This window comes from Bidens hawaiensis, unplaced genomic scaffold (genome assembly GCF_021521415.1).
Source record: "Bidens hawaiensis isolate Kalapana, Puna unplaced genomic scaffold, B.hawaiensis_p1.1 tig00013078_1, whole genome shotgun sequence".
NCBI lineage: Eukaryota > Viridiplantae > Streptophyta > Magnoliopsida > Asterales > Asteraceae > Bidens > Bidens hawaiensis.
The window spans coordinates 568175-640263 of NW_027492103.1; the positions used below are offsets into that span (position 1 = coordinate 568175).

The 72089-nt window shown below is 36.2% G+C and overlaps 4 protein-coding genes and 1 pseudogene across 4 annotated transcripts; 2 read left to right on the plus strand and 3 right to left on the minus strand.

Moving 5' to 3' along the window:
* Positions 1-15465: 15465 nt before the first annotated feature.
* Positions 15466-20593, minus strand: LOC143543204 (GDT1-like protein 1, chloroplastic). Its single transcript, XM_077035573.1, has 12 exons — positions 20386-20593; positions 19324-19390; positions 18940-19206; positions 18752-18805; positions 18602-18663; positions 17918-17986; positions 17322-17373; positions 17170-17244; positions 16943-17072; positions 16733-16803; positions 15965-16012; positions 15466-15655 (listed from the first exon to the last, which is right to left on the minus strand). Exons 1-12 carry the CDS (start codon positions 20529-20531, stop codon positions 15584-15586), a joined length of 1113 nt encoding a protein of 370 aa, XP_076891688.1. The 5' UTR covers positions 20532-20593; the 3' UTR covers positions 15466-15583.
* A 2113-nt stretch (positions 20594-22706) lies between these two features.
* On the minus strand, positions 22707-23297 carry LOC143543205 (dirigent protein pseudogene; annotated as a pseudogene).
* Positions 23298-39411: 16114 nt separating this feature from the next.
* On the minus strand, positions 39412-40643 carry LOC143543189 (dirigent protein-like). The gene is made up of 2 exons (XM_077035559.1): positions 40623-40643; positions 39412-40160 (listed from the first exon to the last, which is right to left on the minus strand). The coding sequence occupies exons 1-2, from the start codon at positions 40641-40643 to the stop codon at positions 39603-39605; spliced, it is 579 nt and encodes a 192-aa protein (XP_076891674.1). The 3' UTR covers positions 39412-39602.
* An 11265-nt stretch (positions 40644-51908) lies between these two features.
* On the plus strand, positions 51909-52736 carry LOC143543190 (uncharacterized). The gene has a single exon (XM_077035560.1). The coding sequence runs from the start codon at positions 51909-51911 to the stop codon at positions 52734-52736; it is 828 nt and encodes a 275-aa protein (XP_076891675.1).
* A 3627-nt stretch (positions 52737-56363) lies between these two features.
* On the plus strand, positions 56364-57636 carry LOC143543222 (uncharacterized). The gene has a single exon (XM_077035594.1). The coding sequence runs from the start codon at positions 56436-56438 to the stop codon at positions 57465-57467; it is 1032 nt and encodes a 343-aa protein (XP_076891709.1). The 5' UTR covers positions 56364-56435; the 3' UTR covers positions 57468-57636.
* Positions 57637-72089: the final 14453 nt, after the last annotated feature.

Sequence of the window (72089 nt, forward strand, 5' to 3'; positions counted from 1 at the left end):
CCTAGCACCCGCAGGGAATTGACGCCAGGGGTACCTTGGAAGTAAAGTAACCGTAAGACGAGCGCGGGTACAGTGTTAAGGCAAAATCCTTCACATACCTAGCGCTCCGCAGGGAATTGAAACCAAGAAGGATCTTCTGGGCAATGCTTGCGGAAACGGAAATAACATCCCCGCATAGCGGGAACGTCGAGAACTACATTGTTTGAGGCTCCAGGATGGAATTGGTGGTTTTAACATAATTGATCACTATGTTCAAAACTACCAAAACCTCAGGGAGAATCCACACAAGTGGGACTCAACGCTCCTGACTCGCGAGGAGGTTACAGCCTACCCGCATCATACCCAAAGATCAAGCAGGAAACTCGGGAATTTCTGCAAGTGACAAGGACTTCCGCGGGAGGAATCCCCATGGAAAACCTTAAAAAAACCATTTTCAAAACCCTTTGCTTAAGTCCAAAAGTTCACCTCACTTTATTAAACACTCATGAGAAGAACATTGGACTGGGGGGACTTGAAGAGGTAGGTCCCAGCAGAGCCCAGTTGGACCCGCAAGACTCACCTTGAAGAGGGACGTCTGCGCAGAAACCAACTGGATCCGCAGGACCAACCATGCTCAGAGACGTGACGTCCTTACGCGCAGTACGCAAGCTGTTCCCGCAGGAAATGCCTCCCGATGGTGAAGGACTCCGCCTGTTCCCGCAGCTTCGGATACAAGCCATCAGGGAAGGCCACCCGCGCAGCAAGGCTACACGCACAAGGCACTTAGCTCTCAATCACTCAGTGTCACCTGAAGGAATGAGCAAAGCCGGGAACAATCCCGCACAAGGGCGGGAGGGGGAATACTCCCGCCCAAATAAGCCAGTCCGTACGATACGGGAAGATCTTCTGTACTGTACCTGACGAGGTATGGGAAAAAGATCTGACTAAAGATACGACAACTTATTGACAACAGTATGGCGAGCAGCATGCTCCTGTACTGTATGTCACTATTAGCCGCTGCCTACTCACCAACTACTGCCATACCACGTGCATAGCCGGCAGTTGGTGGAAAAGGAATAGTACACAGCAGGCCTGGTCACTATCAGTCGCTGCCTACCCACCAACTACCAGCAGGGCACGTGCGTAGGCCACTGTTGGTGGAACAGGAACACTGTTGCAGCCGGCCACACCTCCTTGGAAACCTACCTTCGGCTATAAATACCACAAATGGTATGACCATCTCATCTTATCATATCTTATCATATCTTATCATATTATCATCATATTATACCTGATATCTGCTCTAGCAATCTCTTAATATACATTTATATTTAAAGAGCAATCTAGTCTGATTCTCAAGCCGGAGGGTGGTCACAAGGAGGAACCCCCCCCCCCTTCTCAGTGACGAGCTCACGGTGTCTGTTTTGCAGGTTATCAGAAGAACCATCTTCCCTGGGTCTAACCCCTCGTGGGAAACATCTATCTAACCCCCAGGTTACCCGTAATCTGCCCGGGGTCCGGTTAGTGTTTCTTCAGCCACTAATATTTCCATCAAGGCATCTTGGTTGCTCTCCAATGATATTATTCGAACACGTGAACATAAGAGTACTTAACCAATATTATTTGTCTATTTACGTTGTGTATTTTCTCTAACAACTTGCTTGGCTCGTTTACAACATAACCGAATCGAACGGTTGAAATTCGAACCGAGCAAAAACATAAACGAGCGAAAATCGAATCGAGCATTCTTCGATCGAACATCGAGCAATTTCGAGCATTATTTATTTCTTTTTCACTTTAAAGCTCTCAATAAGAAACAAGTTTGAAGGTTGTAAAATATATATTTTATAAATAAATTAGTAGTTTTTAGACAAATATGTAATAGATTGTAAATTTTTTATTAAAAATAAGTTTGAATTGAGATATAATGATAATGTAAATAAACTTATAGTATTCTAAAAACTTGAAGCGAACAAATAAAACTATAAAATTGACGGAATAGGAAAAAATTAAAGTGGTTAAAATAATTGTAAGCTTATATTTATGTGTTTTGTCTATATATTTATATATTTGTTCATATATAAAATAAATTAAAAATATTCGAGCCGAACCGAACCGAGCAGACCTTTGCTCGTTGCTTGGCTCGTTTACAAACCGAGCCGAGCCGAGCAGAGCGGCTCGTTTACAATCGAGCGAAACAACAAGCGAGCATTCAAGAGATGCCATGGTTACTCTGTGTTCCAAATTACACATGGCAAAACACGTTTTATCAGATGTTATTGATTGTGTCAATGTTCTTCGTATTTTGTCGGTCGAATTATGTCGAATATATAGTGATGTTTTATGCTATGATATAAGACTCTTGATTAGCTATGGGTGATAGTATTACAACTACGTCAAAGCATTTATGTATGCTTTTTTATGACTTTGCCTATTTAAGTTTAATTCAGTTTAGATCCTTCTAAAGATAATATTAGATTGTCTGCTGTGGTTTAACTAAAAGGAATATTAGATTGTCTGCTGTGGTTTAACTAAAAAGTACATAACGCTCGAGTCACATCATTGTCATGTAAACAATGGGCTTTAAGTCAATTAACTAACCTACTCTTTAATTATCACGTTATGGTTTAATTAATATGCAAAAAAATAAAACATTTAAATAAATAAAAAAAATCAATGTTTGTGTGTTTGCATGTGATTGGTGGAGAGAAGTGGATCCCACCCACCCAAAGTGGTATTAAGGTAGTTCATTGTGGAGCAGCTTTAAAGTCCCTCCACGTCATCGTCATGTAGGAAACGGGGCTTTGAAGCCCTTCTCCATAACGCCTGCTCTGGTTTAAAGCCCCTTTGCTGCCACTATATATATATATATATATATATATATATATATATATATATAGAGAGAGAGAGAGAGAGAGAGAGTCAGGTTAACATACCCTAACGTAGGGATGAGCAAAATCGGTACCGAATCGGTACCAAAGTTTTAAGTTTCGGGATCGGGACGGTACCGGTACCGGTATGGTACGGTACGGTACCGGTATTTCCCGATTTTTTACCCTCGGTACCGGTACTTTCCCGGTACCGTCCCGGTACCGGACCGAATATTTCGGTACCGGTACCGGTACCAAGAATTTCCGATTTTCGGGATCGGGAAAATCGGGATCGGTACTGGTCGGTACCGGTACCATCCCATGCTCATCCCTACCCTAACGTACGCTAATCACACTCAAGGCAAAAGCAAAACGCTCAAAGGCAAAAACAAGGTAAAAACAAAACGCTCAAAGGAAAAATGCAAAAACGATCAAGCCAAAATACAAATCAAGAAATTCGTAATACGCTCAAAACAGTTTCGTGAAGAAAAGTAAATGATTGATCGATTAACGATCAAAATATGTCTTTTTCGATGAATCGATGATTAATTGAGTATGTATTTATGATTCCGAGATGTTGGGATGTGATTTCATGGATTAATTTCGTGAATATATGTATTTTTGTACGTTAAGAATTATTGTATTATATATATGTGTGTGTGTGTGTGAGAGAGAGAGAGTGAGAGAGAGAGAGTAACAAGCATGAGGGCCTACACCAAACATTCCAATACCACAGGTCGTCATGAACCCCCCCATACCGCCCTTGCGGTGTTCACCTCCATTAATGCCGCCCTAAAAAAGCCTCCAATACCGCCCATAGCTAGTAGTAGAGGTGGCAAATGGGTTGGGTTGGGTCGAACGAGTCATGAGTTGAAATGAGTCATGGGTCAAAACGAGTATGAGTCAAAATGAGTTTGGGTCAAACGAGTCAATTAAAAAAATGGTTGTTTTGGTTTGGGTCAAAATAGGTTAGGGTCAAACCGAGTTTTGAGTTTTTTTTTTTTTTTTTTTTTGTGAACGGGAATAACGGCCTAAACAATTTAGTTTTTTTAGATTTTTCGTTTTTTACTTATATTTTAAGTTATGATTTTTTTTTTGAATTCTTTTTGAGGGGTTTTCTATTAAGATAAAAAATCCTTAAAAAAATATTCAAAAATAATAATAAAAAAATTATAACTCAAAATATAAATCATAAACAAAAAAAGTAAAAACACAAAAATGTTTCATACGTTGTCCTCGTTCCATAAAAAAACCCATCTAGAATCGAACCGAAAACGAAAGAATTGACGAAAATGAAACAAATAAACAAAAAGCCAAAACCGGACCACATCAATCAAAATCGAAAAAATCAATCAAAACGAAACTAAAAGAATTCAAACCGAACAAAAACAAAACTGAAAAAACAAACAAAAACGAGTCCGGAATCGACCAGAAAGAAACAAAAGAAACCAAAACCCAACACGTCACGGGTAAAAACTCGTGTTGACTTGAAACCTGAACCGAACCCGTTCCGATCTGAAACTCGTTTCGTGCCAAAACCTGTCTTGTACGAAAACCCGTTTCGATCCGAAACATGTCACATTTCCTTATGGCACTAACCCACATCGACCCATTTCTTTGAACTTGTCGACCCATTTTGACCCGGAACTAAAAGGATGGAATTTTAAATGACTCATTTTGACCCATTTATTTAAAACCTTTTACCCAAACCAACTCATTTAACTTTTAAAACAACTCAAATTGACTCATTTAAAAGGGTTTGGGTCAAGATTGCCACCCCTAGCCTAGTAGTCTAAGGGGGCAGGACTAATGTCCTTTGGTGATAGTGATATTATGGCTTGGCGGATGCATTTTCATTAAAATAATTGTGAGGTGACACGAACGCCACCTCGCAATGGTCAATGGGTAATGTTTGAGCCGAAACCGCATAATATTACAGGGAAAGTTATTAAAAGATGTATATGAAATTCAACCAAAATCATATTCAAACAAGTGTTCGTAACAACCAAAATCTAAAATTCAACTCACATAAAAGTGAAATTCCAAAATGCATATATCATACGTTCTCAATTTTGTTTCTTGCATTTAGAGCATTGCTAGTGCAAGACACCCGCTCTTGTTCCAAATTACACATGGCAAAACATGTTTTATCAGATGTTATTGATTGTGTCAATGTTCTCCGTATTTTGTTGGTCGAAGTATGTCGAATATATAGTGATGCTTTATGCTATGATATAAGACTCTTGATTAGCCATGGGTGATAGTATTACAACTACGTCAGAGCATTTATATATGCTCTTGTATGATCTTGCCTATTTAAGTTTAATTCAGATCCTTCTAAAGATACTATTAGACTATCTGTTGTGATTTAACTAAAAAGTACATAACGCTCGAGTCACGTCGTTGTCATATAAACAATGGGCTTCAAGCCATTAACTAACATACTATTTAATTATCACGTTGTGGTTCAGTTAATATGGAAATAAAATAAAACATCTAAAATAAATAAATAAAATCAATGTTTCTGTGTTTGCATGTGATTGGTGGAGAGAAATGGATCCCACCCATCCAAAGTGGTATTAAGGTTGTTCACTATGGAGTCTCCCCACGTAGGTAACATGGCTTCAAAGAAAGTTAATAATATACTTAAGATTTAATGATTAAAGAGTTTCACAAATAAATGAAATTTTATAATAGGTTTAAAAGCTATTTGGGTTTAGTGAGACTCATGACCCGCTTATTTTTTTACTATAATTTTTTTTTCTTTATTATTAATAATTGTTTTTTTTAAATGGATACTAACTTTTAGTGTATCCTTATTTTATAGGATTTTCATATCAAATATTCAGTGATATTAATTTTTTATTTAATGAGATGTTATAACCCTTTTAAGGGCTATCTGGGTTTGGTGAGACTCATACCCGTGAATTTGGGTCAAATGCATGAGAAATCTTCATTTACAAATAAAACAATCTAGTAGCTTGAGAGAATGTAGGGATGTTTCATATATATATATATATATATATATATATATATATTTAAGATTAAGATACATGTATGTGTGTATGTGTGTGTGTGAAAAGCATGAGGGCCCGCACCAAACCTTTCATCATCACTGGTCGTCATAAGGGTGCCCCCTGCGGTGTTCATTTCCAATGTCGCCTCAAAAAAGCCCCCGATACCATTCATAAGGAGGAGCATGGGCGATCTTGGTTTAGAATTAAGGGTAATCTCCGCTATCTCTCAACTTTTTGCCATTAGTGCATATTTTTATTTATTTTGGTTGGTTTTCGTATTTCGCTATCGCTACCCCCTGAAAAAAAAAATATAACGTTACCCTTGTTTGTTTAAAGTCCAACCAAATTAAAAGCCAAAACCAGTTAAAGCCCAACCAAATATAAGCTCAAACAAAGTAAAACCATTGTTTGTAGTCCCATGATTCTTGAACGTAACAATAATAATAATAGTTTCATTCGGCTGCTGCTTCCACCCCACATTACCCCCAAACCCCTGCTGCCCTCCTTCGGTCACCAAACCTCCATGCTACAGCAGAGTAGCCAACAGTCAGTGCTCCTTCAGTGTCACACCCCCTTCCAGGGCCTAGGAGTGTGACCCACAACTTGGTATCGTGTTTGTAAATAAATCAGAGTTGCGTTAGTTTGCGGAAGTCTCATACAACTTTAAGGATCGAAAATGTAACGTTTATATATATATATTCAAAAGACGGGATTATAAACACCCGTTTAACTTAACAAAAGGTTATTTGTTTATATTTACAAAACCACCACATTAAAACATTAAGTTCACAAAAAGAATCCGAGCCATCGGATATCATAGTACTTCGTCATGCCAAGCTCTAACTTTGTTCACCTGCAAAATGTAAGAAAATACGTCAGCAACGAATGCTGGTGAACACGTTGACGCAAAAATAACTCTTTTACTTTATTACCCCTCGAGACTACGCCTGCCTCGGCCCAACGTGGCTTAGGAATAACAAAGTCAAATAACACATTATAAATATGAGCCTCTACGCTAGGTCACCTCAGCAAACACCGCAACGTTTGACTTAGTTAAGTACCCGTAAATATACACATAAGGTCGTACTCCCTGCAGGAGAGCATCCTATGACCAAGGGTGGTGCGATCATGCCCATACATCGCATAGTACCACCTATGTAAGGATCCAGACATACGTATACCACAGCCTGAGGGCTAGGTTCCTACCCTTTATTTATAACAGTTTTAGGAACACATAGTTCCTTGTAAACAATTTCAAATAACATGTTTGACTCATTTTTAAATAAGTAAAAGTTTGGGGGCGTATTCACCTTGTCTCTTTAGGATCGGCTTCACTCACCGTCCAAGGGTCTTTCCCTTTCTTTATCTCGCATCTATAGTATGAGTATAAATATTTGTTAGTCGGATACACGATCCGGCTTAAGACCTTTAGTCTTATATCTCAATACTCGATTGAACCTTTAGTTCAATTCTTATTTACTTGAAAACCTTTAGTTTAAAAGTAAATTATAAACCTTTAGTTTATATTAAAAACCCGACGTTTCTTCTTCTCCAAGAAATGTAATTTTTTTCTTTTATTATTTAAGAATACTCTTTATTCATTAAATAATATTTCATAACAAAGAATATTTACATATATACTTACACACATATGTATGTTATCACAATATTCAACATCTATTCTTTCATTCGTTTCTTTGTTATGTTTTCTTTTCTTTTCTTTTATCGAGGTATCGAGTATAACCTCGACTTAAGGCTTAAGCCTTTAATATAATATTGAATTATATTGAATTCATTATTACGCCTAACCTTAAGTGGCGTATAGAAACTTCTAGGGACTCGGGCAGCACTCCAACGCCGCTTTACTTTGCTCGACACGCAAATCGAGGAACGCCAAATCTTTAATACTCGTTGACACGCTTTACGAGATTCATCGCCATTATAGCAAACACCTTTGCTTGAATGTGGGTGGCGGGTGGCACAAACTTTCAGGAAACGGTGTACACAAACAAAGGATCGGGCACGCTTATCGAGGCAAATCGTTTATATGATTGTCGGGTTTTTAGAGAGAGACTAGAGAGAAGTGAAAACTGAGTTTGGGATGATGAAAATGAGCAGCCCTTAGCCGCTATTTATAGGCAAAATATTGGCTCCCATCGCGCTACGCGATAGGTCCTTGAGCAGGCCTATCGCGTATCGCGATATAGGCTTGATGACACAGAGGGTAGGTCTGCCACGTGTCGACACGTGGCAGTCACCGCTCCACGTGGTAACACGTGGCGGCAGTGTTGCCACGTGGTGACACGTGGCAGCACATAGTGCCACCGTGTGCCACGTGGCACACGTGTCACACTGTGTCAGACTCCCCATCGCGATACGCGACGGGTGTCTCCTCTGACTCATTGCGTAGCGCGATGGGTCAGGAAAACAGAATTTTCAAATTAAACCCTCAACTCTGGAATTTGACAATTTTAGTCCTTATACTTTGAAAAACTGATACTTTGAACTCGAAATTTTCACGTTGTTACATTCAGTCTCTCCTCCACGGTTTAAATTCTACTTGTTCAATATATGTATTCTTCTAATTCTATTTATAATTGTAATTGTTTATATAAATTGTTAATTTGGAATTGTTTAGGGGCAATTAAATGATTTTTTTCGAACAATAAACTTTTAGTTTTTGTTGTTTATGGGGGCTTGAACAAAAGACGCCTCCCAAACCCAGGTGTTTTAAAAGCTTTGCTTTTGCCGATGGCTCACCACCCCATTGGTAGATTATGGTTTGTTAAATATTTAGATAATGCAAATTTGAAATTGTAATTGATTAAAGATTCAGTGTCTATGTGTAAATCGAAATTGATTATGGTTTTATGGTTTAAAGTGCTCCTTCAGTCTCTCCTCCACGGTTTAAATTCTACTTGTTCAATATATGTATTCTTCTAATTCTATTTATAATTGTAATTGTTTATATAAATTGTTAATTTGGAATTGTTTAGGGGCAATTAAATGATTTTTTTTCGAACAATGAACTTATAGTTTTTGTTTTCTATGGGGGCGTGAACAAAAGACGCCTCCCAAACCCAGGTGTTTTAAAATCTTTGCTTTTGCCGATGGCTCACCACCCCATTGGTAGATTATGGTTTGTTAAATATTTAGATGATGCAAATTTAAAATTGTAATTGATTAAAGATTCAGTGTTTATGTGTAAATCGAAATTGATTATGGTTTTATGGTTTAAATTTTGTCCCTTATATAATAAGGGAACTTGGAAGATGACACGTTATTAGCAATATTTTTAAATGAAAATTCCTAGAATGATGATATCGGTCCAACACCAAATTCAAAAAAAAAAAACTAATGTATGAAATACGGTATTCATGATTTCGGCTACCGTATGAAAAATGGTAAAAAAAAATTTGTTTACACTGTATGAAATATGACATTTTTTTTAAAGTTACCCACAAAATTTTGTTATAGATCCACTATTGGTGAGGAGTAAGGGGGCAGGACCAATGCCCTTTGGTGACGGTGATGTGATGGCTTGACGGATGCATTTTCATCAAAATAATTGTGAGGTAACATGAACGTCACCCCACAACAGCTAATGTTAGAGCCAAAAGCCACATTGGGAAAGTTATCAAAAGAATCGTATTCAAAGAAGTGTTCGTAACAACTAAAGTCTGAAATTCAACCCACATAAAAGTGAAACCCCAAAATGCATATATCAAGTAAACTAATAACTAAAAATATATACGTTCTCTATTTATTTTTTGGCATGCATTATCATAGTTAAAATTTAAAAGATAATGTTATTTTAAAATTAAAGTCAATAATTCTCAATTTTGTTTCTTGCATTTAGAGTATCACTAGTGCAACACACCCGCAGTTGTTTTAAATCGTCAATTCAGCTTGTCACATCAAATTTTAAACTAAGCAATAAAAACATTTAATTTTCCGTCAGTGGTTATTACCCGTGCTTGTTTCGAACTGTCACCTCATCACCTACTTTTCCCTTTATTTAATCTATATCAATGTGAGCGGGAAGCTACTCTCCACTGTTTGCCGTTGTTCTTAGCAGTAAACTAATGGTGCCAAGATGGTACCACTCCAATAAAAAAAGTGGGTTGTAACTTCTTTTTTTAAATCCAAATGATGTCATGTGAGCGACATTGAAAAGGCTCTTACATGCATATCATGTATTAAACTTGACAAGTATTTAATCGTGTGTTCTAAACTAAAAATTTGTATCCCGTAACTCGTAAGTGTACGAAACCTAGAAATTTATTTTGTCATCTTTAGTAACCGATTACCTATAACATGAGGACAGGTCCGGCCTTTAGGGAGGGCGGGGTGGTCGACGGCCCCCGCCTGACACCCCGTTAGGCCCGAGATTAATTTTTTTTAAAAAAAAATTATGATGTATATTTAATGTTTAAACCCAGTTACATAACAATTAGTATGGCTTAGTGGTAAAGATGTATTACTCTCAACCAAGAAGTTGTGGATTCTAGTCTCATTTGGAACATGCTTAAGCTTATTTTTATATAAAACATTTTTACACAAATCATAACCAAATATGGCCATTTAAAAATTTAATTGTTTAAAGCTAACAAAATATTCATTTTACTTTAGCCCAAAAAAAAATTCACCTTCGACCCAAAAATATTTTTGGCTTCTCGAAGACGGGCCTGCATGGGGATGTATGTGTGGAACCCCAAAATGAAAATATGAATAAAGAGAAGGTTTCAACAACTTGACAACACTCCAAAATATTGATAGACACATGTGTGTCCAATATTGAATTTTAGTTAGTTCTCACGATTTCTTTTCTATATCTAAACGCTTTCATACACAAGTAAGTTGATTTTTAGGTCCCGTATATATAGGTGTGAACTCCACGTTCTTCAACAAATTCTCTCACTAACACGTGACAACATATGACCAAATCTCCTAGAAAAACATCACGTGTCAACGTGTCGTTAACTTCCTTACAAGTTGCCGCTCAACATATAACATGACATGAAGATAGTCGGTATGCAAGTCGGCACATTCACCGGTTAATACTTAATACTAGGGGTTGACCCAAACCATTCCAAATGGGTCAATTTGGGTTGTTTTAAAATTAAAATTGGTTGAATCGGGTCATAGGTTTTAATTAAATGGGTCAAAATGAGTCACTTGAAATTTCACATTCTTATTTTTGGGTCAAAATAGGTTGACAAATTTAACTACATGGGTCGATGTGAGTTAGTGTATTAAGGAAAAGTGACATGTTTGGGTTGAAATGGGTTTTAGATTGGAACGATATCGGTTTAGGTTTCGGCTCGGATACACGAGTTTTAGCACTGGACGGGTTGGGTTTCGGTTTCTTTCGAGTTTTCGCACTAGACGGGTCGATTAAGGTTTTTGATTCGTTTTCGTCGACATTTCGGTTTCGGTTAATTTGTCGGGTTTTTTTTTTTTTTGTTGAACGAGGTTAACGGTGAAAATATTTTGGTTTTTTTATTTTTTTCGTTATTTTTTTATATTTTGAGTTATATTTTTTTATTTGTTTTTTTTTTGAATTTTTTTTGAGGGATTTTGATCTTAATAGAAATCATCAAAAAATATTCAAAAAAATTAATAAAAAAATCATAACTCAAAAAATAAAACAAAAACAAAAAATGTAAAAAAACTAAAACGTTTCGTTCGTTGTCCTCGTTCAAAAAAAAATCGACAAATTAACCGAAACTGAAATGTCGAGAACAACGAAACAAAAACATGCTGAAACAAGCTGTTAAGTGATGAAAGGAACTGAAAAATCGCTAAAGCAAGCTGTTAAGTGCTGAAACGAGCTGAAAAATCGCTTAAACGATCTATTTGATGCAAAAACGAAATGAAAAATCGCTTAAACGAGATGTTACGTGCTGAAAAGAACTGAAAAATCGCTTAAACAAGCTGTTCCGTGCTAAAACGAACTGAAAAATTGCTTAAACGAGCTGTTACGTGCTGAAAGGAACTGAAAAATCGCTTAAACGAGCTGTTACGTGCTGAAACGAACTGAAAAATCGCTTAAACGAGCTGTTACGTGCTGAAACGAACTGAAAAATCGCTTAAACGAGCTGTTACGTGCTGAAACGAACTGAAAAATCGCATAAACGAGCTGTTATGCGATGAAACGAACTTTAAAATCGCTTAAACTAGCTGTTACGCGCTGAAACGAACTGGAAAATCGCTTAAACGAGCTGTTACGCGCTGAAACGAACTGAAAAATCGCATAAACGAGCTGTTACGCGATGAAACGAACTTTAAAATCGCTTAAACGAGCTGTTACGCGCTGAAACGAACTGGAAAATCGCTTAAACGAGCTGTTACGCGCTGAAACGAACTGAACAATTTCTTAAACGAGCTGTTACGCGATGAAACGAACTGAAAAATCGCTTAAACGAGCTGTTACGCGATGAAACAAACTGAAAAATCGCTTAAACGAGCTGTTACGCGATAAAACGAACTGAAAAATCGCTTAAACGAGCTGTTAAGCGCTGAAACAAACTAAAAAATCGCTTAAAAGAGCTGTTACGCGCTGAAACAAACTGAAAAATCGCTTAAACGAGCTGTTACGCGCTGAAACGAACTGAAAAATCACTTAAACGAGCTATTACGCGCTGAAACGAACTGAAAAATCGCTTAAACGAGCTGTTACGCGCTGAAACGAACTGAAAAATCGCTTAAGCGAGCTGTTATGTGCTGAAACGAACTGAAAAATCGCTTAAACGAGCTGTTACGCGCTGAAACGAACTAAAAAATTGCTTAAAAGAGTTTTGACCCAAACCCGTTTTGACCCGTTCCAACCTTGACCCGTTATAACCCGAACCTGTTGACCCTAACACGTTCCGACCCGAACCAAAACAACCCTTTTTTTAAGTGACCCGTTTCGACCGTAACCCGTTTCGACCTAACCCGTTTCAACCCTAACCCGTTCCGACCCATGACCCGTTTTGACCCAACCCAACCCATTTGCTACCTCTACTTAATACACTCTAGGAACGCGGGGCGGACCCACATAGTTCCCATCGGGGTCCCGGGACACCAATGTTTTTTAAAAATTACTTAGATACGATATATTAAATTTTGTAAGGACCCCATAAAAATTAATACTTGGAACCCATACTATTAAGGCTGAACTAGTCTAGTGGAAAATCCTTTGTTTTTTCTTTGAGAGGTTGCAGGTTCAAGCCTCACCATACCCAGTTTTTGTTGTTTTTTTAATATTCTAGTCAATATTAGTTATTTAGTTAGGGTATTTGTGTTTTTTCTTTAGTTTATCCCATAGAACCATTATCACTTTAGTTTATCCCATATAACCATTATCACCATGCAACATATATAATATGACAACATGAGTTTTACATATACTTAAATTATTTATCTTGTGTATGTATATTATAATTAATCATTTATTTGTGTAAGAGTTAGTTTTTCATGTCTTGGTTATTCATGTAAGACCATATATATATAGCTTACGCTTATGTTTTTCGGGGTATGAATAAAAATGAATTAAAAGTGTATGTTCTATCTAGTTTCTAATCTATATTCTTTCTACTTACTCGTTTTCAATGACACCATATTTTCGTGTTTTATTTTCGTGTTTTATTATGTTCCTCGTATTGACCCGACCCGAATAACGACCGACCCAAAAATTTTGTAAACCGGAAAAATTGGGACCCTATTGGCAAAAAATCCTGGGTCCGCCACTGCCCGTAAGTAACGTAAAACTAGCTTGTATCAACACTGAATACAACATAAGATATCAATCATCATCATCATCGTACTCAGTATATCCCACCAATAGCAAAGCTATGGTAGGGTCTGAGGAGGGTAAGATGTAGGCAGTCTTACCTCTAACCCATAGGGATAGAGAGGCTGCTTCCGGTGAGACCCCCGGCTCGATAACATAAGATATCAATGACGAGTACAAAGATAAAAATGTTATGTTGTATTCAGTATTCACCTAGTACAACGTGTATTTATCTTATTTACAAAAATGTCACAACGGACCCGTCAAGCCGACCTAATGTGATAAATTAGTTTCATTTTTTCGGGTGGTTCTCAAAGTTCTAGTAATTTTTGTTTGAGTCCCCCCCCATAGTGATGCATTTAAATGAAAAAAACACAAAAAGTAAATTTTTAATTGATCGGTAAGTATATACATTCACTAATGAATACACACGAGAGGTCAAATAATAGTGAGTTTATCCGTGATTACATCTATATACTAGTGAATACAACATTCATTTTTTTCGAACTATAGTGATTACAACATAGTTGACGATAAATTCATAAATAATGTTTTATTTTTCTAAAACAGCTAACTCACACACTTTTTATTTTGTGTCCAAATGCACACGCCGGTCAATCACCAAACTTAACCCTCACCACATAACCAAACGCTAACCGCGTTTGTTTCATCAGAAGAAAAAAGAAAAAGAAAAATATTATTAAAAATTCTAGGGGACAAGAATATAGAATATGCGATGAATAATTCGGTTTATTCTGTTGTCTCTCTCTTAGCACTTGTGCAAGGGTAAAGCCACCCGTTTATTTGTGGAAAGATTTAAGCAGAAAATAATACTATCAAATGTTATCTAAGATTTATTTTAATTTCAAAGCCATGTGTCTATGGCATATTATTTATGCCTATAACAATTATTAAGAAAAAGGTATAACTTATACATAGTTTAATACATCTTTGGGTACATAGATTTTGCTAAATACTATGGTATTCAAAGCTATAACAATTATTAAAAGAAAAGTAAAACTTATACATAGTTTATATTATGTGTGTATTCAAAAAAGGTCATTAACTTGGTAAAGAATTGCAAAACCATGCGGTGCATTGCAAAGAATTGTCTGGCTTTAAATACAGATATGATTTAGTTAGGGATGTTCTATGTGATGTTCTTAAACGGGCAGAGATTTCTGCTAAAAAGAAGGCCCCTGTTAACTTTTTCACGGATCCTCTTGAAGGGAGGTCTACTTTATGACCAGCTGATATTCTTGTGTTCGGGTGGGCAGGGGGGAAACACACATGTGTGGATCTTACAGGAGTGTCTCCTCTTGTTGGGCTCATGGACCATGGGTTTGTTGTGGGTCAGGCTGCGTTGAAGGCTGAATCGGGCAAAGTTGTTAAACACGAGAAAACTTGTTTAGATAATCAACATGTCTTTCTACCATTTGCCTTTGATACTTTTGGTTATCTGGCCCCAGAGGCTGTGAAATTTTTAAGTAGGGTTCAGCGTGTCGTACTTGGAACCTCTTAAGCTTTTAGGTCCCAAAGCTTCGTTTTTAGCAGGATTGGTTTTGCTATTCAAAAGGGGGTTGTAGCGCAACTTGTTGCCCGTTTGCCTGTCACTTTAATGTAATCGTTTTATAGTAAATTATATAAATGTTGTTGTCCAAAAAAAAAAACTTGGTAAAAAATATGTTAGATAATTTGACTTAACTTGGTCAATGGTCATGGCTTATAGAGAAGTTGAATGGACATGGGAAATAGACATAATTGATTTATTAATAATTGTTTAATACTATACTATGTTAATTAAGTTGAAAAGACCTTAAAGAATCAAATCAACTAATCATTTTTTAATTATGATTTATATATTACTTAAATTTCATGAATGAAAATATAATAATATTTAATAAATGAAAGAAAAAAGAAAGAACTTGCTCTAATTATTTCTAACTCACAATCTCAACAACAGTCACTGCTGCAAACACCAGGAAAAGAACACCACCAACATATGCAATCACCTGTACATTTATTAATTAATATTATTAATAATGTAATGTAAATAAAATAAATTGTTGTCTTTCTGTCAGGAATATATATGTTTGTGTTGTATTAAAATTTTAATAGCCTCCAGGCCATTCTGGTTTTAGTTTTGGCAGCATTAGCATGACTAATGTTAGTTTTAGTTTGTGATTAGTTTAACTAATCATTCGTCATTTAGTTGCGTTTATGCGGATTCTGTTCCATCTTTGGATGATTATTATTCTGTATGATGAAAAGTTATGCTAATGTACAAGAAATGGTATATTAATGATGTTGAGATTACTAACCTTTTCTGATAAGAAAGTTCCAAGTAATGAGCCTCCAAGAACAGCCAGCTGCAACGAGTCGTTAGAACTTAGAAACAAACATCGGTTTCATATCTGTTATAAATTTTATAATATGATATTTATCCTTTCAAAACTAATCATTTAAGTTTAAATAAGTAAAATAACACTCTTTAATAAGTTAGATATAAGTAACTTTTCATCAAAATTTAGGCCCTTAAATGAACAAAGCGTTCAAATGTTCGAAGAACCCTTCGGTGGGAAGTTTTACGGATGTTTGTTTATTTAATAATGATAAATGAACGGACACTAACATTTTTGTTCATTTAGTTAAACGAACAAACTTGAACACACAATTTGAATCGTTTAGGCGCATTGCAATTTAGTCTAATTTTATGATAATAAAATATCACCCATTACAATTTAGTTTAATTTTATGATAATAAATTAACACCCATTACAATTTAGTCTAGTTTTATTAATTTTTTTACAGTTTTTTATATGGTGTTCACTCAATTATATTTGGTTGTGTTCTTTCGTCTTTGTTTAGTTATGTTCATGTTCGTTCGTTTACATTCATGAACCGTTCATTTGTAGCGTTAGCGAACGAGCATAATACGAACATGTTCATCTTCTTAACGAACATACACGAAAAAGAAAACTCTGTTCGTTTAATTTGTGCTTGATCATTTGTTCGGCTAAAGTTAAACAAATAGACATGAACATGCTCTATTCGTGTTCGTTTGGTTCGTACAAGCCTATGTAAATTACCAGAGTTGCAAGCCCATGACCAGCTAGTGCCCCACCAATGACTCCAAGAGGTGAAGATGCTGCAGCAAGAGCTATACAAACACAATAAAGGGTAATATTTATTAAACAAACCAAACACAATAACATGCACATTATTATTATTATTATTATTATACAACTGGCAAATATTCTTCATTTTTCTAAATTTCTGCAAAGATATATGCAACTTACCAATTGTGGAGAAAAATGATTTATCACCCCATTCGGCTACAAAGACTAAAACGAACGTGCTAATTATCGTACTAGCTGCAGCCAAAATCCCAGCACCATTTCCGAAAACTTCAGACACAGCTATCTCAGCCTGAAACAATATATATATTTTATAAACTCGGTTACAAGTTTTTGCTTGTGTGATTTGGTTATATATAATTATATATCATTATATTGTAAAAGTTTACCTCCTTTTGTTCTTCTTCTGCTTTAAGACCATCACTAGAAGATGCATCAAGCAAAGTTGAAACACCAAAATAAACCTAAAAGCGATTCAGTTAACGGTGTAATGATTGGTTGACATAACATTATGTTGATGAATATTGGTTTCACATATTACCAGAAGCAATGCTGCAGCAATATCATCAATTGGTAGGTCCATGTCACCGAATCTGGGATTAAATGTAGTAAATTAGGATGATGAAACTAAACTGATATTACCATCTATTGAGATATACAAGGAAATAAATGTAGGTCTGCAAACGAACCAAACGTTTAGTGAACCATGCGTTGGGAAGCTCATTTATTTACTAGTCTCCTTTGTCATAAATTCATGTATGTTCATTCGTTTACATTTTTTTAAGTTCATTCGTTAATATATTTATCAAAAACATTTAGACTCATTACATTTTAGTCTAGTTTTAATAACTTTTTAGGCCCAACACATCGTTGTTCACATTTACCTTTAATTGGTTTTAGCATGTTTATGTTCGTTCATCTACCTCTAGTTATATTCATCCGTTTACATTCATGAACTGCTTGTTTATACAGTTAGCAAATGAACATAAACTATACATTGATTTTCTTAATGGGTGAGCTTGAACAAGAAATCGTTTGTTCGGTAAAAATTAAATGAACAAACAACTCATGCTCTTTTCGTGTTTGTTCGGTTTGTTTACAGGTCTAAATAAAAATGATTAATAAAATAGTGTAAACCTGAAGGGAAGGATTTCATCTACATAGTGAAAAGTTCGCCCAAGAACAACAGATATAACCGTCATTACCCTGATCAAGAAACAAGATATTGTCACAAAATACAAAATGAATAGCATAACTTATTAAAGAAAACTAGTCAAATTCCCACGCGAGATGCGGGGAGAACTCAGTTTCAGTCGTTATAGGTTCGGTTGTTCGTTACAGTGCTGGACTGCTGGTACATACTAGCACTTGGTATAGCAACCAAGACAGAAAACCAAAGAATTATAGTTGTCAATTTGTGATGTGCCCGTAAGAATATCGACACGTGTTTTACATCGATCGAAAACCAGAAAAACAAATGACAGTCGTGATATGCCCAAAAGGGTACCGACACGTGTTTTACATTGATCAAAAACCATAAAAATGAATACCATCACCGATGTCAGTATCAGTTCGGGTTGTCACAAAATTTACACCAGAACGTCCAAGAAAAGTAAAATTAAAAAAATAAAAACTTTGTGGTTTCAAAGTACAAAAATATTGTGGTCACTTTATAAAAAATAAAACTATACTAATTTAAAAAAAAAAACCTTTGTGGCTAAACTTAATACACAACTTTTGTGGTTAATTTATAAAAAAACTGAAAACTGGTTACTTCCTAAATAGTAAGATTTTAATGAAATTAAAATATATATCACTAACCCAAGTGCACCAAATGTTCCAAGGAAGACAACTGCAGCTGAGTTCCGAGCTGGTAAAAGTGCCTGCAAAAGTTATGTAGAATGCATAGTATAAAAATACATAACTTTGGATTTAGAACAGAAGAAATAGCTTTTATATGATATCATTTACCGCTATGAAGAACGTTTTATCTCCCAGTTCAGAGAAGAATATCAACAAAAATGCCTGGAAAAAAAATCATTTTAACATATGTTCATAAAAGAGAAAACTTTCATGTATGTGTGCGCACGCCTTAATGTAAACAAGATTGACATAATGAGTTTTTATTATGCCATGAGTGGTAGGGAGATTATACTAACTGAAGCAAAACCTGTGCTCAAATCACTAAGATCTCCAAAAAATGAGGTGAACTGCATTACACTAGCTGCGTCTGAACTTGCAAGGGCGTTTTCGGCATCTTGAAAAGTTAATATTCCAAAAAGCAGCATAAATTTTAGGTAGCTGTTCCATGATGCATCCATTGATAAGTTTTTAAAAGGAAGTAACGATTTCTCTGAAGTGCTGCATTCCAAGTCATCCATTTTGTGTGCCAGTTCCGTTGCATCATCACCGTCAGAATGAAGTACCTTAAAATTTCAATGTAAATGACAAAATGTTAAAACAAAATCATATCCTAAAAATATTGCATATTCTCATCAAACTTTGTATTAATATAACTTAGATACACTTAAGAAGGGACTAACATTCATATGCGTTCTCGAGAGCTGAAATTGCCTGAAACGACTGTCATGTAATTTGATACGATGTTGCCTGCAACAAATGAGAGTTTTGTGTATTTTGAGAAACATTCAGGTGGCTTTAAACCTTGACAAATATAATGTGACTAGATAACCATGGTGTTAAATTCCTAAATATATCCTAATCAATATCTAACTTGAAAGGTATGTAGCATTGTAGCTTGTGAAAACATGAACTATAATATAGTTTTCTGTAACCTTAGGAGTGAAACAACAGAAACCGTAAGAAATTACTCGCCAAAACCGAAACAATTGTCATTTTGGAAGCCATGATAGCTGTAAATAGGTACTCAATTTGCAAAATTTCAAGCTAGCATTACCGATTTTGCTAGTTATATTGTTTAAGGGTGCATGAAACTGAAACAAAAACCGACATTTTGGTTTTATGTTTTTATAAAAACTGAACTTACGGTTCGGTTTTGGTTTTGGTTTCGCATGAAATAAAAATTGGAAGACCGAACCGAATTTGTAGATTTTCATTTCTTTTTTTTATTTTAAGTAAATTATAGTAATTTAATAAATATGTAACTCATTAGTTTTAGCCCAAATGTATAATAATCAATTACTTATTAAGTAACAAAATGACTTAGGCCCAGATTCATTGTTTCGGCCAATTACCCCCCCCCCCCCCCCCGAAAAAACCAAAACCTAATTGAATCAAGAACTAAAACCGAAAAAACCTAAACTGATCCGAACCCAGACCTAAAATGAAAACCAAAATCAAACGGTTTTTGACAATTCAAAAAGTAAAATTTCGGCTTTAGCCTAATGGACCCAAACCGAATCATGCACACCCCTAATATTCATGAGTAAATTCAACTCCTAGCAAAGCATTACTAATTCTTCAAACCAACTATTCAGAACTTGCATTTCACATGTCTCTCAATCATCATTCATCAATTTCAAAACCATTAACAAACATTCATTTTTTTTTATTATTATCATTAGAGAGACAAGTAAGCAGGCAACAAGCTGCGCCGCCACGGCAAAACCGATCCTACCGAATACCTTTTAAAAACTTGAGATTGCGAATTATTGGAACCGAAAAAGCATCGAAATGTTTTGATAGGTTTCGAAGAATGAGAACGAGTCGCCTTCTTCTTGGGCAGCAAGAATAAGCTCTCTGATGAACAGAGAGTCGTCATGCTTCCCATTTTCTTTCACACACTAACACTATCACTCACCTTCCACTGTTTCTTGATTTTAATTGGTCTGTGTTTGTGAGTTATGGATAAGAAAAACGAATAGGGAGACCGTTACTTTCCCACCCACTTATCTTTTTTTCCGCTACATGTTTGTACGTTGTGCATTAGCAATTGTACCTTGAGATAATTGTTTGAAAATTTTTACATCAAAAAGATTAATTGCTAGTGTCCAATTCACTGATTATATTTGGGCTAGTCGGCTAATTAATCGGTCAACGGTCAAATCCGGCCAAAATCGGTGGTTTTATGCGAGATTCCATAAAAACCAGCGGTTTCTGACGAAATTTCAGCTAATTTCCGGCCAAAATATGTTTTTATATGTGTAAAATTGAAATTTACAAATAAAAATATGTGCATGTATATATAAAACTGAAAAATATACATTAAAGTCTGATCCGATTTATCTCGATTAATCTCTAGTACCCACCCCACCTACCGACTAACGATTTTTATGACACTGCATGTACCTGAATCAGACTTGATGAATTTACATGTTTATAAAGGTGTAAATACCGAACCCGAGCATGTTTAGGCTTGAGCTTGTTTGTGAGTAGTTTTACAGGTTTGAGCTTGACTTGTTTCGAACTTTATTTGTAAAGCTTTAGTTCAGCTCGTAAAGAGTTTTTAAAGCTCGAGATCAACTCGTTTTTTATCAATATATTTTAACTAAGTTTATACCTGTTTTTTTATAAAGTTTTATGTAAATGCAATTATACATAAGTACATAAAACATCTTACTACTTGTTTTTATCATAGCTGAAAAAGATATATTTAGTATAGTAAATAGAAATTTGATAATTAATTGACTCGTTATGACTCACGAGCTAGCTAGAACTCTATAAGTGAAGCTTGAGTTTGTTAAATATTAAAATAATTACAGATTTCAATTTTGTTAAATATTTGGGAATCAACAAGATGGGAAGTGTAAAATATAAACTTTTAGAGAAGTTAGACCAAAATAAAATTGGGCCTCTTGTGTCACATGTTAACAGGCCAGCTTCAATTAATGACACTAAAGCCCAATTGCTTGAAATTGTTGGCCGATTGCCTCCTGGTCTTACTCATCAAAATATCAAATCGTTGGAAGTTGGGTTCTTATTCACCAAACCAGACATGAGATTTGATTGTTTGAATTAGAATCGGTTCACAAATGCGGACTTAAGCTGTGTTCCCGAGATTAATAAACGAGAGAAAAAGAAATAAAGTAGAAAAAAAAAGTGAGGGAAAAAGATATTATTTAACTTCGTGTTTTTGAGTTGAAAGAAAAAAAATTAATGAATTTTGAAAGAAGTTAGAAGGGGATTTTACTCCCTTCAAATGCGTCCATAAAAAAAGGGGTATAAAGCTATTGTTATGATTACTTCGTGGTCCTTTGGAGATACAGAATCGAAAACACGTTTGGCCCTGGTTTAAAGAAGCAGGATTTGATTTTTGATGATCTTGTTGATTACTCTTTTCCTTCGTTTTCTAGTAGGTGTTTTAAGGTTAGAATAGTTTGGTTGATTAGTTAAAAAAAACCCGATGTTGTTGATGTAATTTTGATGGTTGTACCTCTTTGCGTCTTGCTAAGAGATTTATATTAGTGAAGTTGTTTTATTAAAAAAAATTGAGCAAAACGTGTTGTAAATATGCAAGCACAAATGCACAATATTACCATATAATCTTGACATCAAGCAACACCATCAATATCATATAATACCATATAGTTTTAATAATGTTCAAATAAACTTTTATTAAATAATGTTATTTTTCTTATTAATTAGTATAAAATGATATTGTTGTAGGAAGTAAGATTGCCTTTTGAGTCCAAAGCAATGATAACTTTAAAAAGAATTAAGTTTATTTTAACCAAACAACACCAATCATATATATATATAAGTTTATAAAAAGAAAAGGTTCAACAGTAAGACAAATTATAAGTTAAGAAATAGACTGGATTAGCAGACAACAAAAGTTCAGTTATACATAAAAGCAAACGGAAACAAACATTTCGTGATATAGATGTAACAACAATTGATGACGTTTTATCTCTTCTTAGAAAAGATGGATAAAACTTCAATCTTTTTATGAAAACGAAATAGAAAAATAAACACGTAGCAACATTGATAAACTCTGTAAGAATGTTTACCAACATTCATAGAGTTTAATGTCAACACAAAGTCGAAAATAAACCTCCCCTTCAAACGCGTCTGTCATAAGGGTAGCGACACCTCTAGCCATGAAGAAATCGTCCGTTCCACCAATCACAGAAATGTCTCGTCTTGTTCATCAAAGGATCAACCCCTGCAAAGTTAAGACTACCCTTATGGGCAGTTGAATTGAAAACAAACGAGAAGGCAAGCCATGATGTAAAGATTTCTTTTTTGTCATAGATATAAAGTCCTTGTGCTCGCCCAACAGGGGGTGAGTGCAAGTTGTTGTCTAACGTTATGGGATCGTCAAACACAACCATATTCCCAAAATGGTTGTTATTTGCTAAAATCGTGTAATTGCCCCAAGCTGGTGAACCAACAATGGCAGAAGTTGCATTCTTGAAGTTTTTGCCATTGTATATAATATCGTGAAAGTAGAACACCATTTCTTTACAAGGACGACGAGAGTGGATGCTTTTTCTCGGTGAAGCAAAGCATCCTAAAATGAGCAACAAGAAGATTGTTAGGAAAAGAGTTGAAGTTTGATGCTTAGATCTCATTTTGTAAAACAAAACTAAAAGAGAGAAAAATGGTTTGATTAAACTTGTGAAGATAAGTGTTGTTTAGATTTCCTTATATAAGGTTTCACTTCCATGACTTAAAGTCTAAGTTTATATGTTGCACTAAACAACGGGCCCCCTTTTTCAATATATATAAGTATTTTATAAAATGCCGCATTTCTCAAAATAGAAACAATTTTCAACAATACTAAACTTTATACAAATCCGAGTATGATATAAAAATATGCAATAATATACAAATGATACTTCTCCATCTCTTATAGTGTAATAAATAAATTTATTATCAAACCCATAATCATTTTATGTAGCAAAACAATTTATATGAAAAGATATGCTACCTATAATACTGTTATTGATTTGCCAATAATTAATAATTTTATAATGATTTGCCAAGTTTTATCCAATGAATTAGGCGATCAAGAAAGATATGTAGTAATACTTTATTATTATAATTATGCTTTACCAAATTCTCCCAACTATTTCTCAATCATGTGAGCTTAGACTATTAATTACTTTTATATGCTTATAATAAAGCTTTATTATTTTTGTTGACATGTTTATTCATAATTAGAAATAACTTATAGTCAAACATAACGTAAGACTATATGTAGTGGGCGACTTTGGGTGAGTTTTCTCGGCAATAATGGCCTACAACACCGCCTCCAGACAATATTCTACTTTTATGTTGTAAGCGTCGGCTCGATCTTTTTAGACCTAAAGAGGATTTTAAAGTCGAGTCATTTACATTGAAAAAAAACATGTCCATGATCCTAACTCGTGAAAATATAGGACACATAATTTTTTAAAAGGGTTTATAAAATGCATGCAATCTCACATTTAGTGAGTTTTGATGAAAATATTTTTAGCGTATAAAGTCTTCCTTCTTAAACGAAGTTAAGCACTAGAATTAGAGTACCCTTTAAATATGGGACAAGGAGCTTCATTTGATGTTAATATTGATGTATATTACAAAGAATATGATACGTAGTAGAAAGTGGCACTAAAAAAATATAATAACAACGCTAGGAGTGCTCAAGATAGAAAATCTAAATTTTGGCCCTCATGGTGTAGGGCTAAATTTGTTTATTTTTTAGGCTTTAACACCAGCAAATGATCAACGCCCTTTGAATGATTTTCTTTACTAAAATTTCATAAGCGTGATTGTTTACTTTTAAAAATCGTATACACAAAATGTGTAATCATATTCCCGCTAGTTAGGATCTTAAAACATTTTTTTTAACAAAAAGAGTTCCCATTTTAGAATCTGATTTAGAACCTCAAGAAGATTGGACCGTCCACATATATAACGACAAAGTGTTCGAATAGATTTGACTTTTATGACGCAATTTTTCAGTAAAATGTTAAAAAATCCTAAAGTATAAACATTCACCCATTACATTCATTTTAAAAAAGAGTGTCCCTTTTAGTCATTTTGATTTTCCCCAACACATAAGTTAATCCAAACATTTTTTAATCTCTTTTAAAAAATTCATAAGTTAATAAGTCTTTTTAACAAAATGTTATTTTTCACTTAAATAAGCAATCCCAAACACACCCTTAATCTTTAACTACTCCCCCCCCCCCCCCCCTCCTTTACAATTTTGTTGTTTCCTGGGTTTTATTTGGATTTGTTATAATAATAGTATTAAGGCCCCGTGCGTTGCAGTGGGGGCGTAAAACATTGAAATATATAACATTGCAATGTTGCATTATACACGTACTTTGTATCCGGATTGTTAAATTGAACGAAAGTAGACTAAAAAATATTCAACCACGAATGTTGTAGTGGTGTCTTAACACGTAAAAATTAGACAGAAACATAAAACATAGAAAAAACCAAGTCAACTTAGGACCGAACGTTGAACGTGAAAAAATAGATGCAAACCGTTGAACCACACATGGGCGTTGTAGTGTGTTAACTCGTAAAATTCAAACATAAATGTTAAACGACAAATTTGTAAAAGAAAAATTATTAGGGACCAGTGGAAAACTGTTGGGGACCTGGGGTTAAAAATAAACAAATTTTCGTGAAAAAGTTGTAGAAGATGAAAAGTATAAGGTTAAAGTGAAAATGAAAATTAAAATAAAAAAAACTCTTATGCACAATGTATAAGTTTTTATGCACACAAATTTCATATTCGTATATGTATAAATTTATTTAGATATGTACTCTTAGATTGTTAAATGTTAATCGAAAAAGTAATCGACTAATCGTACCAAATGAGTTGAGCTATAAATCACATCAAGAGTAAAGAAAAGCATGATAAAGAAGTCTGGATTTGGATGGATTGGTTAATCTGTTCTGGTTACATGAGTTTGATTGCATTACACAATTACAGTTTCTAAAATAAAGATCTAAACCATTTAAATTTTCTTATAATCTAAACGGAATCAATCAAATTATAATTTGATTGAATTATTTTTCACTATTTGTATGTTCTCGGTTGAAGAAGGGAATTTGGATACAAATAATACAATATCCAAGTCCTTTCCTCAAGGTTATCTTTGTAATTGTAACATCGTGAAAATTTCGAGTTCAAATTGTCAACTTTCCAAAGTTAAGGGACCCAAAAATGCCAAAGATCCAAACCTTAGGGTTTAAAATGAAAATTCTGCTTTTACGTCTTATCGTGATACGCGACGGGGCAAAAAACAAGCCCATCGCGTATCTCGAAGGACTCGGTCAACGATTTCTAGAAGGAGTCAACAGCGATACGCGATCGCTGTTAACTTACGTCATCGCGTTATGCGATGACGTGGCCTGACACATCTGGCACCAGTTTCGCCACGTGTTCACACGTGGCACACCGTCTGCCACGTGGCCACACGTGGCACATCGTCCGTCATGTGTCAAAACGTGGCACACCGACTGCCACGTGACGACACGTGCCAGACCTACGTTGTAACTATTTAGGGCTACGTCGCGCTACGCGACGGGTTCCCAGGAGGCCGTCGCGTACCGCGACGGGACTCCTGAAAATGTCTATAAATAGCAGGTCCGGGTTCATGTTATTTCACACCAAAAACTCACATACAATAATCTCTCTAACATCTCTCTACAATCCCACAATCCGGCCGTCGATCCATCTCGAAAATCGTGCCCCGATCCATCGTTTTCCGTGCCTACGATTCCTCGAAGTTCGTGCCACCCTCCACCCACATACAACCAAGAAGGCGTTTGTTATCATGGCGATGAGTCTCGAAAAGCGTGCCAACGAATATTGAAGATTGGTGTTATAGTTTGGCGACGAAGAGGAAAGTTAATAAAGAAATCAAAGGTGACCGAGCGGCGTTGGAGTGCTACTCAAATCGTTAGGGTTTATAAAGCCGAACAAAGGTAAGGCATAACGCCAATGAATATAATAATAAAATATTATAAAGACTTAAACCTTAAGTCGAGGTTATACTCGATACCTCGATAAAGGAAAGGAAAAACATAACAAAGAAAGAAAACAAAAGATAAGAATATGAATATTGATAAATATATATGTATAAGTATATATTCTTTGTTATGAAAATATTATTTAAGTGATAATGATTATTCTTAAATAATAAGAGAAAAGAATACGTTTTTAGAGAAGAAGAAACGTCGGGTTTTATAAATAAACTAAAGGTTTATAAATTACTTTTTAACTAAAGGTTTTAAAGTAAAATAGATTTTGAACTAAGGGTTCATCGAGGTAAAGTTTATAAAATAAGACTAAAGGTCTTAAGCCGGATTGTACATCCGACTAATAATTGGTTATACTCGTACTATAGGTGCGAGATAGCAACGGGAAAGACCCTCGGACGGTGCTGAAGCCGATCCAAATTGAAAAAGGTGAATACGCCTCAACCTTTACAAACTTGTTTTCAAACGAGTCAACGTGTTATTTGAAAAACTTTACATGAGACTAAGTGTCTCTAAAACATTTATAAACGATAGTATAAATACTGGCCTCAGGCTATAGTGTACGTTTGTCTGGATCCTTTCATATGTGGTGGGCACACCACACCTGGTCATAATTACGCTTGCCTGCGGGGAGTATGACCTTGTCTACTCGTATAGGCACTCAACTAGTCGAACGCTGCGGCGATTCGCTGGGGGAACCGAGTACAGAGACTTGAGTTTATAAATTATATTGTTTTAACTTGATTATTCCTAAGCCACGTTGGGCCTGGACCTACGTAGTCCCGGGGGGTAATTAAGTAAAGAAAATTATTTTTAGCGTCAGCATATTCACCAGCATTCGTTGCTGACGTATTTTTCTTACATTTTACAGGTGACCAAAGATAGCACTTGGAGTGGGGAAGTGCTATGAATATCCGATGGCTCGGATCTTTTGTTTTTTAACTTTAATATATTAATGGTGGTTTTGTAACTATAAAACAAGTAATCTTTTTGAACACTACAACGGAAAACTTTTATATCCCGTCTTTTGTATGTAAATATTTACAACTTTAATCCACATATTTATAAGTCTTCCACAAATTGAACATAACTCTGATTTATTTACAAATGTGGTACCAACTTAAGCGTCACACTCCTAGGCCGTGTTTTGGGGTGTGACAGTAATCTCCTTAACTAGTAACCTTAAATAGACATAAATATACATCTATTTTTGTTTATACTAAACTTGACCATCATAAGTGATAGAAACTTAACCACATTTGACATATGTAAATATGGGTTTAAGCTCAACAAAATGCGGAAGCAACAAGATAAGTCTTGTGTTCGGTCCGCATCACGACTTGATCTTCATCCGGTGCCTTAAACTTTTAGTTACCTGAGAGTTAACATCATAAAACATTTAGTAACTCATTATATACACGAGTCCAAACATACCTAACAAGTCAAGCAAACCTAGCAAGCCAAGCAACGATAGCTTCATTAGAGGTTTCCAAACTACACCCTCGTATATTAACAAGTTATTGTTTTCTTTCTATTCTTAATTCCGGTTTCTAACCCGAATTACCCGAATTACTTGGCCCGTTAAGGGTATTTCTGTCATTAATGTGTTATATGTACTCCAAGTAAAATCTCTTATTCTTATTCAAGCATAAAACACTTTATGGTTTGTATATAATCACACCTTGGCATCTAACAGGCCTAGCAAGTCAAGCAAACCTAGTATGCCAAACGGACCTAGCAAGCCGAGCAAACCTAACAAGCCAAGCAACGATAACTTCATTAGAGGTGTCCAAATCTACACCCCTCGTATATTAACTAGTTCTTGTTTTCTTTACATTCTTAATTCTGGTTTCTTACCCGAATTACTTGGCCCGTTAAGGGTATTCCTGTCATTAATGTATTACTAGTAGAGTGCCCGCTCGATGCGGCGACGACGACAATTTACAACATTGTAGCGTTTATGTTGGTTCATAAGTCAACTCGTGAGATATTGTGTAATAGTACTTTAGTTCATTAGTTTTGTTATTCGTATAATATTTTTCAAAACTTTATTATATATCTGTTTTTACTGTTATTATTGTTTCAAGTTAGCAACATCAATATGGTATGTCTTTTTCATAACCGTTACACGTATGAAATAAAAAAAATTGAAATTAAAATTATTGTCTAATTTAGTAAACTATAATTCCTAATTATCTCATCTTGATTTTTCAACCACCATTCATCATTGGTGAACATGTTATCTAAATATTCACAAAAATGTTGATGCATGCCCAGGTTTCGTTGATACATTTGGTGGTGGATGAGATTGTTTATTGTTGTCTACTTGTATTGCCACATCTTCTATAGTAGGTTTCAATACTGAAAAAAAGAAAATAATATTAGTCTCTTATATATGTTTTAACAAAGTAATAATGTTATATGTAGTTAGTATACATACCAAAGGTTCAAACTTTTTCTACGTTTCGTCCATTATAATTTCCTAATTTATGTAATTCAAAAATGATTAACTTAGTATGATGGAAAAACATGAAGAAAAAACAGGTAAAAACAAACACTTGTGCCATTAGATAAACCATGTGATGGATCGATATTCCGCATCAATGTCATTGGACATCCAATCTTCAATCGAAGTTTATGAGGTGACAAACCACTAACATTTTGTAACATCCCGTTTTTCGGGTTTCGGTTAATAAATGAAAGTATGGGTTATTAAGAGTTGGGCTAGTGTTGGGTTAAATGGATATGGGTTATGCTTGGGTTATGAAAGAAAGAGACAAGTACCATGGGCTTAAGCCCATGATCCATAATTATATAAATCTTAATTACCCATTTATTTCTCATTTCACACATATTCCATACACCACCAAAACACACACTTAAGCTCTCTCTCTAGTCTCTCTCTAGCCGAATCATAGAAGAAGAACCGATCCCGATCCAAGGTATGATAGTATGATATTGTATGAGCTTAAACCCGTTAGATATAATCACGAAACGACGAGCCGACACTGTTAAACCGTTTAAATCACGAGATCCGGGAGGAATCGGGTATAAACCGAACCTATGATGAGCTTACGGGTCACCCTAGCTCAGATCTGGATCGAACGGGACTAAAAACGGCGAAAAACGAGTTAAAACTCGTTTTTCCAGCGACTCGGCGATTTTCCGGCGGCGGCGCCGGAAAGTTAGGTACGAGGTAAGATATGTCAGGGAATGTTCTGACATTCCCTGACCTAACCCTAGTTCGCTAACGGAAGGTTAACGAATCAGAGTTGATTCGCTAGTGTTCGTTAAAGGAAATATAACAAACTAGCTTTAGTTCGTATCTATTTCGTTAAGGGAAAAAGGTAGCGAATTACAATTGGTTCGATATAGCCAGTTCGTTAGAGGAGATAACGAATTAAATGGACTAATTCGTTATATGGACTGGTTCACCATGGACTGATTCGTTAAGGAGTCCAGTTCGTTAAAGTGTTCAATTCGCTACAGAAACCAGTTCGCTAAGATAAGCCAATTCGTTATGAACCAGTAACGAATTAGAAGTTTAATAAATGACAAGAACAGTCCCTGGACTTGGTAAGGAATGAAATAATTACACATTAACCCTTGAAAAATGTGATAAGACAGTTAATAGAAATAAAATTTTTCCAAGCTGACCTGGCAGCTCGACCCCAGCCAGGGGCTCTGCCCCTTGGACCCTGCTAAGGGCTGCCGCCCCTAGACCCCGCTGCTAGGGGCGCTGCCCCCGGACCCCCGGTTGTTGAGGGTTATAATTACACTAGAAATGCGAGATGAGTAGTGATAGTTAATTAATGCATGTAATTATTATACAGTTAGCCGTGCCCAACTGAAGAAAGGAATAACTATTAACGGTGAACGTAACCGACTTCAGGTGAGTTTCTAGCCCCTTCCTTGTTATATTTTCGGGGTTGTGTGCATACTCGATGTGATTAGTTAATACACTTACCTTAAGTGGTAAGTGTATGCCTTATATGATTATGTATAAATGATTGCTTGTCGGTACGTGAACGATTTTCGGATATTGCATGTACCGTCGGGTGATAGTTGAATATATGAATGATATGTATATAAGGTATGAATGATTGCTTATCGGTACGTGAACGATCTTCGGATATTGCACGTACTGTCAAGGTATAATGTTATGTATAATGGACGAATGATATGTATGCACGTTATGAATGAATGTAAGAGATAGACAGGTACAGAGGAAAGGGACTGAGCCCTAATAATACTCAAGGTAGACAGGGACCGGACACTAATAACATCCGAGGAAGAAAAGGGACCGAGCCCTTTATAAATCTCGAGGCAGAAAGGTACTGAGCCCTAATAATACTCAAGGCAGAAATAGGGACTGGACCCTAATGAAATCCGAGGCAGAATAGAATAAAGTAAGGTAGAATTTAGAATAGAGTATGAAGGTATGCATGTATATTATGAACGAATTACGAACGTATAAAGTACGTATGGAAGTACGTAGTTATGAATGTATTGAATGTTGTATGATTAACTAGAACTCACTCAGCGTAACTTTTAGTATGCATGCAGGCTAATTGACTGAGGCAGTTGGCTTGAGGAAGACACATGGCAGGATCCGAAGAGTCTGGCATCTGGAGTTATGTCGTGATGTTTGAAATACTATGCTTTATGTTATGTTTTTGAAAGACAAGCTATGGATGTTTGTAATGAATGGTTGACTTTTATATTATTCCGTGAATGTTTTTATTAACTATGATATTATGAACCGTGTTTATGAGTAAATCCAACGTTAAAGTAAGGCACCGGTAACGGGGCCTTACACATTTAGTGAGTTTAGTAACTCGGTCGGATAAAAGTTGAGGTTATCGCACTCAACTTCGTCGAAACTATAATAAACCCTTTCTTCACCTTAAAAAATTGTCGATCGTTTGATATTAATAAATTTTTGGTATATATTGATATGTGGATAATTTTGTGATTCCACAACTAAATAGAAGTTTATGTGTAGATTAAATTTATTTTATTCTAATGATTTTGTAATTGAATTATATAATTGGGTGGGTTGGTTTTGTAATTTCATAGTTGATAATGTAAAATAAAACATGGGGTGTTTATAAACATTTTATAGGTTTTTAGTTGCATACCTAAATTGTACTTTAATGCTTCATTGACTTGTACATTATAATCTACAAATCGGTTTTGCAATTTTTTTATATCGAAACGTCGACAAAAATAAGCACGTCATAAGGTTGGTTCGTATTTATAAGAACATTATATATTTAAATAAATATAGACGAAAGAAAAAAAAAGGTAAGTTTGTCAATTTTTTTATAAAGATGAGGGATAGTATGTGTTAACATTTCTAGATATTACAAAACTTAACCCAAGTTTAAGGGTATATAGTGTAAGTTTTATAGGATATATATTGTAAATATAGAATAACAATTAGAAGTTATGGTTAATGATTGGTGTAAAGTCAAAACTGCCCTCATTTATTTAAATTTTATGCATTTGAAACTTGTACATGTTGCAATATACATGGAACCTTTTAAAAATTAAGAGGTCCTTGAGATTCTCTTTATATATAGTATATAGCTATTTACTTCAAGTAAAAGCTCTTATTTGTCACACCCCAACCTAAAGCGGAAATGCCGGGGCGTGAGCTGATTGCTCACAGCTCTCAAGATACTATCATACAATATTTAAATGACAATATCTATTAATTAAATTCAATTTTCAAATAAATCAAATACAAAAAGTACATAATCCATATATACTACAATACAAATTTATAAATATAATGATCTTGATTAGAATATTCTTCTAACTTAATTCTTCACTAAGCCAACTTGCATTAAATTCTACGATAACTTGCATGTGCGTATAAAATATAAAGGTTTGTCAATAACACATGTTGAGTGAGCAAAACACCAGTTAAGTGAGATATAATGTAATATATAATAAAAAAAAGAAAAATGCAAACTGTGTCAAGTGAGATAAGCAATTTAACCAATGAGCAAGTGAATAATGATGTCGGTAAGCTTGATGTCAGATGAAACTGAACGATGGCTAACACGACGGGCGTATGATCATACTAGACTGTGAATATGTTGGACCTCTCCGACACGTATTCAAGTAAAGCATATAAGCATATAAAGCGTTAGGTATAAATCGTTAAACACACAAGACAAACAACTACAAATTGAGTATTAAATAATAGGTAAGTAGATAAAGTACGCATACGTCCCCAAAAGATTAAAAATAAGTAAAAAGGGGAGTGATTACTCACCTTGGTAATTAAACAAGAGATAATGATTCAATAAGAAAGATAAATGTAGATCAAGCTTTGACGAGATAACCTAATAAAGAATAACTGTGGAGATGTAAATAACTATGATTTCAACAATGAATCTTAAACTAGATAGATGTTCGGGATTTGATGATCGGGTGTGTTCTTTTCGAAAATTAAATATTACATTAATTTATTATCAATTTCATTATCAGTTTATTTATCAAAGGTTTATAGAAAATAGCATATTCTATTTATATAAAGTTATATAAGTAAAATACTATTTATAAGTTTTGGAGACCTTATATAAAGAGATTTGCTTTAAATGAGCATTTTAAACTAAAAATACGTTTTATATATTTATGTATATTTTTATTATTAGTAAAGATTTCTTTTTAAATAAATATCGTAAATAATAGATAATAATATTACATATAAAATATGAACTCTTATAAAAATTTAAACTATATTTTAATATATCAATTAACAATATCTTTATATATATTTTAGATTAAAACTTTTATCAATTTAAAAATCTATTACATATACATATTTATATATAAATGTATATATCATTATAAATATGATGTTTAACCAAAGTTCATAAATATGATCGATTTATATATCGATTTTAATAGTATAGCGTTTATTTAATATATAATATTAACTATATTAAATTCCTAAAACCTTTTAGATTAAGACAAAAACAATAATAAAAAAATACTAATAATCTACCATGGTCGGGACTCAAACCCGCGCCATGGCCGGCTCAAAGAATTAGCAAACGCGCACCCAACCAACTGAGCTGGGCGTAGAGTTGGTTAAGGATTAGAACATAAACCTTATAATTAGCAAACCAGACAACCCTTTTAAGAGCATAAACCCTAGATTCATCAATTCATTAATCCCGCAAGAATTGATTCAATTAACGTTAGGGTTAATTATTAGGATTGAACTGCGAGTTATTACGTATAAATATTACCATAAACGATGAAGGATGATGGATTATTGATCGTTAAAGCTGATGACGGAGCAGATCATGAACCAAGATTTCGAGGCTGCTATAACGTAATTAAACTTAGGGGTTTTGATAACGATCGTATAAAGGTTAAATCTGCATGTTTAATTGTATTATGATGCTTGTTATAATATAGATCGGCTACGAGATATGACAGCTTCGTTAATTAGTTAATAAATATCAAAATTGATCGTTGTTCTTAATTGATTAAGTCGGTTAGGCCGATTAGTATGTATAACAAAGATCACAAGAATCAATTTCATAAATTTGACGAGAATTAAGGGCCAAGTTAACAAAACGGGTCACGGTTTGCGAATTGGGTCAGGTTAAACAGGTTTTGTAAAGTGTTATTGGGTTATGTGTAATATAATATAATATTAATAACAGATGTTGCAAATTCAGTCCTTAAACTATGAAGATGGGTACATATTTGGGTTAAGGTATAACTTTGGGTTTAAAATGTATATTTTTTAAAGTTAATTTTTATTTAATAAATAAACATAATAAACAATTAGAAATAAAATCATTACTACTCGATAAACGTGATATTCTTATTAATAAAATAACCTGAATATCGAAACGTGTCGTGTAACGGTTAATAAAATAATAAATTAAAAATCCGATTTGTTACATTATTTTCATCCAAGCATAAAATACTTCATGGTTGGTACATACTTACACCTCGGCCTCTATGCCTCCATGGTCGTTTATACCTTGGTTTCGTTGTTAATGTCGGTTCAAAGCCATATAGATCATAGACGACCCATTCAATTCATTCTCGTGGTATCCATCACTTGTGAATAAATCCAACGTCATAATTTAATTCATCCATGGTCATTGCCATGTTTCATATACTTAGGACGTCACCTTCGTCTCTATGACTTCATAAGTCATTTACACGTCGGTTTAACAAGTCTTTTTTAATCTGTGAAAACATTTTCTTTTATTATTATTTGAACCAATAATCAAATTCCTTTCAATCATTATGTCAAGATAAATAAAACGATATAATTTAGTAACAAAATAAAACGCAACATCTAGTCACGTACCTTAAAGCTTCCCTTTTTGTTTTGTGTTCCGTCCGGTTCGATCTTCCGAATTATCACTCGACTTGCTTATATATCACAACCCGGTTAGTCATGAGGATACTTTTCTTTTTTACATTCTATATATTAGCATATGCCAACATTATTCAGAGAGTTCATATCAACCTCTTTATGGCACGTTATACATAAAAATTTTCATTCAAGCATTTCATATCAACCTTGTAGGCATGATTTGTAAGTTATAATTTAGTTAAATTTTATTAACTTTATACCACTCATATAATTCTAGTTTCACTCAAATATCATAAACAATTAATTTACATGCAAAAGCCAATTATATCAAAGATAATACACTACATATTGTTTATAAATTGGGTTATTCACTTTAAGGTTTAAACCCACTTCATGGTAGACTTACAAACAATTGTTTTTGAGCCAAGTACTCCACAATTTCATCATATGATCATAATCCATTCACCAATTGCAAGTAATCTACTTTTCATATTTCACTACTATTACCAAATATGATTTCAAGACATACTTTATGGTAACTAAGTTGAGGTATCACAAATTTACCCACATGCAAGGGTTTTAGCATAGATTTGTCTTTCAATTTTGAAGAGTTAGGTGAACTAGAGAATTCCTCCCCTCTCATTCTTGATGATCGACATACACACATGTGTGTGTTTTCCCCAACTTTATTTTAAAAGAATTAGTTTACTTATTTACACAATCAGTCCTTAAACTTTAATTATTTATTTAAAAGACCCCAGTGAACTTTAATCTAGTTAACTAAGTTAAATTCTTAGTTGTCACCTATATATATTTGCCAATAACACTTAATATACGTATACATTCACGTTTAATAATGATTTGATTCCAATTGAAACGAATTTCTATCACCAAATCAATATAATGATTTGATTCATTCTTTAATTTAGTTTGTTCAACGTATCTAAGCTTTAATTTAAGAGAAGAATGAGAAATTAAGAGAAGATTGCATCATAAACTCTCTTACATATCTGAATCTGAATATCATTTCCGGCAGTTATTTGGAGCGGCGGTGGTGGGTTATGGAGCGGCGGTGGTGGGTTATATAGGGTTTAGTTTCTTAGGAGCGGCCGTGTTTGGTGATTATATTCACTTATTCAGAACTGATTAAACAAAAAAAAGGAAAATAACAAACTTGCCGGTCCACTCGTCGGGTCATCGAGTCCGGTCCAACCGGCGCCTGCGAGACCCAGTCGGTCCATTATAAAACGGGTTGTATACTACGACCCGGACTGGTCTTAGTCCCAGGTCTCGCTCGGACCGGTTCGACCAGCCGGGTCGGGCCGGGTTTCAAAACATTGATTGGAGATGAAGAAGATGAAGGAGATGAAGTAGATGGGAGGATGAATGCGGCAGTGGTGTGGGTTTAGGTTAAAAGCAAAGGAGATTATTTTTTTCTTCATTTTCATCTTTTTCATCTTTTCTTTAATACAAATTACATTATTCATCCTCAATGTTATAGTTTTAGCAAAATAACCTTAGACTTTTACATATTAGTGCATTAGAAATTGTAAATGGCTAACAACTTTTATAAGATATATAAATATATATTATTTATGACGTCATCCGGGTCAAACATCTGTCCGCCCTCCCCGGTCGGTCCGACCTTTGACCCGGTAAGGCATCCGGGTCGGGTTTGAAAACATTGATTCTAGATATATCGAGTGGTAAAAGTATGTAAATTGTAAATGAATTGATCGTCACTGAATTTACAAAATCAAACCTCTTCTTGCACCCGGCGAAACACTGTTTATAAAAAAAAGGTTTTGGAAGCTATTATATTGGTTACTTGGTGGTTTTTTGGAAATACGAAAACGAAAACGCATTTGGCTCTGGCTTGAAGAAGTAGGATTTGATTTTTGATGATCTTAATTACTCTCTTCTTTGGTTTTCTAGTAGGTGTTTTAAGGTTAGAATTAGTTTAATTGATTAGTTAAAAAACCCGATGTCGTTGATGTAATTTTGATGGTAGCATCTTGCTAAGAGGTTTTATATTAGTGAAGCTGTTTCATTAAAAAAAAAATTGAGCACAATGCATTGTAAATATGCAAGCACAATGTTACCATATAACTGTGACATCATGCAACACCATCAATATCATATAATACCATATAATTTTAAGACCATCCGTAATGGGGACGTTATGCAAGCGTTGTAACCTATAACGCCGGGGGCACACCCCCCCTCCCCCCGGCGTTTTGGCTTTTTTTTTTTAAAACGTTATAGATAAAACGCGATGAAAGGCTCCAATATAAAAAAATAGCCGTTAGTTACCGTTGGAGGAGTGGAGAATAAAAAAAAATTATTATTATTTCCTATATATAACCAACTCATCCCCAATCAAAACTCATTAAACTCATCAAACTTTATAAAAATTCGATTTCAACTCTATAATTTCTCACACAAATTTCGCTATATAAATGGATCCTCCATCTATATATATACAGTTTTTCGGGCCCGACCAACAAGCCGAGGACGTGGCGGAGGAACAGGCGGTTACGAGTGCGATTACGCTCACGACAACTTATATGAGTTCTGTTACGAGTGCGATTAGCTCTCCACCACCCCCGTTTCAAAAGGAGCATATAAGAACCCGAAGATACAAGAACCCGAAGACCTTTAGGCGTCGTTTTCGGATGTTTAAAAATTTATTTATGTGCATCACCAATGATTTGGAGCGTGAGTTTGATTGACGGTCGAGGGACGCTAGGATTCGCGGCTATTCTGAAGGTTACGTCAGCCGTACGCGTGCTCGCCTACGCAAACATGGCCGACATAAACGACGAGTATTTAAAGATGGCCGACAAAACAACTCGGGACACCTTGGAGTATTTTTGTTACGGTACGTTTTGTTTTTTTTTAAATAGTTTTATCACTTGTTTACTTTAATCATTTATTTTATAAAAGTTTTGTAAAATATAGGAATATTGAAACTATATGGACCACATTATCTGAGAGAGCCCAACTGTAACAATCTACAACGTCTTTACGAGGTACATACAAGGGTGCATGGTTTCCCCGGCATGATAGGGAGCGTAGATTGCATGCATTGGGAATGGGCTAATCATCCAATTGCATGGCGATGTCAATTCACACGAGGTGACCAAAAGGGACCAACGGTCAGCCTTCAAGCGATTGCTTTATACGACCTTTGGATTTGGTCGGCATTCTTTGGTGTTCCCGGTTCCAACAATGACATAACCGTCTTAGAGCAGTCTCCTGTGATGGAGAGTTACATATATGGGACCGTTCCCGTCGCTTCGTTTTGGGCTAACGATAACTTCTACCATCATGGGTACTATCTGGGTGATGGAATATATCCAGAGTATGCGATAATCGTTAAAACATTCAGAGACCCGATTGATGAAAAAAGACAGTATTTTAAGAAAGTGCAAGAGTCTGCGAGAAAGGATATCGAGAGGTGTTTTGGTGTTCTTCAACAACGATGACATTTTGTTAAAAATCCTTGTCGTCTATGGTCTTTAGAAAGAATGAAATGTGCTATGTATGTGTGTATCATAATGCATAACATGATCATCGAGGACGAATGAAGAGCATTATGTCCAACTTTCATACCGGACCCGGATCCACCATGGACTCCGGCAAGTATGGAGCAAAGACTCGAAAACTCGGATTCCGTGCGTTCAAGAGAGATACATAACACACTAAAGGAGGATTTGGTCCAACATATTTGGATGTATCGGCCTTTGCCTAGTGAAAACGATGATCAAAACGAGGGCAACAATGAGGACGATGATGAAGACGACGACGACGATGGCGAAGACGATGACGACGAAGAGGACGGCGACGACGAGGACGACGACTACGACGACGACGAGGGCGAAGACGACGAGGACGACAACGACGACGAGTAGTTTTTTTTTTATTTTCATGTAATATTTATTCAATAAAATATTACTGTTATTTGATTATTCTTATTAAAAATTAAAAAAAAAGTGTAAAACTGACTGGGCGCCACGTGACGCATAATGCCTGGGGGTGGAGAATTATGATTACAGCCTGTTTTTGTAAAAAACCATAACTCTGACTGGGCGCCACGTGGCGCATAATGCCTGGTAGTAAAGCTTTATGACTACACGTGGTCTAATAATGTTCGGAAAAAAACGTTTTAATTAAATAATCATTATTTTTCTTTCTGATATTGTAGGTAGTAAGATTGCCTTTTGAGTCCAAAGCAATGATAACTTTAAAACGAATTAAGTTTATTTTAACCAACCAACACCATCATATCATAAGTTCACAAAAAGAAAAAGTTCAACAATGAGACAAATTATAAGTTAAGAAATAGACCGGATAAGTAAACAACAAAAGTTTAGTTATACATAAAAGCAAACTGAAACAAACATTTCTTGATATAGATGTAATAACAATTGATGATAGTTTCTCTCTTCTTAGAAAAGATGGATAAAACTTCTATCTTTTTTAAAACGAACGAAATAGAAAAAGAAACAAGAAGCAACATTGATAAAGTCTATAAGAATGTTAAGCTCTTGATTACCAACATTCATAGAGTTTAATGTCAACACGAAGTCGAAAGTAAACCTCCCCTTCAAACGAGTCTGTCATAAGGGTAGCCACACCTCTATCCATGAAGAAATCGCCTGTTCCACCAATCACAGAAATGTCTCTTGTCTTGTTCATCAAAGGATCAGCCCCTGCAAAGTTAAGGCTACCCTTATGGGCAGTCGAATTGAAGACAAACGAGAACCCAAGCCATGATGTAAAGATTTCCTTTTTATCATAGATATAAAGCCCCTGTGCTCGCCCAACAGGGGGTGAATGTAAGTTGTTGTCTAACGTTATGGGATCGTCAAACACAACCACATTCCCAAAATGATTGTAATTTGCTAAAATCGTGTGATTGCCCCAAGCTGGCGAACCAACAATGACAGAAGTTGCATTCTTGAAGTTTTTGCCATTGTATATAATGTCGTGAAAGTAGAACACCATTTCTTTACAAGGACGACGAGAGCGGATGCTTTTTCTCGGTGAAGCAAAGCATCCTAAAATGAGCAACAAGAAGATTGTTAGGAAAAGAGTTGAAGTTTGATGCTTAGAGCATTTTTATCCCACCCCCTATCTTCAAACCAAAAATTACACTAAAACTTACTTTATTTTCTCTCTCCATTTCAATTAAATAATACTTTTTATAACTTTTATCATTACCTTTTCTCTTTCCTTCACTCACAACCACTTTCAAAATATATTAAAAAATTATAGGGGATGAACAGTAACTTTTCAAATATACAGAAAAATCACTATTTTTTCTAAAATATAAAAACTCTTCACTCACAACACCTTGAATCACTCTCTAAATTATAGAAACACCCCTCACATAATATGAGGGGTTGGATGAGAATGCTCTTAGATCTCATTTTGTAAAAAATAAAAAAATAAAAAAAAAACTAAAAGAGAGAGAATGGTTTGATTAAACTTGTGAAGACAAGTGTTGTTTAGATTTCCTTATATAAGGTTTCTAAATCAATATTTTAATTGAAGGAGGGAATCTCTTACCTTTAGGCTTCTATAGTCCATGACTTTATACATCATGATTCGTTGCATTAAACAACGGGTCCACTTTTCCAATATATTTAAGTATTTTATAAAATGCCGCATTTCCTAAAAGAGAAACAATTTACAACAATAGTAAACTTTACAAATCCGAGTGTGATATAAAAATACAATAATATACAAATGATACTTCTCCATCTCTTTTAATGAGATAAATAAATTTAGGAAATTTGGTTTTTATTGGTCCCAATTATTTTTTTTTGGTTATTACCTGTCTCAACTAATGAATTGATCACTGGTGGTCCAAACTTTTAATATATTTGTTCATAACGGTCCACTGCTAACAGAATCTTAACGCCGTTAGTTTCAGGTCGCCGGAAAAACGTTTTTGGCCGAAAAAGTCAATTTTTTTTTGCCAGAAAACACCACCTGAACACCGCCACCACCACCAATTGACTCACCGCCAGCCAACCACAATCACTTAAGCATCATCAACTGATTCCGACGATGGTTCTAGGGTTCCGGCGACCTCAATAATTTGGGTTTTTACTAGAAAAAGGTTCCTAAAGGTACGATACAAAGTTACCATGATGTTTTGGACAAAATTGTTGAGTTTTCGGGAAAAAAATTGTGTTTTCCGGCCAAAACATTTTTACGGCGACCTGTAACTAACGACGTTAGAATTCTGTTAGTCACAGACCGTTAAAAACAACTACGTTAAAAGTTGGGACCGTCAGCAACCAATTCGTTAGTTGGGACCGGCAGTGACCAAAAGACGATAGTTGAGACCAATAAAAACCAATTTTCCATAAATTTATTATCAAACTCATAATCATTTTATGTAGCAAAACAATTAATATGAAAAGATATGCTACCTATAATAGTATAATACTGTTATTGATTTGCCAATAATTAATAATGTCACGTCCAGGTTTTATCCAATGAATTAGGCTGAGGGGTGTGAGGTGCTTTAATGGGGGCTCCAACCAATAATATTATGACGTGTGGCAGAGAGAGAAACTGGATAAGGGGGGGTGTTAGAGCCCCCGTTGGAGCCCCTGGCCCTGGTGTGGAGGGGCTCCAGCAGGGGCTCCAGCGAATTTTTTTTATATTTTTTTATAAATATATTCAAACAACGTATTATTAAAAAAACTCATAAATTATTAAAAAAAACACACATTAATAAAAAAAACACATTAATATCTAAAAATAAAATAAAAATTAAAGTACTAAAAAAAACATTATTTTTATTCTTCGGCTTGGTCTTCTTCGATCAACCTCTTTCGGATACGTTCCTTTTGCTTTTCCATTAGCATTTGATCGACCGGATTTAGGTTACTGAAGTCTCTAGTAAGAAAGTCCAAATCTCTCATTCGACTTTTTTCCTTTTTGTCATAAGAGACCACCTCCATGGTTTTGTTGAATTTATTGAGGGATTCAACAAGATTGGCGATGTTTAAAAAAAGTTGGGAAGATGAATTGATTTTGGGTGAAGGTTTGAAGTTGTGGTATAAAAATGGGTGAAATGAGGTATTATATAGGACCAGCGAATTTTTTTTTTAATTTAATAAGAGCCCAACGGCTCTTTTTCTAAAACCAAGACCACTTTACTCTCTCTTCTCCCGCTAACAGGCTCACACCTGCATGTTTTTTCGCGCTAGCGACCCGTTAGCGCCCCCGCTAGCGCCCCGATGGTGTGGTGTTAGCGCCTGGGGGCGCGAGCGGAGGGGCTCTAGCGCCCCCGTTGAAGCCCCACACCCCTCAGCCTTAGGTGATCAAGAAAGATATGTGGTAATACTTTATTGTTATAATTATGCTTACCAAATTCTCCCAACTATTTCTCAATCATGTAAGCTTGGACTATTAATTACCTTTATGCTTATAATTAGGCTTTATTATTTTAATTTTGTTGTCATGTTTATTCATAATTACAAATAAATTATAGTCACACAAAATGTAATAGTACTTTTATGTTGTAATCGTCGACTGATCTTTTTAGACCTAAAGAGGATTTTTAAAGTCATGTTATTTACATTGAAAAAAAATATGCCTATGATCCTAAGTTCTAACATGTGAAAATATGGGATACATAATTTTTAGATAAGAGTTTATCAAAGGCATAGAATCTCACATATAGTGAGTTTTAATGAAACTATTTTTTTTAGGTATATGAATTCTTTTTTCTTCTTGAAAAATTAAATGAAGTTAAAACTAGAACTTGAGTGAACTTTAAATATGGGGCAACAAGGTTCATTCTTCTTCTTTTTTTAAAATTAGGATTGAAAGATTTTAGAGACTTCTTAGGTAAATATATTAAACTATACAAAAGTGAAGGCAAATAAATAACTCTAATATATGTTAAAAGGACGTAGGAAGTGATTTTTACATCACTCGGCATATAACACTTGCACGTTTGTTTATTGTTGTATCTTTTGGTGTTAATACTGATGTGTAAACACTATAAAAATACGATATATAGTAAAAAGTGGCGTTTCTTTTCTTTGTTTTTTATTTTTTAAAAACAACACAAGGAGTAAATAACTAGTCTAAAAACTTTGTGTTCAAGATAAAATATCTAAATTTTAGCCCCCAAGGTGTAGGGTTTAACTTTGTTTAATTTTTAGGCTTTAGCACGAGCAAATAATCAAATACATTTGGAATGATTTTCTATACTAAACTTCATAAGCGTGTTTTAAAAATCATATACACAAAATTTGTCATCATATTCCCGCTAGTTAGGATCTTAAACATTTTTTTTAACGAAAAGATTTCCCGTTTTAGAATTTGATTTAGAACCTCAAGAAGATTGGACCGACCACATATATAACAACAAAGTGTTCAAATAAATTTGACTTTTATGACACGTTTTTTCAGTAAAATGTATGAAAATCCTAAATTATAAACATTCACCCTAGGGCGTATGCGAGAAGCTTTAGTGATGTTAGCAATAACTCAAATATAATGCGTCATTATGTAAACATAAGCAATATAAAACATCTCGTAAAACATCAGTAATCACTTACTAATTTTGTGATAGTTTCAAAAATAATTTATCACCTTTTCATTACTTGTTTTATATTTAAATGGAAAAAAGTGTGATGCCAACTATGTTTTGTCTGTGAATAACAACTCATATGGTTGTGCATTAGGTCAGCCTACTTAATCTTTAACTACTTTCCTTCCTTTTCAATTTTGTTGTTTCCTGGGTTTTATTTGGATTTGTTATAATTCTGGTATAAAGGCCCCTGTGTGTGTGGTGGTGGTGGTGGTGGTGGGGGTGGGGTGGGGGGGGGGGTGTTTAAAACATTGAAATATGTAACGTTGAAATGTTGTATTGGACACGTGCTTTGTGGGGGGGGGGGGTGTTTAAATGTTAACCGAAAAAGTAATAGACTAATCGTACCAGATGAGTTGAGCTATAAATCACATCAAGAGTAAAGAGTAATGAAAGCATGATTAAGAAGTTTGGATTGGGATGAATTGGCTAATATGTTCTAGTTACATGAGTTTGATTACATTACGCTATTATAGTTTCTAAATAAAAGATCTCAACCATCCAAAATATCTAATAATATAGAATGAATCAATCAAATTACAATTCGAATGGATTATTTTTACTATTTGGATATTCTCGATTGAAGAAGAGAATTTCGATACAGATAATACACTATCCAAGTCCTTTCCTCAAGATCACCTTTATGATGAAAAACCCTAACAAGCTCCAACAGATAAACATGCAAAACAAACCAACGTTAGCCTCATCATAAGATGAAGGTTTTACATCTGACCACCATCCGGCGTGAGAATAAGTACTTTTTTGTCATAGTTTATTCGAGTGTCAATAACTCAATATATTAGATAAATATGTTTTGAGTTATTTAAGTATAAATTAATAAACTAATACCAGTTTTAAAAAAAAGAAGTTATTTCAAATGAACATTTGCGTGTATTATTTGTTGCACATTTGCGTGTGTATGAAGGGACACGTTACAATTACCAGAAACACATTTCAAATCGTTGGGTTGGTTACCCACTTTCGCACTCTCTTCTTTTTCATTGTTAGTCACTTAGTCAACTTATTGAACTCATAGAGTCATAGGTCTTAATGGCTGGTGGGTGAGGAAATAATAAAAGTGAAAATTACTAAAGTACACATTTTAAATTTAAATGTTAATAATGGTTAAAGTTATTTTTTTTCGACTATAAACTTTTATAAACAACCGACGCACAAACAACCCAACACCAAAAACTACCTCCACAAGCCGGAGGACAGCCACCCAAAACAAAGAATTACATAAACACAAACTTACACCAATTCGGCCAAGCTAACGATTTATATTTAGACCTATACTTGAACCAAAGAAAACCAAAAGCTTTAATATCTCCGATAATCTCATTAAAGAAAAAAATTAAAGAATTAAGGCTACTTCTCATTAAAGAAAAAAAAAAGAAGAATGTCAATTAAAGAATTAAGGCTTTTAATCTCTAAAACATGAATTGTGTACTTAACTAGTGAAGTTCTCTTGTTCATTCGGTATTTGCACAGAACATTAAATGATTTAATAATGTTTACAATAGTGTCACGCCTAAACAAATAAAAGTTACAAACATAAAGCAACAAATTACAAAGTTACGATAACGTTAGTGAAAAATATCGAAACCGACTTGTATCAAAACCAAAAATCATTGAATTCAATCTATACTATTTAATAAATAAAGCTTTCTAAATGCCACATATGATCACTATATTCATCCTTACAAAATTTTCCCTCCCCTATCTCATATTAAATACATTTATCTTTTTAATATTTCATTTTCAATTTTTAATAATTCCATCTTAACTTAAAAGAATTAATATCATCATAAATATATTAATTTGTTTAATATAAAACATATTACATTAGTTATTAATATTAGATTTTTATAAGTAACCAATACGAAACGGGTGGGTTTCTTAACTGATTAAAGTATCAAAGATTGTTCGTGTCAAAACAGTTTTATATTAAAATGAGTTTTGGTCCACCAGTTGGTTTAGAAAAGTAGTCTTACACCTAAGTTTTGATATAGAAAATAACAAAGAAATAATTTATGATTTATGAATTTTCTAACAATTTTTTATTTTCAAATTACGTAATATGTAATTTTTTTTACCGTATAATATATCTTTATATATGTGATACCTTTTTTTGTATTTCATATTATGTTATTATTTAAAAAAAATACTTATTCTAACCCGTGTGCTACACGGGTAACTAACCTAGTACTAATAATAAACGCAAGTTATTAGACAAAAAAGTAATAAATGTACTAAATTCATATATAATATGTAATTAAGGGTGAAATTAAAACATTAAAAACAAAAACTTGAAAGATATCACAGACAAAATCCAAAAACAAGCATGTATACTTATAATTGAAGGAGACGAGCCTTTGTTCTATGGTAACGCCAATTATTATTTAAGAACTTGCAAATTACTCATCTACTTTGAGTACGTTGTCTCAATATAGTAGAGTAAGTTTCCACACACGATATTATAGGTTCATGGGTCAGACACTCTTGACTAGACTTAACTCTAGAGTTTCATCATTTAACACTGATTCTAATATGTTATTTTTCAAAATTTACGAACTTTAATTCCTCAAAATAGTGTTAATTAAGCGTTATATTCTTTCAAGAGGCCGTGTTCAAAAACCTCACAACATGGCCAATAGTCACATAAACTTTTATATGTATGATTCAAAAACAACGAATTTTACCAAGCTTCTATCCATGTGGTCATGAAGAATCGACTCGTTCTTCTATCAATATGTTATAGATTAAACATATAGGCTTCTCTTTCTACTCTTTCTCTTGTGATTGTTTCACGTTCTCAGGTTTAGGTAAGTGTTTGTATAACAAAAAAATTGTGCATACAAAAGCTTCATAATAACCCTAAGGACGTTTTTGCAATTTTAAGAAACTTTAAACTCTAAATATAAAAATTGTTAACTTCTGAAACTAAAAAAAAAAACTCTTTTAAAAAAAAGCTGTAACTAGCGTTGCTCAATAGCTTGTAGCTCGTAACTCATTAAAAATTGTCTTGAAAAGGTATGTAAAATAAGCCCAATTGGTAATTCTTGCAAACTAGTGGGTATCGTCGATACCCGATGGTATATCTGATATCCGACATGTAAATATTTGACAAATAATCAAGAAGTTGAGACTAGATATAAGATATAGTTATACAATCATGTATAAAGTTGCAATTACCAATACTTGTTTCGAACTCATTCAATATTTCTTATAGCCATTGGCATTTCTAATTGCATGCTATAGGATTGTTATTCACGGAAAATAAGATAAAAAAAAGATTAATATATGCATTTGCCTATTCACTAACATGTAAATAAATTACAAATACGAAATACTAGCATTAAACTTCTTAATATTTAAATTGTAAATAAATTTTTTTTGGATGTTATTAATACCGTAGTTATTTTTGCTCGTCTAAAAAAAGTTATTTATTTTTGTTAATAAAGTTACTCTTCTAAATGTGCTTAATTTTCTTGTGTTCTTATAAACAATTTAAATAGTCAATGTCATTCCTATTTTAGTGGGGCGTCAAGAACAAGATGGTTATGGTATGCTTTAAAAAAACTAACTTCTTTATTTTTCACCCTCACAGCTCAACCCAATAACATTTTTATTCTTATTCACAAATCAACATGTTGGTGCATTATGCTAGTAGTTCATTAGTCTTGAGTTTATCGTGTCTGTAATCGTTACTTTGGTTGTTACGTTTTGGTGAACTTGTTAGTTTGTTCTTTTGGTTTAGCGAACTTAGCAGTCAGCGAAGTTAGGGACAACTTCGTATGGCCTGTTAGGCGAAGTTGTCGTGATTTATATAAACTTAACTTCTGATGTTCATTGTAATTTTCGAAGTCGTTTTGTTTGTGGACGACTGGTTTATTGGTTAAGAGCTCTTGAAGCTAATAACAATTAAGCCTTTGTTTTACGTGTTCGTGTTTGTTCGTGTTCATTACGTTACCTCGTATATACACTCGTATCGTATACTTAGAGGATTCCCCACCCTCCTTTTACGAGATACTCCTATGTAGATTCGGCTGGAAACCTACACAACCTAAACCAACTTTTTAATGAAATAAATATGGTTATTAACTGATACATAATTTTTTTATTAAATAATAATTTTATTGACCAATAATGTTATATCAAAATCATATTAAAATTTAATATATGTTTGTTTAACTCCGTTTCTAATAAATATTTTTATAAAAATGCTCTAAAAGAAAGAATTAAACAATATAATGTTCTTATAATTTTTAAAATGTTTAAATATTATAAATTATTTAAATTATATGTTACACAAATTGTTAGAAAAGAAAGAGAAATTTAAAACTAATAAATAACCAATGAGTGACTGACATGGATCAAATAAGACAAAACATAATTATGTTTTTTAAAAATTCACATGACAACCAATAAAGAATTGGGTCACCAATAAAAATATCTAAATTCTAAATAGTACATATTTTTTAGTTAGAATATTAAAAGTTAATTAAATTATTAAGTTATCGGGTGTTAGTTTGAATTGCAATCTAGGTCTGCTCCACCAACCTAGATTGCATTATTTTTTTTTTCAATTTCTTTTTTAACTTTGAACACACCAGTCTCATTATGAGATTGCCAATTAAAGTAGTCTTATAGGTTGGCAGATATCTTTAGCCCTACTAATTGAATCATTTTGCATATTTAAAAATATAAATTATTGATTGTTGAAGTAATATCATAATGCTTGTATGTGAACTTTATTTTCAAGAAATTTACCTGACCGAGCTTCTTTTTGATTTAATTTATGTCTTTACCAAATTGCTTGAACCGGTTTAATACAAAGTTTCATACTGTATTAGCGTGTTACCCGTAGTTGATTCTTTGTTGGTCATCTCATTATCCACTAAACAACCATAACTTTAACGTATAGCTCATGAGCTATCACATATGCTGAACAAGAAATATGTACAGTTTTTCATTTGAAAAGTTCATGGGATGTACTCATAACGGGAATGATTTGGAACTTCATTGATTGACCTTTATAACATGTCATAGGTGCTATTTCATTGAGTGCAAACACCCAACTGTTAATTGTGTCCCGGTTTATGGTGTGACTAGGGGTGACAATCTTGAATCAAACTCTTTCAAGTGAGTTAATTTGAGTTGTTTTAAAAGTTAAATGAGTTGGTTTGGGTAAAATTTTTTAACTAAATCGGTCAAAATGAGTCATTTGAAATTCCATTATTTTATTTTCGGGTCAAAATGGGTCGACAAGTTCAAAGAAATGGGTCGATGTGAGTTAGTGTCCTAGGGAAAAGTGACAGGTTTCGGATCGGAACGGGTTTTCGTACAAGACAGGTTTCGGCATGAAACGGGTTCGGTTTAGGTTTCAAGCCAACACGAGTTTTCACCCGTGACGTGTTGGGTTTTGGTTTCTTTCTGGTCGATTTCGGACTCGTTTTTGTTCGTTTTTTAAGTTTTATTTTTGTTCAGTTTGAATTCTTTTCGTTTTGATTGATTTTTTCGATTTCGATTGATGTGGTCCGGTTTTGGCCTTTTGTTTTTTGTTTCATTTTCGTTGATTCTTTGGGTTTCGGTTCGATTCTAGGTGGTGTTATTTTATTTTATTTTATTTTGTTTTTTTATGGAACGAGGATAACGTAGAAAACATTTTAGTGTTTTTATTTTTTTTGTTTATGATTTATATTTTGAGTTATAATTTTTCTATTATTATTTTTGAATATTTTTTTGAGGGTTTTTGATCTTAATAGAAAACCCCTAAAAAATTAAAAAAAATAATAATTAAATCATAACTTAAAATATAAATAAAAAACGAAAATTCTAAAAAAACTAAAATGTTTTCGCCGTTATTCTCGTTCACAAAAAAAAAAAACCCTCAAAACCCGGTTCGACCCTAACCTATTTCGACCCAAACCAAAACAACCCTTTTTTTAATTGACCCGTTTTGACCCAAACTCATTCTGACTCATACTCGTTTTGACTCATGACTCATTTCAACTCATGACGTTCGACCCAAACCAACCCATTTGCCACCTCTAGGTGTGACACAATTGAGTCCAGATTGACATAAATGAGGGAAGAAGAGTAAACAACTTGTCTCATATCTCAAAAGCTTACAAAAGTTGCTAGATTATCTAGTTAGGTAATCATATTCATATTGCGAAGTTATTGATTTCAACATGTTAAGCATCATTAGTTAGTTTAGTAAAGAAGCTATTCTTTTGACTATTGTAATATTAATTAAGGTGTTTATTTTGATTGTAGGTTAAGCTATAAAGGCATGATTTTCCACTGTTCTCCGATAATTAAGTTATGATGTAGTAACATTTTTTAACTTTTTGGATTCGCTGACGGTATTTGAGTATGCTAAAAACGTACTTATATAATCCATGTTTGAGGCATATTACGCTTCTACCGAGTCTATAGTGATCATCGCCTAACCACATGTTGTTCGCCTTTTAGTGACGGATATTCTCGAAGAAACTAAAGTACAAAGCTACATCTAGTGAAAGTGATAACATCGTTTTGGTTGCATCTAAAGATGAGCATTTTGAAGAACCTTTCACAAGTAACCCAATGATTTTTATAGACTGAAAGTAATATTCTTTGATATCCTATTTCAATCCTAGATTTGCAAGTGTTCGCAAAATCAAATTGTTGTTGCAAAGCAAGTTATAGCTTACAATATAAGACTATACGTTGTGGTGGCTTCAACATGGGCAATAACCCCTTTCCACTGCCACGTCACTCGCGAACACCATAACATCCTACAGTGATGGGTGCTAATGGCCTTGCGCGGGCTGATTTGCAGCTAGCTATTGACTGTTGGAGGGGAATGTTTGGGGGAAAGTGGCTCACGAGCATGGGCTTTTCCACATCAGGGCCACGTGAGCGAGTATGGGTATTATCCGAAACTTATCAACGTTCAGTCAAAACGATGTGACACAATATTAGAGGATGAAACCAGACGAACAAAGCCTCACAACAGATAAACAAAACAGTTTAAGAGTAAGTTATGACTTTAGTCATGAGTTTGTTGAGATCAATTGAATTGTTCAAAAACAATTACTATTAGTGGAATTTATTTATTTATTTACTAAAATTGATTTTAATTTTATTTTTTTTAGAAAAGTTCACTTCATTGCCACAAAAGCCAAGAACAAAGATGAGCGAGCAGACTCGTCCACCAAGTACGGAGAAGCCACCGCTACTATGAAAAAAACAACCTACATTAAAGCATTTTTATACCAAATTACCCAATAAGCCTGTAGTCAAATGCCCTTCTCGTTCTCATCAAACAAAAGACAATTCCCTTTGCTGGCAAGCTAGCTTCGCCTACCTTTTCTATAGGCATTATCCGCCCACGCGCGAGATAAGATCGACTACATAACTACCATCACGCCAAATTTCTTCAATAGGACAGAAAATGAATAGCTTATTTATAATCTTATAGAAAGGGAAGGAAATCTTTTTTTGATTAATCGCCTGAATCTCTCTTTCTTTCTTTGCCCAGAGGGGTGGGCCAATCACTAATGGATCTCTCAACGAGAGCCTCATTCTGTCTAGAGGAATTTTTTTAGGTTTATGTAGATCCAGTTGGTTACACGATTCGATCGACCAACTCCCATCAGAACTCTTAGACCTATTTTTAAGCCATAAGAAACTCAAAGCCTTGACGTCTCCCAAAACCTCTTCCAAATTAGCCTCTTAGCCTTTGTATCGTTTCTCATTCATCGCCTTCCAGGTCCTTCAACTTGCAATGATCATAATTCCGTGAATCATCTTTTTCTTGTACCCGTATGTCCTCAAATTGTCATGCAGCAAGAACAGATCTTCTAACAAAAACGCAAAAGCCCGGAGAATTTTACACCACGAGCTGATGTGTTGCAACATTACCGTGACGAATTGGAAAATGGAGAGAGAGGATGCAATTATTTTTACCGTTAGAAATAAAAAGAAAAAGCGCATATTTTATTTAAAAAATTAATCTAAAACTTAATTTTTTTAAAAGAGAAAATGAAAATGAAGAAAGTGGGCGCAATGAGCTGGTGGTGGGAACCGTGTGCTTGTGGATTACTGGTGGTGGAGTTGTTGGTTTTAACGGTCCTAGTGGCGTGCGCACACACCACCCCACGCGCATGTTAGCATACTCCACCTCCCATTCCATCCACTTACTTTTCAACCACCGTCATTAATTCCTCCGCCGTAATATCTCCATGTCCACCACCACCACCACCGCCGATAAGCCTCGCCGGAGATTCCCGCCGCCGTGCTGGACACAAGACGAAACCCTAGCCTTAATCCAAGCCTACCGTGAGCGATGGTACGCTCTCCGCCGCAGCTGCCTCCGCTCCGCCGACTGGGACGCGGTGGCGGAACACGTCAGCCAGCTGTATCCCGCCGCCGTGCCGCCGAAAACTTCCGCTCAGTGCCGCCACAAGATGGAGAAACTCCGGCAGCGTTACCGCGCCGAGAAGCAACGTGCTGGTTCGTTCTCCGGTGGCCGGTTTTTGTCCACGTGGCTCTATTACGAAGCTATGGATTCCATGGAGAGTAACGGTAATGATCCAATTGTCAATTCGAGAATTAAACATCAATCGGTTACGAATTTAGATTCCGATTACGTGAGTAAGCGTTCGAATCGATTTAAACCGGTTTCGGCTGCACGAGAAGAAGATAATATTGAGTTTGATGATTTATGTTATGTTGAAACCCTAATTGATAACAATTCAGGTGCTAGAGTTAGAAAGTTTAGTAAAACCGGTTCGGATTCGTGTAGTTACCGGAACGAAAACCGTGGGGGGAAGATGTCGAAATGTAGGAAGAAAGAAAAGGTTAAGAAAGAGAATGATTCGATAGGCGATATTGTGTTGTCGGTTAAAGCGTTGGCGGATGGGTTTGTGAAGATGGAGAAGATGAAGATGGATGTGGTTCATGAGATTGAGATGATGAGAATAAAGGCGGAGATGAAACGCGAAGAGTTGCTACTCGAGTCGCATAAACGGATCATTGAAGCCTTTGTTAAAGGCTTATCGGAGAGTTAGTAGATCCAGTTTTAATGACTACATTAAGGTTAAGGAATGCGAGAGTGAAAGTAACAAAAGTAACGCGTTAAGCATTTGTACATAGCGCAATAATACAATAATATATGTATGTTTTATAACAGTTGATAGTAATCTTGACATAGTGTTGTTATTGTTATCGCTATCGTTATTATTGTTATTGTTATTGTTGATGTTATAAAACTAGATTAATTGCACTCATAGAAACAAAAGCATCGAGCGGTGGCGGGGTCGTCTTCAACCGAGTAGCAACGACCTGTGGCGGCTGTACGAAAATGGGCCACTTGACACACCAAGTTGCAGCCTTCGCAGGTAAACGCTTGACGTTCTTCGATGCACTGATAGGCTTTTACTCTCACCATATCATGACCTGTTAAAATTACCAAAAATGTGAAAAATAATATGTTATGCACAGCATGAAGCAAAAGTGTTTAATACTTTACCTGAAGTAATTAGAGTGATGAGAAGAATTAAAGTGAGGATTGAAGGCTTCTTCATTTTGGTTTGTACCAAGAAAATATATAAAACTAGAATTTAAAGATTGTTTTTAAAACTAAAATAACATTAAAAGATAACTCATGATCTTTGCATGAATAAATCCGGTAAGTAGTTGCGCTGCGTTTAGTTTACTTCATTTGCCAAGGCATTTGTTTTTTTTGTGAACATTTATATCTTATTGATATTTTAAGAAATCAAAATCAACCACAATTTTATATATATAGTTATTTACTCTTCAGGTTTCAGTGATAAAACAAAACAAAACAAAACAACTTGGGTCTCTTCTTAATTTCGTTGTTAGATCATTTGCAATGATCTCACCCAAGAACGGAAAGACTTCATTCGCCGACTCTAGACAAAGCTGCCACGAGGGATCACGGTCCACATATGTCTTCACGAAAGCCCATTGCAAGTGTTCTTCCAAAGACTTTGTAGCACACCAAGATACAAGCCGATTTTTCGCGTTTTAAATATCTAATAATGCATATTAAGTATGTGAGATGTGACTACTTGTTTAAGCTTAATTAAACTTTGGTCCAACTAGACTAAATCACTATATATAGGTCAATAGTCCAAGGACTCATTCCTAGGGATGGAGATGTAAAAGAAAAGACGGTTTGGGACCGATTCACTGCAAAATGACCCGAACCGGTTTGACAAGAAAACAGGTTTCACCCAAACCGACCTAGCCCGCCGGTTTTGGGACCGGTCTCTCTTCTGAAACCAAACCGGTTCTAAACCAAACTCAAACAACCGGTTATATACGAACTTTGTGGTTTGTCCTGTTCTCTACTAATCTTCATCCACCTTCATTAACCTTCCAACTAGTGAGGGAATTAACCCCTTGAGTCCACGACTAGAATACGCGGTCCTCTCCCCAAGGCATTAAAGAAGGAAATGATATATTCTCTCCATATTGTTTGATGTCAACATTATTACCTTCTATAAATATTTCCTCCATCACAGGCTTGATCCTCGGACAAATTCATAGCCATGATTGTCGTTCCTTTTGTATTATATATTCAAGATGCATTGTAACCTTTTCATATTATAAGAAATACATAGTTCACTCTTTCACTCAACAGTCAATACCATAATATTTTATAGGCATGATGTACCAACTATGACATTAGACACTAAAGTACAATCCATGCAATTTGCTCATGTCCGCTCCTCATTCCCTATTTCTCTCATTTGCTTTCATGCCTACTCTAAACTCTCTCTCCTATTCTCTTTTGATCGACTTCCATTCAAGTTCACCTAAAGCAAACCCGAGAGCTCTAAGGTAAGGAGGAACCCGATCCACCTTCAATCTTGCCATTCTTTCTTTTTTCACACACAAGATCTTTGTAAACATGTTATCAGATTCTTTGAGCCACAATAGCTATTGGAATGTAATCATGTATGCTCTCCACAACCCGATACCCTCTTCATATCTATTAGCTTTCATAATTTATTATGGGATTGTGCCCATGACTTAGGAGATCCTTAGCACAATACTCGATTCTAACATGTTCTAGGTCATGATAAAACCCATATAAATGTTGTATCAAGCCGTGATTGTGGTTATAAACCGGATCTAAGTACAAGGCAAACTTGTTATCATGTGTATATCATCACTATGCACAAACCCGATATTATACATTATCCACCTACCACAGTAGATTCACATACCTTTAAATGGTTCTAAAGGGGTGTTTGGGCGAGCTTTTAAATTTGTTTATTTGCTTTTTGAAAAAGCAAAAACTACTTTTGAAGGAGTGGCTTTGTCAAACACCTTTTGCTTTTCATCAAACAAAGCAAGTTTTAGAAGTTCACCCAAACACCCCCTTATTTAGAAACTACACAAACACGATGGACTAGTTAAACCTATGAACTAGCCCAAAACTACATTCCACAGCTTGTTTACATGTTATATTGTTTTAACATACATAGAACCAATACCTAGAAAGATTATATGTTCAGTATGGTGCGTTCTCAAAATCATAAGAATGCCAGGGGTTATGGAATTGACAAGGAAAAGAAATGGATGAGAGAATGGAATGAATCATTACCATTTCATTGTCTTGTTTGGTTACCATGCAAATACTAGGAATGAAATAAATAATTAATCAATGTTGTTAAGCAGACAAAGAAAAGAAGAAAAAATAAAATAAAATTTGCGGTAAGCAGGGATTGATGTAGTGGGTGATGCTGGTGGCAGTGGTAGTGGTGAGAGTGGGAAGCGATAGGTGATGGTGGTTGGCGGTGGCAGGTGGTGGTAATGGTAGAGGGTGACGGGTAGGTTGCGGTGATGGTGGGTGGCGGTGGTGATTAGTGGTATTAGTGGGATGGTGGTGGAGATTAGTAGGGTGAAAGAGAGGATGAAATGAAAAAAAATAAAAAGGAGTGAATGAAATGAATTTGAGATGTTTTATAGAGAATGAAATGAATAAGGTAATATGTGATTCTGTTGGCAACCAAACACATATTTCTTTATTACTTCATAATGGTTCATTCCATTTTATTCTATCTTTTATTCCTTCATACCAAATGATATCTAAATATAAGCTAGTCGGTTACACCATATCCTTGATAACCCATTGACATATAACTGATTTATTTGCCATTTGTTTACCTTTTGTAAGTTAAAACTAGATATATATCGAAAATCTCAGAAAATTGTATCTATATTTTATTTGGTCTTTATTGGCAAAAACACTGGGACCAATAACAAGTTAAAAATATAATATCGCCCCATATTTATTTAAACTCTTAAGACGATGCTAACAAATTATATGAAGAACCAGAGATGATAAGATTTATAAAACCTCAAAGATCTAAATACACCATCATAATAATTACTGACCCTAGCCGATAGCCACTACCTTAACGCACCCATACAGACAGTGGGAGGCAATCCTTATCCACTCACTCACCCACTTACTATCGTGGTGAAATGTGATGGTAACTTACTTTTTACTTATGGGTTGGGTATTATTATTGGATCATATAGTATGGTGGATGCACGTCACCTACCATCGCATTCCCCCACCGTCATTATCACCACCCACCCACCACCCCCATTCCTTATTATTATTATTATTATCATTATTATTCACATCCTCTCTCATTAGTAATTCAATCCCTTTATTATTATTATTATTATTACTACCACCACCACACAAACCCTAGCGTCACCCTATGTCAACCACCACCGCCGCCACCGCCATCAAGCCGGTACGCAAATTCCCGCCGCTATGCTGGACACGCGACGAGGCGTTAGTCCTCATCGAAGCCTACCGCGAACGATGGTACGCGCTCCACCGCGCGTTCCTTAAAAACCCTGACTGGGATGCCGTGGCTGAGAAGGTCACCACCGCGTGCCCTGACGTCACGCCGCCCAAGACCTCCGCCCAGTGCCGCCATAAGATGGAGAAGCTCCGTCAGCGCCACCGCGCCGAGAAGCTTCGTGCCGCGTCCTTCCCCGCCGGCGCGTTTTTCACCAGCTGGTTTTATTTTGAAGCCATGGAATTGATGGAAAATAATAATAATAATAATAATAATAATAATAATAATAATAATAATAATCAGGTGACTCCAAGTAGTAATAATCTGGAAGTTAGTAACGGGATCGCGGTTCTGGATCATCCGGTTTTGAATCCGGGGCGTGGGATCCGGTTTAAACCGGCTCCACCACTTCAGAATTTGGTAACGTTAGCGGCGAGTAACCCGAATTATGGTTTTGATCCTAGGGTTTTGAATCAGGGTTCGTCGTATACGAATTGGGCGAATCAGGACGACGACGAAAACGAAGACGATGGGTATATGATGAATATGACGAATTCGACGGTTAATTACAATAGTCACAAGGCGTACGGGATGAGGCCGGCGAGGAAGTTTAGTAAAGTGGTTAATGATCATCAGGTGGATGAGAAGGGGGAAATGTGGGTTAAGGTGCCGAGGAACGGGAACGTGAACGCGAAGGGAAAGAAGAAGGGGGATGGTGGGGTTCATGAAGTGGTGGCGTCGATTAAGTTGTTGGGTGACGGGTTTATGAAGATGGAGAAGATGAAGATAGATATGTGTAGGGAGATTGAGAGGATGCGGATGGAGACGGAGATGAGGCGGAATGAGTTGATCTTGGAGTCGCAGAAACAGATTGTGGACGCGTTTGTGAAGGGCTTGGTTGAGACGAGGAAGCAGGCGAGGACGGGAACGATGGCGGATTCGTAGTTGTTGGTTGATGTGTGATTATGATTAGTTCTTGTACTCAATAATAATATGTTCTTGGTTAGATGTAAAAATATGTTCCAAGGGGTTTAAGTTTAAGTTAAGTTTATGTTCTTCATGTATCAATTTAATATGAGCATCTTGTTTTTGATTCTTGGTGTGATTTCTGGTATGAAATTGCATAGGTCTCTTCCTCATCATGGAATTGGAATTAGGTAATTTGGCAAGTGGTTTGGTTTAAGCATCCCACATACTTCTACTAATAAAAGTTTGGTAATTTCATGAGTTTGTTTAACATTATACCAAGTAAATAAAGTTGAATATGTGATGAAAATGTTATTTACAAATGCTCATGCCTTCATAATTTGCCCTTTCGATATTGTAAGATTGAAGATGTGTGAAATTGTTGTTGATAAATTTACGAGCCGAAGACCTACGGTCAATGCAAGGATCGACGTGGGCGACTTAGGCTAAACGATAAACAATACTCTCTCAGTTAGAGGTGCATAAACCGGGTATTCTCATGAACCGGAACCGGGTGTGGTCAACAAAAGTCAAAACCGGGTCGGGGTAGGAACCGGTTCTGGGTATAGTCGGTTATTTGACCCGGTATTTTCCGGTTCCATCGGGTTTTTTTTCGGGTTTCGGGTAGGGTAGGTTCGGGTTTCGACTGGGTATTGGCGGAACCGGTTCCACCAGGTCCGGGTTTCGAGTACAGTTCTCTGGGTAAACCAAAGCCCGGTCCGTATCCGCGGGTAGGTTGGGTCCGGTTCCAGGTAGAAACTGCTGGGTCGGGTCCGGAACTGGTTCTTTTTTCACCTCTACTCTCAGTTGCTAATGAACCTTTGAAAACTTAGAAACCAATATTCTCCCAATTGTAACATTCATTATCAAACATATTTGTGGTCATTTCAAGTTTTCAACCATCGTGAACCATAAATTAAAATATGTAACATAAACATCAACTCTTGTTATATATTTATCTAGCTAACTTAGGGGTATGGTAGACATTTCATTAACATCAACTAATAGGTAATATTGAATTTTTCTAAAGTTTTACCACTCTAAAGTTGATACAAAAAGTTAACTTAATTATTTAGGAGCATCAATGGGTTGGTTGGTTGGTTATACAATTCAGTAATAAAGTGAAGTAAAAAATAACAAATATAGCGATTTGGATCAATAGCAATTTAGATGAATTAATGGATTGCGGGCTGGGCTAAAGGAAACTGGTTGAAATGAACACGTGTTACACGGCCTACACAGAAAACCAAATATCGGCCCAGGTTTCGTTTATGTATGTCTCATGTTCTCAGCTAGAGGTGAATAAAAAACTCGAACCAGAAAAAAAAACCCGAAATCGGATATATTACCCGGGCTTTAATACCCGAACCCGTACCCAACCCTACCCGTAGGGTACGGACAGAGTATGCATTTTAGTACCAAAACCCGTACCGAATCAGACCCGATTTGTACCCGGTAGTACCCAAAAACCCGAACCGATTCCATACTAGAACCAGGTTTTTCCAGTACCCGAAACCGGGTTTTTCAAATGTCCGATCTATACCCGAAAATTACCCGAAAATAATTTAAAAAATACCCGAAAAATACTCCTAAAAAGTGCAACCCCTAAAAAATTCCAATCTATACCCCGAAAAAACCCCGAAAATATGGTTTTTTCAATACCCGAAAATAGGGTATTCAAATACCCGTTCTATACCCGACACGAACCCGATACATAGGGTATGGTTTTTAGAGGCAATACCCGGACACGAACCCGACCCGGATATTGCTAATAACCGATTATACCCGAATCCAACTCCATACCCGAACCCAGGTTTTTCTAATACCTGATTTGTGCACCTCTACTCTCAGCACAAAAGATTAAAGAAGCTCACAACTCCACAAGGAGAAAAATTGAGAAGTATTTTCGCATGCTTGAATGCATTTAAGTTCTGATTGTGGCGTGAAGTGGGTGCAAATACCGGTTATATGGTCTTGGTGGAATAATTTAATACAGAATCGAACCTTCACGCTCTTCAGCACGAGATTTTGGTCAAAATAGGACGAAAAGAAGGCCTGGCCGACCCGGCCCCAAGTTGTTCAAGGTTGTGTTTCTCGACCCTTAGTCTTAGGATTAATCAGTTTCTCGATGGGGGTAGGGCAGGGAAGGGATCCAAGAACAATTATTGGTCAAATGGTCGAAACCGTTATTACCAATAATCGGTTTTAAAAATGAAAAAAAAACTCTAGCCTATGTAACCAGTTATAAAACCAGTTTTTTTATTTTTTTATTTTAAGTTAGATAACATTAAATTTATTAAGTTAAATACTAAAATATATAATAAAATCACATAACAACGATAAAAACAGAGAAAAAAGAAAATACATTTTGTTTGATGATATATAATTGTTGCCTTTGTTAAGTTTTTATTTAGGGGCTCCAAGGGCTTAAGTTCATGTTTATGCTTCATTACACGCTTTCACCTTTCACTAGTGCTTTCCTAAATGAGCTCTCAAAGTGGATGATGACGGGGGTAGCCCAAGGAAGTAATAAAATGGCTGGAACATATTATCGCTAAAAGGGTTAAAAGGTTAAAAGTTTTAAATCCCGCCCAAACTTATGTAAATAAGTACACACGTGCTACAGTACGATGTCACATAACTGTTCACATCCTTGTCCCCTCTGAGCAAAGGACATACTCAGATAAAGTAATATTATTTTATCTATGGACCAGCGGTCCAAAGCTTCCCGCCTAACAATGGTCAACTCTCTATGCAAACAAGAGGTTAACTAGTTTAGTTACATCTGGACTAAAAAGCTTACATCTCTTCACCTAAATAAGAGATGCTTAGTCACAAACAAGAACACACCAGATTTGGGCAGATAACATCATCTCCCTAATCTTCTCATATTCTTTGAAAAATATGCTCTTAGCTTATTTCTTTCTTACTTCATATCTTCATAGCTTCACCAAGAACATCATTCTAAAACCGATCTCAAACATCACGGTTCTTGATCATCGATGAGCTATAACAACAAACAACTAACTAGTGAACCTCCTTCTACGTTTTGCAAACGTAGAGGGACACCACGACCTGCGTTAGGCTAACCTGAACCCTTTAAGCCATTTAGCCTAACCTGTCTATTCACTATCAATGGTCTTATCTTTGTTGTAGCAACAAGTTGGCGCCCACCGTGGGGCTACGCCGCTTACTTTATCATAAAGACCAGTAGTGTAGCTCCATCACCATGACAGAAGGTGAATCTCCCGAAAAAGTTAACCAAGTGTCAAGAACACCGACACCAAGCGCCGGTCAAGAAACTCCGGCAACAACCTCGATTTTCTCCACTCCGGGAGGAACCTCGACGGAACCTTTGTTCCTCGAGTTTTCACCTTTTCGAACTCCGACTCCTTCACGATCTGGGGTTCCTTCTCCTCATACAGGAGTCACGAACACCCCGGAACGTGTCGACTTGACGGTGGAAAGTGTGTCACGGCATTTCTTGCAACTAAGACATCTTCTTAACCGCCATGTGAGCCAAGAAAGAGAAAAAATGATAAAATTAAGGCTGGAGTACGACGACGATGAACCCTCACTGTCACTCGGACGTCCACCTTCCCCTTTAACCAGCTCACAACCTGCCGCTTCTCATTTAGAGGCTGGTCCAAGTGTAACCTGTCAACCCTTTAACCCATCTCCCTACACCTATGGGAGACCAAGCCCAACGGCTTTCCCTTTGTTCACTTCACAACCCCTTGGACATGAAACCACTCTCGACCAAATATGGCAGTCACCAGCTTCAAGTGTCCCCCCTACAGCCACTACATGGGAGCAGGCCATGTCGGTCTTACCCTTGGCCCGAAGTGCCGCAATAAGCACTCCCATGGGAACAAACCAAATAGCAGCAACCCCTGAAAGCCTTCAAGGCTTCAACCTCATGCCTCAGATGATAGCCCAAATGATGGCACACCTCCCTTGGACCCAGCTCATCAGCCAAGCATTGGGTACTCACCAGGGAATGACGAGTCATAATACAAGGGTAGATGAAGACCTTGCGAAACCTTACAAGCATGGCAACCTTTCTCTCCCAGCAAATTGCCGATTATGACTCCCAAACAAAGATCTAGATGCCACCCCATATAAAAACATATGATGGGACCGAGGATCCCGAGGACCATCTCCAGGTCTTCACTGGGGCGGCCAGAATTGAAAAATGGTCCCACGTTGAATGTTGCTTAATGATCATGCAAACATTAGTCGGATCAGCCAGGATATGGTTCAATGACCTTCCTGCTCAAAGCGTTCGAAGCTTCGATGATCTGAGCAAAGGATTCTTGGCCCACTTTTCACAACAAAGGAGTTATGTCAAGGATGCCACGGTCATTTTCCAGATAAAGCAGAAGAATGATGAAAGCCTTCGAGACTTTATCGAAAGATATAAAAAAGAAGGGTTACAATATGTGGGGGCTGACAAAAAATGAGGGTGGCAGGTTTCATGAACGCCATCAACTCCAAATACCTCACACGGGACTTTAACAAGTGCCTACCTAAAACCCTTGAAGAAGCTCTTGAGCGGGCCGAAGCTCATATCCGAGGTGAAGAGGCTGTTGATTTCAAAGAACAAAGAAAAATAGCTCCTAGTTGGCGAGGCAACAGCCCCAACCGAAAGAAAAGGAACTACAACCCTTATGATAAATACCCAAGGAGTTCAGATCAACGAAGGCCTGAAGGTCGGAACCCTCCAAGCAGGGAAAAGACTGTGAACTTCACAGCCTTAACCAAAACCCCTCAGGAGATCCTTGACACAAAAGAGGTGAAACACAACTTCCGACCTCCTCGACTCTTGCCCAAGAGCAAGAAAAACGAAAAATCAACCCAGTTCTGTGATTTTCATGAAGAAAAAGGTCACCACACCAACGATTGCTTTCAACTCAAGAGAAGAATTGAGGAAGCCGTTAAGTCTGGAGAATTGGCTCATTTGGTGAAAGGGGTCAAAGATAAGATGGCTGAAAGAAAAAGCAAAGAGGTGAATATGGTGAATATAGACGATGGTGTTTCCCACAAACGACAACGCTTGGAGGCTTGGGAGCTTCAGTGTGTCTGCTTCCCACCACCTCAAGGTGACTTACTCTCAAACCATTTGGTAGTAGAAGCAAACGTGGGAACACTCAAAACAAGCAAAGCCTGCATCGACACAGGGGCGACCACAGAGATCATGTATGAAAGGTTCTTCAATCAACTAAGCAAAGAAGAATGTTCAAGGCTTCAACCCTTCGGGTCTTCTATAAAAGGTATCGCCGATGTACCCTTGAAGCCTCTAGGCCAACTAACCCTTGATGTATGTTTTAGTGAAGGCAGGATGAAGAAAACCAAATCACTCACTTTTGTGGTTATCAACATACCTTCCAACTATGATGTGATCATAGGAAGGCCGGGACAGTGTGCGTTCAACATGGTTGTCTCAGTTGGTCAAGGTACAGTGAAGTTCCCAACTGACAGGGGAATCGCAACCCTTCAACCTTCCCAAGATGTTTACACGGTTGAAGGGGAGAGTTCAAAAAGTGAAAACGAAGAACAAGGTTTGATCATAAACCCAAACTACCCTGAGCAAAAGGTACGGGTAAACACAAGCCTTTCTAAAGAAACTCTCTCACACCTTGAGAAACTGTTGATATGTTACAACGATGTCTTTGCTTGGTGCCCGGAAGACATGACCGGCATCCCTCGAAGCATTGCAGAGCATTAGCTAAAAATACCACCTGACGTCAAGCCTGTCGTAAAAAAGAAACGGAGCTTGGCCCCTGAACGAAGCTTGGCAGCCTGCCAAGAGGTTGAAAAGCTAGTCCTAGCAGGGATCCTACGTGAAGTCAAATATCAATCTTGGGTGGCTAATCCAGTCATGGTTCGAAAGCCTGACAAGTCTTGGAGGATGTGCATCGACTTTAAAGACTTGAACAAAGCATGCCCAAAGGATTGCTACCCATTACCCGAGATGGACCTCAAGGTTGACTCCTTAACAGGCCATCCCTTCAAGTGTTTTCTTGATGCCTACAAGGGTTACCATCAAATCCTCATGAAGGTGGAAGATGAAGAAAAAACCGCATTCCACACGGACAAGGGCATTTTCTGTTATCAAAAGATGCCTTTTGGCCTACGAAATGCTGGTGCAACTTACCAACGTCTGATCGACAAAGCGTTCGCTAGCCAAATTAGCAGAAACCTAGAAGCTTATGTCGATGATTTGGTGATCAAAAGCAAAACTGAACGTCAAATGCTTGATGACATAGAAGAAACCTTCCAAAATTTGAGGAAGATCAATATGAAGCTCAACCCGGGGAAATGTTCATTTGGGTTCGAAGAAGGCAAGTTTTTGGGACACATTGTGGGTAAACAAAGCATAAAAGCCAATCCCAACAAAGTCAGGGCTGTTCTTGAAACTAAATCTCCACAAAGCAAAAAAGAAGTAGAAAGCCTAAACGGAAAGCTTGCAGCCTTGAAGCGTTTTACCTCCAAGCTTGCTGAGAAATCCCTCCCCTTTTTCAAAACGTTAAAGGGTTGCACAAACAAGAAAGATTTCAGGTGGACGAAAGAAGCAGAAGAAGCCTTCAACCAAATGAAGCAACACTTGGCTTCACTTTCAGCTATTGCAGCCCCTGAAACGGGAGAATTGATCTCTGTCTATCTCTCAGTCGCTGAAGAAGCATTAAGCGCGGTTCTAACCATCGAACGAGACAAAGTTCAGATACCCGTTTATTTCTTTAGTAAAACACTAAAACTGGCAGAGATCAAATATCCTCCTTTGGAAAAACTTTCTCTGGCCTTAATTCAAACGGCCAGAAGGCTTCGAAGGTACTTTCAAGCACACCCTATACAAGTAGTCACTGACCAACCTATCAAAAGTGTGCTTGAAAAACCTGAAAATTCTGGCCGATTGGCCAAATGGGCTGTGGAACTAGGTGAACATAACATCACCTATGTCCCAAGAAAAGCTATAAAAGCCCAAGTCTTGGCGGACTTCATTGTAGAAATCTCGAAGCAAGTCAGTCCTGAAATACACACAACTGCCACTGAACCTTCTGACCCTGAAGCCTGGAAGCTTTTTACCGATGGGGCTTCCAGCATCGAAGGGTCAGGAGCTGGGCTCATTTTAATCAACCCAGAAGGGTTAGAATTTACATATGCTCTTCGACTTGAATTTCAGACCACCAACAACGAAGCTGAATACGAAGCATTGATCGCTGGTCTGAAGATTTCCAAAGAGATGAAAATCCAAAAGCTACAAGTCTTCACAGACTCGTTGCTTGTTTCAAGTCAAGTCAATGACAACTATATAGCAAAAGAGCCCAACATGAAGAAGTATCGTGAAAAGGCAAAAGGGTTGATGACCACATATCAAGAGTGCACTATCAAGAAAGTCCCAAGATCACAAAACAAGAGAGCTGATACCCTAAGCAAACTAGCATCCCTCACATTTTCACACCTCACAAAGAAAGTTTTGGTTGAAGTGTTGAAGACTCCTTCAATCCAAGAATTGGAGGTTCAAGATGTGATCACCGAAGAAGGTCCCAATTGGATGACTCCCATAGAAAAGTTCCTCAAAAATGGTGAGTTACCTTTGGACCAGACAGAGGCTGAAAGGGTTCGAATCAAATCCAGACAGTATGTGTTGCAAGGAGAAATCCTTTATAAAAAGTCCTACCTTACACCACTACTGAGATGTGTAGGCCCTGAACAAAGTCAGTATCTGATCAAAGAGGTTCACGAGGGGATATGTGGAGCTCATTTTGGGCCAAGAACGGTGGTTGCAAAATTTATGAACCTTGGATACTTCTGGCCCACCATGCACCGAGACGCAACGGAACAACTCAAGAAGTGTGAAGCTTGTCAGATTCATGCACCGGTTCCAAAAAGTCCTAAACATGATCTAGTCCCCATCTCCTCGGCTTGGCCATTTCACAAATGGGGAATGGATATTGTTGGTCCATTCCCACCGGCCAAGGGCGGGGTAAAATTTTTGCTAGTAGCTGTTGACTACTTTACCAAGTGGCCTGAAGTCAAACTACTTGCAAAAATAACAGACAAACAAGTTATCGACTTCATGTGGGAAACCATTATTTGTCGCTATGGGCTGCCAGGAGTGTTAGTCACGGATAATGGGAAGCAATTTGCCTAGAAGCCTTTTAGCACATGGTGCGAAGAATTCAGAATCACCCAAGTGTTCAGCTCGGTTGCTTACCCACAGTCCAACGGCCAAGTTGAAAGAACAAACAGAACCATTGTAGAAGGAATCAAAACAAGGCTGGGAAGGCACAATAACAATTGGCTTGAAGAACTCCCAAATGTTCTATGGGCAATAAGAACAACCGAAAATACAAGCCACAAACGAACACCTTACAGCCTAGTGTTCGGATCAGAAGCTGTAATTCCAGCCGAAGTTGGAGTTGTGACTCAAAGAACACTCAACATGGATCTCGAATCAAACAACAATGAGACCATGTTGAATTTGCAACTCCTTGAAGAATTTCGTGATCAAGCCGCAATACAAGAGGCTAAGTACAAGCAGAAAATGGAAGCTTATTACAATGCAAGAGTGAAACATGAACGTTTCAAGCCTGGAGACCTTGTACTTCGAAACAACGAGGCCAACAAGAGAGAAAACCAAGGAAAGCTTGGCCCAAAGTGGGAAGGGCCATACACAATCCTTGAAGCTCACAAGGGTGGATCCTACAAGCTGGCCGACGTAGAAGGCAAAAGGCTTCCAAGACACTGGAACGGCAAAACCCTTAAAAGGTTCCATGCCTAGTCTAAGTCTTAAGATGTATGTCAAGAGATGTATAATTCTCCTTTTCGTGAACATCAACCTCTTGAATGAATGATAAAGTTTTTGTCATAACTTGTCTTTACTATCCTATAATCAGATTGAGAACCTAGCAAGAAACTCCATGGCAAGGGCCATGTAAGGGGATGAGCTCCCAGGCCATATTGCTCAATAGGTTCAAGGGTTAAATGGACCTATATAAGGGGCGAGTACCTATATCAATCCAACTCCATGAGACTTAGAAATTTTTTTAACTAAAACTAATCTCATAGACAGGTCTGAATAGCCTACACCAATTCGTTCCTTAAACTTTAAAAAAGTTTACGAAAACAAAAACATACACTAAGTAGTGATATAAAGGATAGCCAACATGTGCTTTCTACCTAACGAAGCCTTGAAGCTAAAAGTGACTGCGGTACTAAAACATCTTAAGGAAGGTTAGCTAAAATCACATCAAACTAACAAGACAAACAATCAAAACACAAATACATAAACATCACAGTTCATAAGCAAAGGCCATTGTAAGGCCATAACCAATAGCATTCATAATAAGCCAATTAAGGCTAAACAAGGAAATCACAAGGATTCCCAAGAAAATGTTCAAAGGGCCAAAAGGCCAAACACAACCACAAGGCAGAAACTTTAAGAGTTTCATGCCAAACCTACATTGTTTAAGATTACATCACATTGTTTTAAGGTGCTAAGAAAGCTACGAATCAAGTATTTAAACATCAGAAACAGGATTCGAAGTACTAGCCTTACCACCCTTAACACTTTTACCCTTCTTGGACTTCTTAACTTGCGGGCCAACATCAGCAACAGCCGATCCTTCGAGGCTTGCCACATGAGATCCGTCGCTTTCCCCATATAAAGTTTCTTCACTGTCACCGGAACGGGAGCGTTTTTTCGACAAGGACTCGAGCACCTCTTTAATAGCTTTCTCATCAAGACCGGCTGGCTTCAAACCCCGCAACACAGAAAGAGGCTTACCAAAGCATGATGACACTTCACCCACATAAGGGTAAGTGAGCCTCTCCATGGCATGAACCGGCTCCATAAAAAGCTTGTAAGCATCTCGGTTGAACAGGGGAGATTTCTTAATAGACTGGACAGACTCGTGATAGCTACAACCGGCAATGAAGCCCAAATGCTTACCATGGGCCAACAACTTCGTGTACACACCGCCCAACACCGAGTTGAATTCACTAGAATGAAGCAAATAAGCCACAACCTGTTGAAACCCATATTCAATCAGCCACTTGTTGTCATCAGAAGTCTGGGTGACCGAAGCCTTCAAGCCTTTCTTCTCTATCTCAAAGGCCCTTCTCTGCACCTCAAAGAATTCCCGGTCAGCATCCAACTTGGCCCTATCAGCCTCCATGGCTTTCTTCAATTCGGCCAGCTCAATCTCATGACCACGAGACAACTCATTAATCTTCTCAACATAACCTTCCTCTTTTTTCGAAAAACCCTCAATCTCCTTCTTCATCTCTATCATGGAAGCTTTCATTCCCTCCTTCTTCTTGGAAAAATCCTCATACTCCTGCATTCCCTTTCTAAAACGAGTCACACCCTCTGCCAAAAGGGAAGAAAGGTTGCAAGAACTCAGGATCAATCTTGACAACATGGAATCACCCTCCATTTCAGAAATAGTGTTACGCACTCCTGGAGGAGTAAAATTGGCTAACACATCAGCACAAACCGAGGGATCCTTGAAGCTATCCCCAACCTTCACGTTCCACTCTGGCACATAAACTGCATCACAATCCAACCCTTGAACCGTCGCAACCTTCTTGCCAACCGATTTCTTTTTCTCGGAAACCACCAAACCCTAAACCTTCTCAACCTCCATAGTAGGACCTTGATCTTCAGAAACTTGAATATCATCACTAACCTCAACTGGCTCACGAGAAGAGGAAGTGCCAACAGACTTCAACAAACGTCGTGTGGAACGACGGTTAGAAGACTTCGGAACAACAGTCTTGGTGAACCCTTTAACGTTGGCAACCCCAGCATACTCAGCGTCCTCAAATCGACCTTCCTTCCCCCGAGTCACCGAGTCATCCCCAACAACAGCCGCAACATTAGTAAACCCAACATCCGAAGTGTCATCACTTTTCAAAAAGTCTAAGGCAGACATAACTACAAAATACAAAGGAAAACCATTAGCAAACATATCAACACGATAAAACAAACACGGGATAAACAAATGCATACCCTTATTATCCCTCATAAGCATGGGATCCCGATTAGGCTTATCCCAAAGTTTGCAAATTCCTAACAACACAAGAAGGTGTTCGGGAAAAGAACGAAGGCGTGATTGACACTCCCTAATACGTTTCAAAAACAAATCGTTCAACTCCGATTCGGCCGGCTCATGCTCGTTGAGAACAGCATCGGGTTGTCTCCAAATGGGTTTAAATGGAAGGATAGAATCGGAAACAAAGAAAAAACGGTCCTTCCAAGAACCGAGGGTTGTAACCGCCGAGGAAACCAAACACGTTTCAACCTTGGTGTGTTCAAAAGTATACCAATCACCGTTCTTTGCTAAGAGAAAGAAACGGCGAAAACTCAACAATGAAGGGTCATAACCTAGGGATCTACACAAAACCTCAAAATGTAATACCCTAGCAAGCCCTAAAGGATGGATTTGACCGAACGATATATGGTAATATTCCAAAACATTCAAAAAGAAAACTGAAAACGGGTGTCGGAGATTGGAAAATTCAAAATGACGGCAATATAAAGCAATGAAGCCCGCCGGACAACGATCAATCGAATAATCGACTGGCGGAGCAACCGGTTTATACTTTAACCCTATTCCCCATTCAATACAGAATGATTCAACCTCTTCTTGGGTTAATCGTTATCTGGTTAATAACTATTAATGAAAAGCAGTTCTTTGGAAACCGCATTCTGACAGTTACAATCACATCAACTGTCACATCAATAATTCAAAAAAACAACCAAAATCTGAACAAAGCTTCGAAGCCTTCAAGCCTTGAAGCCTTTAAGCAGTAAACAAAATGTGTGCAAAAGTCAGAAGCCTTTGAGCATACTCCTCAAATACCTCTAACTTGGGGGCTGATGACGGGGGTAGCCCAAGGAAATAATAAAATGGCTAGAACATATTATCGCTAAAAGGGTTAAAAGGTTAAAGGTTAAAAGCTTCAAATCTCGCCCAAACTTATGTAAATAAGTACCCACGTGCTACAGTACAATGTCACATCACTGTTCACATCCTTGTCCCCTCTGAGCAAAGGACATACTCAGATAAAGTAATATTATTTTATCTATGGACCAGCGGTCCAAAGCTTCCCGCCTAACAATGGTCAACTCTCTATGCAAACAAGAGGTTAACTAGTTTAGTTACATATGGACTAAAAGGCTTACATCTCTTCACCTATATAAGAGATGCTTAGTCACAAACAAGAACACACCAGATTTGGGCAGATAACATCATCTCCCTAATCTTCTCTTCTTCTTTGAGAAATATGCTCTTAGCTTATTTCTTTCTTACTTCAATATCTTCGTAGCTTCACCAAGAACATCATTCCAAAACCGATCCCAAACATCACGGTTCTTGATCATCGGTGAGCTATAACAACAAACAACTAACTAGTGAACCTCCTTCTACGTTTTGCAAACGTAGAGGGACACCACGACCTGCGTTAGGCTAACCTGAACCCTTTAAGCCATTTAGCCTAACCTATCTATTCACTATCAATGGTCTTATCTTTGTTGTGGCAACAGTGGAGTAGACATGGCAGTGATGAACACGTTACAATTATTGCAACAAGTCATTTAGGTACCTTTAGACTTTAGTTATAAATTGAATTTCAAAAATGTTTTGGGGGTCTCTCTTGTTTCTAGTATTAACACCACGTTTGATTCAATTTCCATGTGAGCGTTTGAGAATTAAGACTTGAGATTTTTTGAGCATTTTGCATTTTTCTGGGCATTTGAGAGAGCTAGTTAAACCAATACACCAAATACTTATTTTTGATAACTCATGGGAATATATTGTAAAAAAAAAACCAGTTTCTAACGGCTTTTTATATATAACCATATAACTATGAAACCTTTTTTCAAAATGTTTAACACCTTCTTTCAATATGTCTCATTTAATGTGAACAAGTGATGGTTGATTGCTTCTAAATTCTAAGAATTGTGGCTGATTTTATTTATTATTTTTTTTAAACATCAACTTGAATAGAAAACCACCCCTAACCGAGAAGAAAAACCAAGATTATATACTAAGTAACAGGTTTTTCAACCATCTAAACAAATGGGAAAACTTCATAAAATGTCAAAAACCAGTCATTAAACACTTGAAATAATGAAACAAAGCACTTGAAATCCTCTCTTTACAGCCTTTGCTTGCTTGAAATCCCCAACCTTCTAGACTTTTTCCGGTGACCCAATATTAACCAAAGCAACCTTAATCCACTAAATTAAAGGGGCCAGTATGTTTCTCCAAGTTCGATGACCTCAAAACTCGATGTTTATATCTCTAGAACCACAATAGTGCCATATTCGGTTTTCTGACAACTACCCAATGTATGTGTTTACTCGAATTAAATAGTTTAATCACTTCACCATACTTTAGGATAAAATTGGGGTATACAGTTTTAAAGTTTTGGATTTCTTTTAGATGTTGAGGATTTGTTTTAATTGTTATTGAAAAAAATTGAAATACTCTTAATTAAAAAAGTTCATTTCACCAATTATAAATACCACATTATCAGTCCACATCATCATGGTGATCTATCAAGCACGCAAAAAAATTATTATTAGAAAATTAAATGAAACTTGATTGGCCTAATTAAGAAAAAAAAGTTCGGTGACTTAGTTGAGATAGTGAAGAAAGCTGGTTACTTTTCTAAATAGTTTTCCCTTATACTAACTGAGCATTTTTCAAGTTGGCTTTTGAGCATCGTTATCTAGCTCCTTGCTAGTAGATCTTTGATGTTAATGTTATTCCTTTGTTGTTCAAAAAAAAAAGTAGAGCAAAGTGTTAAGGAATTACCTTGTAATTCGTGAAGTTCGACTCTAAGGAAACTAGAGCATAGCAAATAGACATAAGTCGCTTTAAATGAAATGTTCTCTAGAAGAAATTAAATTGACAAAGGCCTTTGGAAATTGGATTCACTCTACACCCGAACAACTGAAGAAGATCGTTTGGTACTCACATAGAAATCTGGGACCAATTTCCACTCTCGCCAAACTCTTGTTTGGTACCTTTCTTGATGCATGAGTATATTGAAGACAATAAGATTTCAAGTCTAAACCTTTATTGTATTGATTGATATATTGTTGTTATTACTTGATTACAAATAACCCCTATTTATAACCATACAATTACTTGTTTGACAAGAATAGGAGAAAAACTAACTCAAAAACCCCCTAGGTTTGTGAGTGCGACAACTAGGTCCCCGCACTTACGCAAGATTACACTAACAATCACCACCCTAATCTTGTGATATCGATGAAGCTTTGCATCTCGTTAAACTTCAACCGTGGCAACGCTTTTGTAAGGATGTCTGCTCTTTGTAAATCTCCACTGACATGCTCCACCTTGATTTGTTCTCTCTCGATGCACTCCCGAATGAAATGGTATCGTGTGTTGATGTGCTTGCTTCTCCCGTGAAAAACCGGGTTCTTCATCAAGGCAATAGCCGATGAATTATCCACCTTCAACGTCACGATCTCCTCCTTTTCTCCGGTCATCTCTGACAACAAACCCCGAAGCTATAAGGCTTGACATGCAGCCGATGTAGCTGCCATAAATTCAGCCTCAC

Excerpts from the sequence above, each read along its gene's own strand:
- LOC143543190 (XM_077035560.1), top strand. The coding sequence starts at position 51,909 with ATGTCCACCACCACCACCACCGCCGATAAGCCTCGCCGGAGATTCCCG.
- LOC143543204 (XM_077035573.1), bottom strand. The coding sequence starts at position 20,531 with ATGGGAAGCATGACGACTCTCTGTTCATCAGAGAGCTTATTCTTGCTG. Across the intron at positions 17,374-17,917 it reads GATGAAATCCTTCCCTTCAG|ATTCGGTGACATGGACCTAC; the intron begins GTTTACACTATT and ends ATTTAATCCCAG. Across the intron at positions 16,804-16,942 it reads ATCATTTTTCTCCACAATTG|CTCTTGCTGCAGCATCTTCA; the intron begins GTAAGTTGCATA and ends GTGTTTGTATAG.
- LOC143543189 (XM_077035559.1), bottom strand. The coding sequence starts at position 40,643 with ATGGACTATAGAAGCCTAAAG. Across the intron at positions 40,161-40,622 it reads TGGACTATAGAAGCCTAAAG|CATCAAACTTCAACTCTTTT; the intron begins GTAAGAGATTCC and ends AAATGCTCTAAG.
- LOC143543222 (XM_077035594.1), top strand. The coding sequence starts at position 56,436 with ATGTCAACCACCACCGCCGCCACCGCCATCAAGCCGGTACGCAAATTC.